Source organism: Mesoplodon densirostris, chromosome X (assembly GCF_025265405.1).
Source record: "Mesoplodon densirostris isolate mMesDen1 chromosome X, mMesDen1 primary haplotype, whole genome shotgun sequence".
Lineage (NCBI taxonomy): Eukaryota > Metazoa > Chordata > Mammalia > Artiodactyla > Ziphiidae > Mesoplodon > Mesoplodon densirostris.
Genome location: NC_082681.1, coordinates 35,340,834 through 35,412,922, shown reverse-complemented (window position 1 = coordinate 35,412,922; position 72,089 = coordinate 35,340,834). Strand labels below are relative to the sequence as shown.

Sequence of the window (72,089 nt, the reverse complement as noted above, 5' to 3'; positions counted from 1 at the left end):
GTATAGTTCTTAATCACTTGTCAATAAAACAGATTGCTCTGCCTTTTTTTTAAAAGAGAACATAAACTATAGAAAATCTTAGTTTCATTTTCTAAAATGGTCAGAATTTTCCAGAATGAAGCAGTATAAAACAGTAAAACTAATCACAATATTGTTTTCATTTTGAACTCTAGCATATAAATTAAAGAACAAAATGTTAAAAATAATGGATGATACAATATTTTGTTGATTATGACATAAACAACCTAAAAAGCAAATGTGTAGAACACTTTTATGCAATTGGAATTAAGTTGTCATCAGTTTAAAATAGACTGTTATAACTCTAAGATGTATTATGAAAGCCTCAGAGTAACCACAAAGTAAAAATAAATACACAAATGATAAAGAGAAAAGAATCAAAATATACCATTACAAAAATCATCTATTCACAAGAAAGATAGCTAGAGAGAAAGAAAGGAACAAAAGAACTACAAAACAATCAGAAAGCAATTAACAAAGTGGTGATAGTAAGTCCTTACAAATCAAAAATCTCTCTAAATGTAAATGGTTTGAATTCTCCAATTAAAAGGCATAGAGTTGCTGAATGAATTAAAAAAACAAGACCCAACTATATCCTGCCTACAAGAGACTCAATTAAACTTTAAGGACATTTACAGACTGAAAGGGAGAAGATGGAAAAATATATACTGTACAAATTGGAAATGAAAGAGAGCAGAGGTTGTAATAGTTACATTAAACAAAATAGACTTTAGTCAAGAGCTATAACAAAAGACAGAGAAAACTGTTATATAAAAATAAGGAGTCAGTCCATCAAGAGGATATAACAAGTGTAAATATATACACACCCAATATCAGAGCACATACATATTTTAAACAATTTTTAACAAATCTGAAGGCAGAAATAGACAGCAATGCAATAGGAGACTGCAATATTCCACTTTCAACAAAGGATGCATCATCCTGACAGAAAATTAGTAAGAAAATAACGGACTTGAATGCCACTTTAGACCAAATGAACCTAACAGACATATACAGAGCTATCCATCCAACAGAAGCAGAATGCACATTTTTCTCAAGCACACACAGAATATTCTTCCAAGATAAGTCATATGTATGTCACAAAAAAAGTCTTGAACTTAAGAAGAAAGAAATCATATCAAGTATCTTTTCTAGCCACAATTTTATGAAACTAGAAATCAATAACAGGAGGAAATCTAGGAATATTAAAAAATATATGGAAATTAACACACTTCTGAACAACTGATGGGTCAAAGAAGAAATCAAAAGGGAAATTAAAAATATCTTGAGATAAATGAAAATGGAATCATGACATACCAAAAGTTATGAGATGCAGCAAAAGCAGTTCTAAGAGAGTTTATATCAATAAATGCCTAATTTAAGAAAAAAATTTTTCAAACAACCTAAACTTACACCTAAAGGAACTAGAAAAAGAACAATAAACTAAGCCCAAAGGTAGCAGAAGAAAGAAAATAATAAAAATACAGCAGAAATAAATGATATAGAGACTAGAGAGACAATAGAAAAGGTCAATACAAATACAGTTTATTGAAAAGATAAAGTTGACAAACTGGTTAAAAACTAGACTAAGAAAAAAGAGATGATTCAAATTAATAAAACTATAAATGAAAGAGGAGATGTTAAAACTGATACCACAGAAATACAAAGAACTGTAAAAGACTACTATGAACAAATTATATGCCAACAAATTAGATAACTTAGAAGAAATGGTTAATTCTATAAACCTATAAGTTACTAAGACTGAATCATGAAGTCACAGAAAATCTGAACAGACCAGTATTGAGCAAGGAGATTGAATCACTAATCAAAAATCTTGCAACAAATAAAAACCCAGGACCAGATGGCTTCACTACTAAATCCCACCAAATATTTAAAGAAGAATTAATACCAATCTTTCTCAAACTCTTCCAAAAAATTGAAAAAGAAGAATGCTTCCTCATTTTATAAGGCCAGCATTACCCTGATATTGAAACTAGACAAAGACACTAAAAGAAAAGAAAATTAGAGGCCAATATCCCTAATGAACATAATATAAAAATTCTCAGCAAAATACTAGCAAACTTAATTCAAGAGCACATTAGAAGTATTATACACCATGATCAAGTGGGATTTATCCCTGGGGTACAAGGATGTTTCAACATGTGCAAATCAATGAATGTGATACACCATAATAACAGAATGAAGGATAAAAATCATATGATCATTTTAATACATGCAGAAAAAAAATCTGAGAAAATTTAACATCCTTTTATGATAAAAACTCTCAACAAAATAGGTATAGAAGGAATGTACCTCAAATAATAAATGTCATATATGACAAGCCGACAGCTAACATGATACTCAACAGTGAAAAGTTAAAAGCCTTTCCTCTGTTCTGAAGAACCTAGGGACAGGACAGGAATAAAGACGCAGATGTAGAGAATAGACTTGAAGACACGGGGATGGGGAAGGGTAAGCTGGGACGAAGTGAGAGAGTGGCATGGACATATATACACTACCAAATGTAAAATAGATAGCTAGTGGGAAGCAGCCACATAACACAGGGAGATCGGCTCATTGTTTTGTGACCACCTAGAGGAGTGGGATAGGGAGGGTGGGAGGGAGACGCAAGAGGGCGGGGATATGGGGACATATGTATATGTATAGCTGATTCACTTTGTTATACAGCAGAAACTAACATACCATTGTAAAGCAATTGCACTCCAATAAAGATGTTAAAAAAAAGCCTTTCCTCTAAGATCAGGAACAAGATAAAGATGTCCACTTTTGCTAATCCTTTTCAACAAAGTACTGAAAGGCCTAGCCACAGAAATTGCAAGAAAATGAGAAAAAAAAGATTACAAATTGAAAAGAAAGAAGTAAAATTATCTGTTTTTAGAGGACATGATCTTATATATAGAAAAACCTAAAGACTCCACCAAAAAACTGTTAGAATAAATGCATTCAGTAAAGTTTCAGGATACAAAATCAACTTACAAAAATCAGTTGCATTTCTATCCACTAACAACAAATGCACAGAATGCTATGAGAGATCAAAGAAGAAATATTTATATCTTGTGGAGATCAAAAAATTTTTCTTGGAGGAGATGCTATCTCAACTCAGTCATAAAGAGTGAAAAATTTATCTAAGAATGGATAAACAGTATTTTAAACATAGGAGCTCACAGAAACAAAGACCTAGGCTAAAAGAAAAAAATCACAGATTACGTGAAAATCTATAAGCAGTTCATTGTTGCTAGATTATAAAGTACACAACAGCAAGTGGTAGGTGATGAATCTCGAGTAATAGTCTGGGGCTAAATCATAAGAATCATGTGTTATGATATGGAATTTGGATATATGAGAACTCACTGGAAGACAGGAGAATGACATAACTAAACCTGCTTTTTATGTCATAGTTTACATCTTCATGCTTATCCTTTAACTGCATATTGTAGTTATATTTTCTTTTATAAATTTTTTCTTTTAATCTACATACTAGCTTATTTTAATAATCTTCAATCGTTACTATATATCTGCCTTTCCTACTGGGATTTTCTCTATCTCATAGGTTCTTACTTTTTCCATTTAAAGAAGAACCTTCTACATTTCTTTTAGGGTAGGTTTAGTAGTGATGAATTCAGTTTTTGCTTGTCTGAGAAGTCCTTTATCTCTCCTTCTATTTTGTTGAGTGCTATTGAAAGAGAAGATGTTTGGTAGTAGGACAGAGATATGTTTTGCTTTGCCCCTTCTCTATTTAAAATTTGCTTGAAATGCTCTAGATTTTTGTTTAAGGGAAATATGTTTCATAATTGTATGAGCCAGGGTTCTCCAGAGAAACAGATCAATGGGAGATACACATATGCATACATATATACACACACTTGTGTGTATACATAAATAATTATAATATAAAATATGTTAAATGATTTTGCATACATATATATATATATTTATTATGAGGAATTAGCTCACATGATTATGGAGGCTGAGAAGTCTCACAATCTGCTATCTGCAAGCTGGAGACCCAGCAAAGCTGGTGGTGTAATTCAGTCCAAGTCCAAAAGTCTGGGAACCAGGAGACCTGATGGTGTAAATCCCAGCTGAGGATAAGGAAATAAGGGATGAGATGTCCCATCGCAAGCAGTGAGGCAGAAAAATAAAGCGGGATGGATTCCTCTTTCTTTTTTCTTTTTTTTTTTTTGCGTTACATGGGCCTCTCACTGCTGTGGCCTCTCCTGTTGCGGAGCACAGGCTCCCGTCGCGCAGGCTCAGCAGCCATGACTCACGGGCCCAGCCGCTCCGCGGCATGTGGGATCTTCCCGGACCGGGGCACGAACCTGTGTCCCCTGCATTGGCAGGCGGACTCTCAACCACTGAGCCACCAGGGAAGCCCGGATTCTTCTTTCTTCTGTGTTTTGTTCTATTTAGGCCCTCAATGGATTGGATGATGCCCACCCGCCTTGGAGAGAGCAATCTGCTTCACTAGGCCCACTAATTCAAATGTTAATCTCATCAGGAAACACCCTTACAGACACCAAAGAAATAATGGGTTTTTAAAATTTAATTTAATTAATTTATTTTTTATACAGTAGGTTCTTATTAGTTATCTATGTTATATATATTAGTGTATACCTGTCAATCCCAAATCATCCCCCCAACCCCCACCCCCACTTCCCCCCTTGGTGGCCATACATTTGTTCTCTACATCTGTGTCTCTATTTCTGCCTCACACACCAGTTCATCTGTACCATTTTTCTAGATTCCACATATATGTGTTAATATACGATATTTGTTTTTCTCTTTCTGACTTACTTCACTCTGTATGACAGTCTCCAGGTCCATCCATGAAATGATGTTTAATCTGAGCATCCTGTGACCAGTCAAGTTGACACATAAGATTAATCATCACAATATTTAATTCAGAAAGTAAGCAAAACAAGCATTTATTGGGTACCTGCTTTCTATGTTTCAGGCAAAGTAACCTTCACTTTTCTAGATGCTCACATCTAGTAAAGGAGGCAGCTACTCAAACAAATACTATAGTATGGTGACCAAACCTATAATACCTTTAATAGTGATAGGTACAAAATACTGTTAGAACCCAGTTAAGAAAGCATTAATTCAAAAAAGAAAAAAAAGGAAGCATTAATTCTTAGTTGGAGTTTAGTGAGAATAGACCATATAAGAAAAGTGACAAGTGAATTGAAACTTGATAAGTAGCACTTTGCCAGAAAAACAAGAAGTGGGCAGGAGAAGCATTACAAGAAGAGTATACATATAGTCAAGAATAAATAAATATGAATAGGCCTTGAGTTTGGCAGCAATGGATGCCATCTAAAGTAGCTAGATATGGGAAAGAAAATGATTGATATTAGAAGGAAAGGGTAAAGCAAGTTTTGTGGAGGACTCTGAATTTAGAGTTGATGACAAAGAAAAAAAAGTCATGTGTTTTAAGCAAGGGAGTGACATTGTCAGATTTGCATTTGAGAAAGATTACTTGAGCTGTAATTTGGAGAATTAACTGGGTAATGCAAGTCTAGAGGCAGACAGACCTGTTCAGATGCCGTTGTAGTAATCCCAGTGAGAGATAATAGTGGCATGGATTATGACAGAGACAGGGATTATGAAGAGGAGAGATGAGATATAGGAGGATTTTGAGGGAGAATCCAAAGGACTTGACTCTCTTTGATATTTTCCTTCCCTTACCTCACTAAGGGATTTCTTGCTTGATATACTCTTTGAAAGATAATGCACTCACAAAGGATAGAAAGAATGGCTAAATAAGAAATAGATGTGAGGTTTGGCAAGGCCATAGGGTTGAGGGAAAGACCTGGTAGAGAAAAACAATGAACTTGGTTTTATTCATGTTGAGTTTGAGGGTTTATTACCACTTTATTCAGTTTTCCATTCAGATTACATAGTGACCATGTTACTACCCAGCTTAAAATCCTTCAGTTGACTCTCCATCACATCAGTGTTCAGTATTAACTTACAATGGCTTACAAATCTCTTCAAAATCTGGATCTACCATTGTCCCCTCTGACTGGAACATGCTTTCTTGACTCTTCAGCTAATAAGTGGGAATCAGCTTAGACATCATTGTTTCCAATTTGACTGGGTACTTGTTTCTAGCAACTTCTAGCCTGCAAGTACAATAAGTTCAGGAACTTTATCCAATTCACTAGCTGTTTTATCTCTTGCACCAAATATATCCTTTAAGACATAGCAGATATTGAATAAATAATTCGTGGATAAATGAAATTCCTGACAACCATCTTGATAGAAAGGTCCTATAATCAGGTAGATATGCAGATCTTTATTTCAGAAAATAAACGTTTTTAATCATTTTTATTATATGTGTGCTAGTTGAAACCTTTAGCATAGACATCATAACTCAGGCCACTAGATTGAGAAAACCGTAGCCTAATAGAACCCAGTGGAATACTAGTATTTAAAAGAACAATGAACCATGGTAAGAGACATAGAAAGAGTCATCAGAAAAGTGCTAGATGGAGAGAATAGTGTCTTAGAAACCAAGGAAGGAAAGAATCTCAATTGGGTCAATGGTGTTACATTGCAGAACCAAGAATTAGGAAGGACTGACAAGAGACTATTTCCTCGGGTAATCTATAAGGTAATGGGGAAAGAAGCTGGGATACAAAGACTTCAGGAGATATTTTTTAAACTTATATTTCCAATGATCCCTATTTTTACATACTTGTGCCCATGCAGCTTGTTTTAAGGTGCAATTTGTAAAAAAAAAAAATCCAATAAATATTGGCATTTGAGTTTGTCTGCCATTATGTGTACATTTCTATGCACTCTGAGCCACATTATAAATGTGCTCAAAGCCACCAACTGACTAAATAAAATAAATACACTCAAATATTTTGGGTTTTGCATTCAAATGAATATTTAAAATTTTTGTACATACTGAGTTGTATGTTGAAAATATTTATGATTAAATACTCATTGAAAGTTATGCACCTAAAATTCTAATTGCAGATCATTGTTCCTTTTGCAAATATCACAAAACAAATTTTAAAGAGAAAGAAAAAGATAATTCACAGTGTCTTGCTTGATATAGCTTTAGTATTCAATTGTATCTCTAAAATATGCTTTTAACATTGGATTTCCTTGCAACAATACGAATACGTTCCCTTACTTACTTCATACTTCCATAATCACATTTAGCTTCAAATAGCTTTATTAGGTAACCAGATTATCCACGTGAAATAAATCTTTACCACTTCTCTAATGATATGAAAATTCTCTCTTGGTGAACCCTGGGGTTTATTCATCACAGGAAGTAAGAATGACATAATGGAAAGAATAGGACCCTATCACAGCGTTCTTAAAAATGTGTCTTTTAAACCAATTTCAAATATCTAGAAAGAAGTAAGCTTTGAAAACACCCAAAACCAAAAATTCCCAATTGATTCAGTTATTTTAGTCTTTGTCCACATCCACGTCTAACATCATAAGTATTACAAGAAAAAAACAAGGATGATCAGCTGGATAACAATGGCACTGACTACAGTAGGATGTTTGGAAAATAATTATTAGTGGGAAATATAATTTTTAATATGTTTTGTTTTATGAATTTGGGTTTATTAACAGTTAAAGGCTATATGAAGTTTATACTCATCAACTTATGTAAAGCACAAAAATTTCTTGGAGTTGTTCAATATTCACATCCTCAAACACAAATGCATGTTTGGCTGTTTACCCTTTATTTCACCATATATTATCATTACTTCATTCATACTAACATGATTCAGTGAATAGACATTTGTTTAGGATTTCCCTTATTAGCTGTCATCATATTGTCTGTATGTTTTCATAATTTCTCTTTTCTTTATTTTCTATATATTCCTTTATTTCTTTTTTAATCTTCTTTTCCTTGGGGGAGGGGAACTATGTAATTGTTTCACATTTAATGAAATATAGTTCATCATAGCTCAATCAAAACAACTTGGTCCATTCTGAAATTATTACTTTCTCCACAAAGCTCACATAAATCACAAATGCAATGCCAAAATATAATTTTATTGATATTCAAGTTTTTCTTATTCATGGGGACTATAGCAAAAAAAAAAATCTAGCATTTATGTAATCAGAGTCCCAGAAAGAGAGGAGAAAGAAAGTGAGATGAAAAAGTATTTGAAGTTGGTACAGATGAACCAGTTTGCAAGGCAGAAACAGAGACACAGATGTAGAGAACAAATGTATGGACACCAAGGAGGGAAAGTGGGGGTGGGGTGGGATGAATTGGGAGATTTAGATTGACATATACACAGCAATATATATAAAATAGATAAGTAATAAAAACTTGCTGTATAAAAAATAAATAAATAAAATTCAAAAAATATATTTGAAGAAATAAAGGGTGAAATTTTTCCAACTTTAGCAAACAGCATAACCTACAGTTTCACGAAGCTTAGTTAACCCCAAACAGGAGGAACTGAAAGAAATCCATGCCAAGATACATCATAGTTAAATTTCCAGAAACTAAAGACAAAGAGAAAATATTGAAAACAGTGAGAGAGAAATGACATTTTACCCATAGGGGAAATAAATTCAAATGACAAGCAGTTTATAATATGAAACTATAAATAGCAATATGAAGAGACACAACATTATTCAGGAGTTGGAAGAAAAGAAGTGTTTATCCAGAATTTTATGTCTAGTGAAAATATTCTTCAGGAGTTAGAGGAAAAATCAAGCCATTCTCAAATGAAGGAAAATAAGAGAATTTGTCACCAGCAGACCTACTCTAAAAGAATGGTTAAAGAAAGTTCCCTAAACAGAAAGGAAAGAATTAAAAAATAAATGAATTTTGGAGCATTAGGAAGAACAAATACAGAGAGCAAAAACTGAATAAATACAATGGCTTCCCTTCTGCTCTTCAATTTCTTAAATTATGTTAGTTGAAGTAAAAATTACAACACAGTCTAATGTGGTTCTAAATGTATGTAGGGGAATTATTTAAGACAATTATAATAGAGGGAAGGTAAAGAGACATCAAGAAAGATGAGGTTTCTACACATAAGTTAAACTGGGAAAATGATGGCAAAAGTAAACTGTGATAAGTTATGGCTATAACATATGATACGTAGAGAAACTACTAAAAAAGCTATACCTATACAAAGATAAAACAATAGATACATCAAAATGGAATTCTAAAAATGTTGACATAACCCACAGGAAGGCGGGGGGAAAAACAGAGAAATGAAAACAGAGAGAAAAAACAGAAAAAAGAAAGTAAAATGGCAGATTTAAATCTTATCAAACCAATAATTGCATAATATGTAAAGATTAAAGACATCAATTAAAAGGCAAAGATTCACAAAGTGGATGAAAAAATAAAAGAACCAAATTTTATGCTCTTTACAAGAAACTCACTTCAAATGCAATGTTATATGTGGGTTAAAACTAAAAGGATGGGAAAAGATATCTTACAAATGTTAATCAAAGAAGCAGGATTGGCTATAATATCAAGGTAAAATGGAAGTGAAGAAAAAATAAAAGTGAAGAAAACTACCAGAGTGGTTTCCCAGAACAGAGGATGGGGGGGGGCGGGGGGAGAAAATGGGTGAAAGTGGTCAAAGGGTGGAAACATCCAGTTATAAAATGAACAAATTCTGGGCATGTAATGTACATCATGGTGACTATAGTTAACAATACTAAATTGTATATTTGAAAGCTGCTAAGAGAGTAGATTTTTAAAGTTCTCACCACAAAAAAAGATTATAAATATGTGAGGTGATGGATGTGTTAACTAATCTTATTGTGGTAATCACTGTGCACTAGATACATATATCAACTTACTACACTGTACACCTTAAACTTATACAATGTAATATGTCAGTTATATCTCAAAAAAGCTAGAAAATAAATAATAAATAAATAAATATTGGTTCTCTAAAAAATAAATAAGTTAAAATGACTCCAAGTGTACCTAAATGTTGTATTTAGCAGACAAATATTTCAAATTAAAGTATTATTAATATCTTCCTAACAACTGTAAAACTAATATTGTACCTAAACTACACTAAACAAAGTTTGGTAGAACTTGAAGGTTAAATAGACAATCTGTGATTAGAAGCAGAAATTTTAACTTCTATCTCTCAATCATTTACAGAACAAAGTAGAAGGAAAATCAGTAAGGATGTAGAAGGCCTGAACATTACAATCAACCAACATGATCTGATGTCTATAAATCACTTCACCCAACAACACCAAAATATACATACTCTTCAACTGTACATGGAACATTTTCCAAGATAGACCATATTGTAAGCTGTAAAACAAGTATGAAAAATTTTTAAATAGTTTGAATCACACAAAATTAGTTCTATGACCACAAATGAATTAAAATAGAAGCAAGTGACAGAGAGGGAACTGGAAGATCTGTGAATATTTGTAAAGAAATTAATGTAATTCTAAAGAACCTAGGGGTCAAAGAAGCAATGAAAACCTATCAATATTTGTAGGATGTAGTTAATGCAAACCATAAAACAAAATTTGAAATTTTAAATACTTACATTAAAAGTTTAAAGTTTTAAAATCAATGATCTAAATGTACCCAAGCAGGACCCTATGGGGTCTTCCTGAGGCAGGCCCTTCCCCCATATCCTCTGCATTAGCTCCTCTCTGAAGTACATAGTTAACAGTATCTGGTGTACATTTCCTGAGTTGTTTTACAGATGCTAAAACCCCCACATAATGGAAGAGGTTAGTTAACTACTTGATGACCCTGACCGCATAGCCCCCAGGCCTGCTGGAGCCTGAGAATAGATAATATTAACCCCTGTGACAGCGCCGTTACCTCACCATCAACCAATCACAGAATTGTGCACCAGCTGATCACATACCCTGTGACACCCCCCTCCCTCACCTGGCCTTTAAAAAATGCTTTCCTGAAATGCATCGGGGAGTTTGGCCTTTTTGAGCACTAGCTGTCCCGGACTTCTTGCCTGGCACCTTACAATAAACGCTGCACTTTCCTTCACCACAACCTGGTCTCAGTAGATTGGCTTTACTGTGCAGGCGAGCAGACCCAAGTTTTGGTTTGGTAACATTGGAGTACAGCCTCATGGCTTTTGCTTTTATAAACCCCTGACTCTTCTTCCCCAGAACATTCTTCTGGTTTTACTCAAATCTGTATCTCCCGAACGACAATTCTTAAGACCCCAAATAAACTCTTTTCTTATTTGCAATCTTCTGCATTATTTGTTTGTTTGTTTGTTTGGGTGGTTGGTTGACAGGGGTGAGTACACAATTCAGGCCATAACAGATGGATAATAACAAAATAAAAATGAATGAGAGTAATGGCACAAAAAATGTCAAAGTAGGGCCATGCCCTACTCCAGAGCTCTGTCCCTCCAAAGATAACAACAACTAAAATACTAGTAAAAACTATCAAAATCAACTTTCGCAGAATCTGGAATCTAGTCAAAAACTTACAACCACCAAGGGAAACCTTAGTGAAGGAAGAATCTGCTGCACTGTGGCATTTTAAGTTGCCTACCTTCCATCTCCCATTCCCCAGATCTGTTATGGCTGTAAAGGGGGGAACCTGCCTGCCTGGGTCAGATTGTTAGTGCAGAGAGGCAATGCGGACCATAGTCTCAAAGAATTGTGGTTGGGCTGCTCTATCTCATGGCTCTCTGAGGAACCAGCACAAGGACTTGCTTTTTTCTTTTTTCTTTTCTCTCTCTCTCTTTTTCCTTTAAACAAGTAAAGAGGATTCCCAGGACTGTGGTGACTTCCCAGGTGGTGTTAGCTGTCAGGTGGTGTTAGCTGAAAGAATTTAAAGCAAAATATTGGCCACAACAACTTGGGGCAAGGGAATAAAAGCCAGGATAAGCAACAGAGAGTCTAGAAAGCCTGAGGGGAAGAGGTCGAGAAAGGAGATACATGGGGGAATATGGTTGTTAAAAGCTCTCACATATATTGGGGAATAGAAAAGGCCAACAGCATGCTCAGGGCTCGATGCATACACAGAAAAGGCCTGAGAAACCCTAGTTTTCACCTCCAGCTGACCTCTAGCATCAGACAAGCATAAAGTGAAGACCAAGGCGGAATTGTAAATGGCCTGGCTAAGCCTTGAAAGAGTTCCCCCAAACCAAACCAATCTGTTATACCTCAGAAAATACTTTTTTTTGGTTTTGTTTCTCTTTTATTCTTTATGTTTCTTTTCATTTTTTCCCTTTTTATTTGCTCAAGGAATTTAAGAAAACTTTGTCAAAATGTTAGATGACCAATAGTTAATAGAACGTAGACTCCCGTGGCACATAGGACAAACAATAAAGATTTTACAAAAATGGTTTAGAAAAGTCACTAAGCAAACAAACAACAAAAACGCTCAACAAACTCATGGAATTGCAAGTGACCCCAAATAACCAAGACAATCTTGAAAAAGAAAAAGTTGTAGGACTCACAGTTCTGCATTTCAAAACTTACTACAATCCTACTCTATAGTACTAGCATGCAGACATATAGATCAGTGGAATAGAACTGAGTCCACAAATAAACTCATATGTCTATGTCCAGCTAATTTTTTACAAATGTGACAAAAACAATTAATGGGAAAATCATGGACTTTTCAACAATGATGCTGGATATCCACATGCAAAAGTATGAGGCTGGGCCTCCCTGGTGGCGCAAGTGGTTGAGAGTCCGCCTGCCGATGCAGGGGATACGGGTTCGTGCCCCGGTCTGGGAGGATCCCATATGCCGCGGAGCAGCTGGGCCCGTGAGCCATGGCCTCTGAGCCTGCACGTCCGGAGCCTGCGCGTCCGGAGCCTGTGCTCCGCAACGGGGGAGGCCACAACAGTGAGAGGCCCGCATACCGCAAAAAAAAAAAAAAAAAAAGTATGAGGCTGGACCATACCATATACCATATACAAAAATTAACTAAAAATGAACCAAAGGACTAAACTTAAGAGCTAATCTATATAAAACTCTTAGAAAGAAACATACCAAGGAATCTTTATGCTGTTAGACTTAGCAACTCTTAAATACGACAACCAAAGTACAAGCAGTGGGGCTTCCCTGGTGGCGCAGTGGTTGAGAGTCCGCCTGCCGATGCAGGGGACACGGGTTCGTGCCCTGGTCTGGGAGGATCCCACATGCCGTGAAGCAGCTGGGCCCATGAGCCATGGCCACTGAGCCTGCACGTCCGGAGCCTGTGCTCCACAACGGGAGAGGCCGCAACAGTGAGAGGCCCGCGTACCCCCCCCCCAAAAAAAAAAAAAAAAGTACAAGCAGCAAAAGAAAAATATAGATAAATTGGACTTCATCAAAATTAAAAACTTCTTTGCATCAAAAGACGCTACTGAGGAAGTGAATGTCGACTTACAGAAAGGAAGAAGGTATTTGCTAATCATGTATCTGGTAAGGACCAAGTATCCAAAATACATACCAAACTCTTACAGTTCAACAATACAAAGACAAACATCCCAATTTAAAAAATGGGCAAACATTCTGAATATACATTTGTTCAAAGGAGATATGCAAATCCTCAAAAATACATGAAAAGTTACTCAAAACATCATTAGCCGTCAGAGACATGCAAATCAAAACCAGAAAGTATTGCTTCTTACCCACTAGGATGGCTATAATAATAATATTTTTTAAAAATGGAAAACAACAAAGATTAACAAAGGAGGTGCAGATATTGGACTCCTCATATTAGTGGCAGGAATATAAAATGTACAAATTTCCATAATTAGTGGCAGAAATGTAAAACAGCGCAGCAACTGTGAAAAAGAGTTTGGCAGTTCCTCACAAAGTTAGACAGAATTATATGACCCAGAAATTCCATTCCTGGTATATACCAAAATAATTGAAAATGAGTATTCAAAATTTGTACACCAATGTTCGTAGAAGCACTAGCTAGTCACAATAGCCAATAGGTGGTTAAGACCCAAATGTTCACTAATGAATGGATAGACAAGTTATGTTATATCCATGCAATAGAATATTTTTATGCTATAAAAAAGAATAAAGTACTAATACATGCTACAACATGGAGGAAACTTTAAAACTTTATGCTAAGAGAAAGAAGCCAGACACAAAATGTCACAAATTGTATAATTACACCTGCATGAAATTTCCATAATAGGCAAAACCATAGAGACAGAAAGAAGATTAGTGGTTTGCAGGGCCTGGGGGGGAGGGGGAAACAGGGAATGACTGCTTCATGGGTATGAGAATTTCCCTTTGGGGTGATGAAAAAGATTTGGAACCAGCTAGAGGTGATGGCTGCTCAATATTGTGAATGTTCTGAATGCTACTAAACTGTGTACTTTAAAATGGTTGATTTTATGTTCTGTGAGTTTTTCCATAAAAGAAAAAGTTAGTTGAAAAAATGAACAAAAATTAGAGGAAAATCAAAGAAATCAAAGATAGTTATTTTAAAAGATCAGTAAAGATGATAAACCTCTAAGTTATCTGGTGAGAGATAACACAAATTACCCATATAAGCAATGCAAAAGGGTACATCACAACAAATCCCACATACACAAAAGCAAATTAAAGAAACATTATGAACAACTTTATGCCAATAGTGTTGACAATCAGATTAAATTAACAAATTCCTTGAAAGACCCAAGAACAAACAGAAAATCTGAATAAGATTATATCTATTAAAAATGGCATCACTATTTCTCCAAAATAGTGCAACCACTTTGGAGGACCATTTAACTGTTTGACTGTTTCTTATAAAGCTAAGCATATACCTGTCCTATGACCTAGCAGTTTCACCCCTAAGTATTTACCCAAAAGAAATTAAAACATAAGTATTCCAAAAGATTTGTACAATATTGTTCATTGTATGTCTAGTCATAAAAGCAAGAAATTGAAAACAATGCACATGTCTATCAACAGGAGAATGGTTTAAAATAAGGTATTATATTCAAATAACAGAATATTACTCTGCAATCAAAAGGACCAAACCACTGATACAAACACCAACAGCATACATTGCACAGATATAATGGTGAGCAAAATAAGCCAGTCATAAAAGAGTATAGACTGTATTATTCAAAGTATATGAAATCCATAGCAAACAAAATTATGTGGTGATGACAGAAACCAGATCAACTGTTCCCTCTGGAAAGTGCTGACTAGAAAAAGGCATGAGGAACTGTCTGGGATTCTAGAAATATTTTACATCTCATTTCAGGTGACGGTTGTATCTGTGTATACTTTTGTAAATTATACCCATCCTTATACTCTGTTTTTAACTGCTTTTAACTCTGTGTCATAACCCAGCATTTTCCCATCAGTATCCAGAAATAGGGAAGTTCAGGAATCTTTTCTAAAGAACTAGCTGGGAACTAAAATGTATACCTAGCCTTGGCATTTACCTAGGGAAAAAATATCTCAGGCAACTAGGACAATGGCTTTTTTCTCTGTCCTGCATAATTGCAAGGCTTTTATTAGATTATAAAATTTCTACCAGTTAACTGTACACTTATAAGTCCCTTTTTATGATATAATCATGCAGCCATTAATGTGAATATTTCAATTTTTTTAACTCAGAAAAGTAGTAAACTGGAAATCAAAACAACTGAAGTTAAAGAATGTGTTAATTTAAATAGATTAAAAAAAATTCTTCCAAATTAAAGAAATGAACCAAAGCTATAAAGTTAGTTTATTGGCTTAATCTAAATCTCATAAAGTAAAATTCAGGAATATAATGTAAAGTAAGAAAAATTGCCTTTTGAAATAAGAACAATGTTTACTTTATCTCTCCATCCCTACAAAAAAAAGTTAAGGATATTTCATGTGTTGAAAGCATATGCATCTACATGCACTTTCCACTGAGCAGTCCCATTCCACTATTAGATTCAAAACACCAACACTGACAGTGAAGGAATAAAGAGAACTTACATTTTATTGTTACTGAATTAGATGTGACACCCGCCTCTTGGGGCCCTATCTGAACTGAAGCCCCCTGGCTCTGTCAGTGAGTTCTTTTCCGCTCAGGTACTTGCTGCCTATAAGAAAACAATTTGGTGCAAGAGAGACAGGCTTTTGTCCAGTGGCCAGAGAATGGAGAAAGGGAGCTCTTGTTCTAGAAGTATCTTCTCCCTAACTAAAGGTCAGGGGAAAGTTTTTACAGGAAAGGGGTTAAGCGTAGGGAGCCAGGTGGAATCTGACATCATCTTTTTTTTTTTTTTTTTTTTGCGCGATACGCGGGCCTCTCACTGTTGTGGCCTCTCCCGTTGCGGAGCACAGGCTCCGGACACGCAGGCTCAGCGGCCATGGCTTACGGGCCCAGCTGCTCCGTGGCATGTGGGATCTTCCCGGACCGGGGCACGAACCCGTGTCCCCTGCATCGCCAGGCAGACTCTCAACCACTGCGCCACCAAGGAAGCCCCTGACGTCATCTTAATTCTAAGAACAGGCAGGGAGTTTCAAGAATGCGGTCCACTCCTTCTTTCTATCATTACATGGTCAGGACCACCCAGCAATGGTGCAGGAGGTGAGCAGATCTTAGCATGATAATGTGTGTATAAGGAGAAAAGCGGTGAACTTTAGCCTACTTTGTCGGCCATTTTGGATCAAGCTGGTTTGGTCTGGTTTTGCTGCAGGCTTTTGTGGCTTCCTGTTTTCCTGTTGATAAAACACATCTAGCCGGGCTTCCCTGGTGGCGCAGTGGTTGAGAGTCCACCTGCCGATGGAGGGGACACGGGTTCGTGCCCCGGTCCGGGAAGATCCCACATCCCGTGCAGCGGCTGGGCCTGTGAGCCATGGCCGCTGAGCCTGCGTGTCCGGAGCCTGTGCTCCGCAACGGGTGAGGGCACAACGGTGAGAGGCCCACGTACCGCAAAAAAAAAAAAAAAACCAAAAAACAAAAAACCCCCACACATCTAGCCTATAACGTTAAAGATGGTTTCTGCATCTGGGCCTGGGGCTGCCTAGTGTGGATGACATTATGAATTCGGATGCTTTAGGAAAAAATGGCAAAATCACAAATGTCAGGATGTATATTTTCAAATGGTTGTTGAAATGAAGGTGCAGTTAGGACTAGTTGATCGATCCATTCTGTGAAGCACTAGACTTGATTGATCTTTGTTCATTTTCTGTGTGTGTGTGTGTGTGTGTGTGTGTGTGTGTGTGTGTGCATGCTTAGATTTTTTTAAATGACTGAATGAACTGATTATCATGGTGTTATGCTAGACACACACTTATTTCTGTGATTAAAAATAAAATAAAACACTATACTTGTATTATGCAACAGCAGATAAGTTAGTCTATAAAAGCATTCACTTGAATAGGTTTTCACTTGATTAATAATGGATGTGTAAGGATCAATTGTTTTATATGTTGTCTTCTTGAAATGATTTGAAAGAACAAGCAGACTATGATATATTCCCTCAGAGATTCTTTGCCCTCTAGCCAAAGACTGCCAAGGAACACACCTGTAGTTGAACCAGTTGGATTTACTACTCATTGTAGTGAGGGAGGATGCACACCCTGGAGAATCACGGTGTATCTTAGTAAGAGAGTGTTAGAAAGAATTTATTAAGGGATTTCAGCTTTGATTAGGTGATTTGGAAGATTGGATGTTGTCAAAAATCAGGGGCAATCCTATAATTGTGTGTTGTAATAAGTCTTCTTTAAAGGGAGGCCAAGGATGAAACTATATTTGGTAAAGAAGTAACATTTTGTCTGAGAGCATATATATGATATCTTATAGGTGACACAGTGACCTTGTTTTGGTCTTTGCTTAAACAAAATTATGAGTGGCCTTCTTTTGTCTCACTCTGTCATGGTCTCAGAGTGACCTTGTCTGATGGTGGTGTTCTATGAGACTGTTTATGTCCAACAGAAGAACAACATGGACAAGCTGTGAGTGCCGGGCCAGCTTCCAAAAAGCCCTCAGGCCTAGCTTTAAGCATCAGACCAGTACCCAGAGGTCAGGGGCTACTTTTTTCTTTCTCACACTTGACCATAAAAAATACAGAATTGAAGATACTGCTCTTAAAATAATTTTTAAGGATATATGATGAGAATAAAGACTAACAGAGAATCTAAAAAAGAATGAATATATGTATATGTATAATTGAATCGCTTTCCTGTACACCTGAAACTAACACAACATTGTAAATCAACTATACTCCAATAAAATTTTTAAAAAAAGACTCACAGAGAAAGGAGTAAACAAGCAGCATGGAAGAATTAAACATGAAGCTGCATACTGGTTGTTACAGTTTTTGATGAGTATATGAGCCTTGTGGAATCCCCATCTCCAAACATCATGCATATGTAAGAGTGGAAAAATTTTCTCTTTTTCCCTTCTAGTTTCTTTGGCTGGTCTAATAATTAAATGGATATAAAACAGTTTAACAGATTTATGTATATGTATATATATAGTTATATATAATTAATAAACAGAAACCTGAATTAAATAGACTGAAGACACCAGAAGGGGGAGCTCTCATGCCCTGTAATGATAGCAGATCCCAACAGGAAGAAGGAAGACTCCTCTTCTTTCCTGCCAAGGACTCAGCCAATGAAAAGCCACGGACTCTTTGTTTACTATAGCCCTCCCAACTTCCTTTTCCTCTCTATAAAAGTGTTCTTCCCTTGCTGTGCAGGGACTTGCACATGGCTCACCATGGTTGCAGACCCTGAATTGTAATTCTTTGCTGATCCCATCTTTGCTGGAGAAATATCAGGTAGTTTATTTTTTTAGGTCAAAAATATATAAAGAGATTTATTATATTTATTATAAGGAATTGGCTCATGGGATTATGGAGGCTGGTGAATACAAAATCTGCAGTGTGGGCCAGCCAACTGGAGACCCAGGAGAGCTGATAGTGCAGATGAAGTCTGAAGGCAGTCTGCTGGATAATTCACAAGTTGGAAAGATTAAGTTTATTGGTAGTTTTAGGTTCTTCTATGGTTGTATTTAGCCTGAGAGAAGGAGAAATACTGATAAAGAGCAGGCTAGGAAAAAAAGAGAAAGTAGGACTTCAAATTAAAAATAATCATTAGTAAACTCTTATCTCTATCATTTGGAATCTATTTAAGCTTCTTTGAGCACTGTGTTTTTCCTCCTCCGATAAAAACTCAACGATAGGCAAACGGAAGCAAAATACACTACCCTAAAATATTCCTCTTGGGCATAAGGATTATCTTGAGCTGGTTATTTTTAAGAAACAGCAGATACAGGAGAAGCTCTGAAAACTCAGTAGAAGTTACCTTTTTGCAAGACACATTTACATTTATAAGGGAAATCTCCGTTTTAAGGGTGTCTCCCTCTGTGTACCAGGAAGAGGAGGATGACTAAATCTCTAGAAAATTTTATCAATGGAAAAGGCAAAAATTTAAATCTGTATAACAATCATACTCTTGTTTACTGTATTTTTCCTGGTAACCTCCCATAACTGATACCACACCCACCTCCAAATCTTCTTTTGTCTTTAGCTGGAAATGGTATTTAAGGTGATGCTTGGGTTATTTCACAGAGTTACTCAGTTTTTCTGAGTATCTCTCAGGTATACAGGAGGTATGCATGTGTTGACTGAAAGGAAAACGAACAATGTAAGAGCTGTGTGTTGAGTTTTATTCAGGGTCTTACTGAGGACTGTAGCCAAGGAGACAGCCTCTCAGTTGCTCTGAGAAACTTCTCTGAGGAAATAGGGAGAGAAGCCAGTTTATATATGATTTTGGCTAGGGAATATGTGCAGTCAAGCATACATCTCAGTAAAAAGGTTAGTCACAAGGATCAGATATCTGTGCTTTTCTATGTATGGAAAAATGCAAGAATATGGCTTAATTAAATTTTTTCCAGAGATATACCTAACTATCCAAGGGTCTGTTTTTCCAAAGCACAGAGTGCTTTATCCTGTTTTTTTTCATCCTGAAATCTTTTCAGGGTGCACAGTCGGTCAGTGACTGCAGTGGCTAATAATCCTTGTAGAACCAGATGGTGAGTAACATTCTTTGTTTTACACATGTTGTTAAACTTACGTTTATTTTTCTCCTGTTAATGTCTTCAGTTACAGAGGGGACCTCAGCTAAGATGGTAGAGGGAAAGTTATTTTTCTGCCCCTACCTAGGGGTGACGTAAAACTGCCCACGGTCTGAAGGCTTGCCTTAAGGATCCTCATTGACAAACCCAAAAAGATGAATGTGAATGTGCAGTACTATGCGTCCTCTCCAAATTTACACTCTCAGATTTTACCAAGTCACTTTCCTCAAGATAAACCAACAGACTCACACTTGTTTGCACACCTAATTTAGAGTCAAACAGACCTAGTTTCAAATTCCAGTCTTACACTATTAAGGGCAAATTACTCAACCACAATGAGCCTCAGCTCTCTTGTTTATAAAACTGGAATTATATTAATAGTTCATAGATACATTTCAAGTTCTACATGAGATTAAAAAATGCAAAACAGGGCCTCCCTGGTGGCGCAAGTGGTTGAGAGTCCGCCTGCCGATGCAGGGGATACGGGTTCGTGCCCCGGTCTGGGAGGATCCCATATGCCGCGGAGCGGCTGGGCCCGTGAGCCATGGCCGCTGAGCCTGCGCGTCCGGAGCCTGTGCCCCGCAACGGGGGAGGCCACAACAGTGAGAGGCCCGCATACCGCAAAAAAAAAAAAAAAAAAAATGCAAAACATGTTGGACACAGCCCAAGAAAAGACAGCTGCTATTATCATTACTGTTCCTATTATTGTTAGTATTATTAAATTGTTATGCCCACAGTCTACATTCTGATTATACAATAGAGTTGGTATACTTCATGTCCTTCAGACAATAGCAGACAGTTCCCTAAAAGCCATGTGGGCAAGGACTGTTTGTTGCTAAATATAGATAGGTTTCATAAACTTTAAACACTAAAGTTGTGGCTGTATCCTTTTGCTTAAGAAGAATTCTATTCTACCTCTCCATGAAGGTGAGACAATGAAATATTTGTGTATAGGAACAGTGTTTTCTATACAATATCATACTGAATAATTTTTCTTACACAAAAATAAATAAAATATTAAGACTACCAACACTTTATAATAGTTTATGGCTAAGATTTAGTCGTTGGAAAACAGACAAGTAGGTAGCCTAAATGGTGGTCCATTAAGATGATAAAAGTATCTAAATAATGCTACAATAAACATCTGATTTTAAACAATTTGTTTTCCCAGGGAACTCATTAGTATGATATGGGTACAAAATGCATCTTTAATGATAACGTAGTAATTTGGTACAATTGATTAAAAGAACTTTTTACACCAATGGCATCACCTTGTTACTGAACTCAGGTTTGGCTGTTCTCTGCTCAAAAGCCAATAACAGAGAGGCAAGTGTCAATAGAAAGGAAAGATTCTTTAATCAGAAAAGCTGGCAATCTGGGGAGACCAACTCCCAGAATTCTGCTCAGCCATGGCAGTTTTTAAAGGGAAAAGGGGGAGGGGTAGAATCTCAGTGAAACATCAAGGCAGGAGTTTGGATTCTTCATCATTCTCCACTACGTGCAGGCTGAACGACTCTCTCTTTAGATGTTGTCTTGCTCATGTGATCTGCCTGCAGGATTGCTAAAGGGGTTGTTGGGGGTAGAGAGCTAGTCATTCTTTACTTAATTCTTCTGAATCAACAGGTTAATTACGTTCTTTCAAGGTTAGAGGGGAACAGAAACGGGCAAACAGGAAAGAGGTAAAGAGCTGCTTTCAATTCCCCACTGTCAAACATCATTCCATTTCTATGGGATTAGGGATGAAGGTCTATTTTCTGTAACTTCTTCATGCTGACAAAGCGTACCATATCCTTAGAGTGGAAGATGTCAACACGGGTCTGTAGCATCTTTGCTGACAATTTTAGTTGCCTGATTATATATATGGGCAGAGCAAGCTACAATTATTTTGATGCCCACAAAGATATCTATATCTTATTATGAGCAATAATGTTAATCCCATTCTCTTGTGCCCAGTGCTTGGAATTGTGCTAGCCATAGATTCAGTACTGCTCAAGATGGATCAGCTTATGTCATGTCTATAGTCTGGTCATCATGCAGTGAGCTTGTTTTCTCCTCTGGTTGCAGTTATAGTATCTATAAAACAACTCAGGAATGTGCATCAGACACTGAGTCTGTGACTCTATTTTCCTAATCTTTAACTGCTCAGTTTTGTACTTGGGGGGCCCTGTAGGGTTCTGCTGGGTTCCAATCTGACCTTTTGTTTTGTTTTAAGGTATAAAAGACAGATATAGGAGTAAAGAAAATAAAAAATAATTTGGTTTTGGAAATTTTATGATACTCTCCCACACTCCTCAACCTCAGCGTCCCTCCACCCACCTACCACTCCTGAGAATACCAGAGAACAAAATACTAATTTTGCATGAAATCATAGTCAGTTTGCACTTGGCATTCTATGCAAATTTCTGGTTACAACACGTAAGAGTGAGCTTTCAGAAGCAGAGAAAGTTCATGATAGGGCAATTCAATCAGTATGGCACCAGACGTCCTCAAAGCAGCTCTGTCTGGAAGCAAGTTCTTCAATATTTTGAGGAAAAATTATTTCCAACCTTGAATTCTTTATCAACTAATCAAAAGTATAGAATTTCCAGATGTACAATATCTCAAATAATTTGCTTCCATTACATCCCTTTTAAGTAAGTGATAGATGCATTCCACCAAAATAAGGGAGGAAAGCAAGAAACAGAAATAAATGGGATCCAGAAAGAGGGAATTGGTGAAAGAAATGAAGGCTTAGATAACAAATGTTCCAAATTGAAATAGAATGATGGAGGGCTCCAGGAAAGCTATCTCCAAGAAAGAGAGAAAAGTAATAGATTACCAATGGTATTTGTATGTATTGAGAGGAAATTTACACTTTTGGAGAATTAGTCATAAGTATACACATTTTTAAAAGGGAGACAAAAGGAATTTAGGGAAATAAAAATTGTAACAGGAAGGATGCGAAATTATTCTCAATTAATGGATCAGTTGTGAATCTAATTTAATTATATTTATACCCCAAATTTCGTAATTAGCCTTGTAGAAGTGTTTACTTTTTAATTATGACTTAATAATTAATAAAAAAATGTAAAATGTCACCCAAAGAGTTTAGTTCAGAATTTCTATATTTCTACTGATGAGTCAAATTCATTTACAGTAGAAGTCAAAATTACAGAATCTTCTGGTCAGTCTGGCTTGGGTTGATTCTGCCTTTTTAACTAAATGCATTCCATATCATTTCTAAATGATAAACAGATTTATTTGTGCTTTTATTTGCTTAAGGAAGCAAAAATTAATTTTAGGGTAGTTATTGTCTTCCATCAGGGCCACTTGGCTTTGCCTTTGTTCTGTTCCTTTCTATATATATTTGATACAATTTCATGTAGAGTCCTCCATGTGATTTTTTTAACTTTTGAATTCTAAAAGGCATCAATGCAATTGTTAAAGCAAATGTAAATAGAAAGTTCATTTGCATATTTAAGCACCACAGAACCAGGATATACAAACACAAATTCTTTTGTCAATATCAACTTGCATAAAATCAGAGACACAGATAAGCTGATTATTTAGAAGCACAACTGGTAATATTGGGGACACTCTGAGTGCTTGCCCTTTGGTACAAGTAAAGAAATTAGTAAAAATGCCCACACTTGAGGTTTTATGATTTTTACATTGAAATATGAAAGTTTAGCCATGGATAAATTTCGTATTCTAGGATTAGCATAGGAGGCAAAGAACAGAGAAAAATCTTGTTATTTACACGATGGAACAAGTCACAACTCTGATGCATGAACAGGGCTAGCCTCAAACGTAGATATAGTCAATAATTAATTACCCACATGGTGTGATTCATACAATTCACCCAAAATAGTCTCCATCTAGCAGTGCAGAAAAAAAATCCACACTAGCAACTCAGTATTGAATGTTATCTTGTCACTTACATAAAAATCTTTTTAAAAATGAAAGGAGTTCCATAATTATTCCTAATAGTGTGTGGTTTGATAAGATTTATTTCCTCTCTGACATGAAATATGGGTTGGGCAACATGAGAGTACCAGGGAGAGGCTATGATATGTAGGGTGGAGTAAAGGGATTGGTGAAATGGGTGAAAGAAAAGTAAAACTAGGGCATTAATAATATATTTTCCCTAATTTCATAATTTTAGTTCCAGTTATGTTAAAAAATAATCCCAAAATAAGGTGATAGTGTAAGTCATCCCAAGATAGATCATAGGGCTGGTTGCATTATGATACAGACCTATAATCTAAAAAAAAAAAAGCCATCTAAAGTCTAGATAGTTGTAAAGTGGCTGCAAATAGTGTCAACAATCAGGAAAATTCTTAGTTGGGTTGTATTTTCTAACCGTGTTCCTCTATTCTACCTCCCCTCATAATACACATCCTACAAACATTTTCTGAGTTCTATTTCCCACACCCTGAAGTTAGTACTCTGCTAGACTGTAATCCCTTAAAATACATTGTCTCTTCTTCCTTTTCTTCCTCATTCAAATCCTACACAGTCTTTGAAGTTCAGGTCAGTTTCAGTTTTCTTTGAGATGCAAAATTTATTCCAGAGAATTAAGCAGTGTCTTGTGTTGTACACTGCTAATTTCACTTGTGTTAATTCTGTAGAAGAGCAAAGTTTGCCTAAATTATTCAACATTCTTTTAGGCAGTTAGTAGGAAGGTCAAGGGTTCTTCCTGTTCTTTTGGACTTTGATTGTTTTCAGCTCAAAATAATCCTCATGCCAAAGAAAATTTAGGGTGGCAAATTTTGCTCCCCAACACAGATAATGGAACTTGAGTTTCACACTAGCCAAAGCTTTTAGATGGCCTCTGGAGTGGTGAAATTAACTTATTAGAATGTGTTTATTGATATAAATCAAAAAGGATAACTGCATGGTACAGAATGGGTATAATCTTCAGTTTTTCAACTAAAATATCAGATGTGTGTATAGTTTCAACTTGAAGGTACTATCCTAAATTAGGAATTATATAATTAAATAGAAGTTAGAAAGATGGTTAATTGAAATATTAATAACACAATACACTTCCCATTGCAGTTTGCCAAGTTCAAAATAACAGTTTAATTAAAACTAAATTTAATTTATTTTCAATAAAGTTACATTATGACCATTTCAGTGATGCTTAACAGATGAGACAAAATTATATTAATATATTTAAGAAACTAATTTCATTTGAATAATTATCTTTTAATAAATGAATAAGCACCATCTATGTGTCTGAAAAATTTGATCAAAACTTGTATCATTCTGAATATCCTAGAACTATGGCTCATTATCTCTCTGCAGTCCTCCTTGCAGATACGTTCTATTGGAAATACTCATTTCATAAGAAAAAATGTCCCCTAAATCCTCCTGAATTTCAAAGAATTTTTAAAGGAATCTCTGTCCTCGTTTGAGATCCCACAGAAGCAGTCTCATGGATTAGTATGCAGTAGTTTATTAGAGAAGTGATCCCAGGAAGTAACAGTAAAGGAGATGAGATGTGAGATGGGGGAAGGAAGAAACTCAATATATTGTTTTAATTAGCAGGTCAGGGTGTGGGTAACTGGTGCTCAGTCTTGCTAGGGACCTCTAGGAACAGCCCATTTCAGTTGTTCCACTCAAGGAAGAGGAAGCTGGGGTGTTCGTCTTCCAATTCCTGTCCCTCACTGGCTATGGCTCTATTAGTTTTCCATGGCTAATTTAACAAATCACCACTAATTTAGTGGCTTAAAACAGCACAAATGTATTATTATTGTTGTTGTTATTATTGTTGTTGTTGCTATTAATCATCTTACGATTCTGTAGGTCAGAAGTCCACTGGCTCTCAGTGAGCTAAAAACAAAATGTCATCCTGGCTGCATTTCCATCTGGAGGCTCCAGAGAACATTTCCTTTCATTTTCCAGTTCGAAAGGCTTTCCTTTGCTCAGAGTGCACTTCCTCCACCTTCAAAACCAGCAACGTTGGCTAAATCCTTTTCATGCTGCCATCTCTCTGTTTCTCTCTCTTCTGCTTCTCTCTTCCACTTATAAGAACTCTTGTGTGATTACCTTATCCAGATAATCCAGGATAATCTTCCCATCTCAAGGTTAGCTGATTAGAAGTCTTATTTTGCCTTATTTGTGTTACCTAACATATTCACAGGTTCCTAGAATTAAGACATGGGCATCTTTGGTGGGGAGGGGGTATTATTTTGCCTGCCAAAAGGTTTGTTCTCCAGTGATTAAATCCCCATGCTCCTGGCCACAGAAAGTCCTAAGGAAGAAAGTTACAGCTACTTGCAGGAGAAGTCTCTTGGCATATAAGGGAATGGTGAGTACCCAATGGATATGGGTGGGGCACCAACCTTCTCTGATACAAATTCCTTGCCTTCGTTGAAACCCAGATCTTTTCGAAGAACACTATTTTACTTGCAGCCTTCTCAAGCAGATGCTATTAATCCCATGGCCACAGGCTTTATGTCTTATATTGTTAGTAACCTATTTATTCCACCCTCTCTCTCTCTTCAACCAATATCCAGGTACCATGGTGTAGTAGTAAAGAATATGGACTCCGGAACCAAACCGTACTTCAATCCCAGTTCTTTTACCTATTTAACAGTGCAACTAGGCAAGTTACTTAATATCCCTGTGTCTCAGTTTTCTCATCTGTAAAGTATCAATAATATCTTCCTAAAAGGGAGGTTGTGAGGATTATATAACATAATATATGTCAAGTGGTTAGAAAAGTCCCTATTTAGTAAGAGTTACATTAATGTTTGCCAGATGATGATGATATCTGTCAATCTAAAGAATATTCTTTCTCATTTACCAACTTTCTATTCCATTCCTAATCCTTTCATTTTCTTGGATGACTTTAAAATCCATAAACCAACTTGCAGACCCTTGACTCTCCAAACATTCACATGTATTGGATTTCATTCCCATGGCTACATTAAGGCTTCTGATCCTACTAACTGACCAAAACTTTTTATTTTTCCAGCTCATTCTCTTCCTTTACACCTGCTCTTTGAAGCTATTGTGATTTTCTGTCAAATGATTCTTCAACTTTCTCTTAGTTCATCAGCTCTGAACTCAGTGTATATACTCTCTCCCAGCCTGGATCCAATGGTCAATCAATGAAGTATTTTCCAGCTAGCACCCTTAGTTCCTTATCACCTTTTCCTTTTTATTATGCCCACATTACCGATCACTAAATTTGGAATTTGGAACAATCTTAAAAGTAGCCCTCTTTGCTCATATATCGAAGCTTATTTGTTGATAGATGTGTGAATATCCAGATTAGTTTTGCTGCAAAATATTATTGGCAATAATAGCTGAAACATCAGAGCTGCTTATCAATCTCCTTACGTTTCGTTAATCATTTCTTCTTTTAGTTAACCCACACAATTATTATAACCTTGTTACTTTCTTTCAGCTTCCTACTCAATATGCTTTCTCCTCACTCTCAGTAGAGGACTTTAACTCCTACTTATTACAGAAAAATATCCATTAAGAATGAATTTCAATTTCCAACAGAGAGCCATATGCCACTTTTAATACCCTGTGTATTCTATTGTCCTTTCTTCCAATTTTAGAGGAATCACTGTCTCTTCCCTAACCCAAAGCTAACCTTGTCTGTACCATACTATGCCCCATCTCCTTCCACAACTTTTTCTTGGAACATCTTTGCCTGATTATGTATTTTCCTTGACTCTCTGTGTTGGTGTCTGCACAGTAGACAAAGCAGGCTTTGCATACTGGCCTCAAAGAGGAGAAGCTCCCCACCAATCAGCCCAGTCAGAGATTCTGGGGACCTCTACCAATTCTTCCCCATCCCCCACTCAGGGAGAAACAGGCAACTGCCCACTATGGGCTGAGCTAGCGGTGGGGGAGAGCTATGACATTTACCTGCTCTAGCTGCCACCTCTATTCTCCCCAAGTGACTAGACTGTGTTGGACCTGTCAGAGCTCCAGGACTGGCCAGACAGATGTTACTTCTTTTGGAAGCACCAGAAAAGTTAGAGCACTGATAGTGGATTTACTCTTTCCCTCCCCAGGGGGAAGCTGAGAGCTGAAATTTTTCATCCATTTGCTCTACATTGAATAGAGGGGCAAATCAATGGCACCTACCAGCCCAAGACATTGACTCCATACTCTTCCAGGTGGCTAGACTGCACTGGACCCATCAGAGCTCCAAGTCTGGCAAGACAGAAGCCAGTCCTCTGGGAAGCCTCCTTGGAAAAGTTGGGGCACAAGACCCATGAGCCAACACCTTCCCCCCCCCGGATGAAGCTGGGGATTACATGGCACTATGTGAGGGACAAAGTCTCCGGTAACAGAATGTCCTGAATTTCCCTACTGGCTTTGGTGAGTCTGGTTTTGTGTTCTCCAGGGTGCAGGAGCTGTTCAATTAGTTTCTGATTTCTCATATAGGGAATTTATCCATGAATTGTTGCTGAATCAGTGTGTTTGTTGTGGGAAAGAGCGTCCAGGGATCCCTAGTCTGCCATCTTACTCAAAAGTTTTTAATTTAGATGAAGTCGGACTTATGTATATTTTTACTTCACTTGATTGTTTTTTTAACTTATTCTTTATTGTGATAAAATATAAATATCATACTATTTATCATTTTAACCCTTTTAAGTGTACAGTTCAGTGTTATTGATTACATTCACAGTGTTATGTCCCTTAGCAGCACTGTCTATACCCAAAACTTTTTCATTGAACAATAACTCTGTGCCCATTAAACAATAACTCCTTCTTCTTTCCTTCCCCCACCCCCTGGCATCCCTTATTGTACTTTTTGTCTCTATAAATTTGCCTATTCTAGGAACCTCATATAAATGGAATCATACAACATTTGTCCTCCCCACTTGGTCATGGTAAATATTCTTTTAAATATACCATTGAGTTCAATATGTTAATATTTTGTTTAGAATTTTTGCATCTATATTCATAGGAATGTTAAACTGTTATTTTGTTTTCTTGTGATATTTTTATTTGGCTTTGTTATCAGGATAATGCTGACCTTATAAAATGATATAGAAAATGTTCCTTCCTTGTCAATTTTGAGAAAGATTTTGAGAAGCATTGGTAAGCATACCTCAGCTGTAACACTTTTCCATTCATCTACGTCTCTGGATTTTGAGGTGGCAGTATGCCCTACTACTTCAGTTCTCTGATGGTTCCAAGAAAAGTAACTGGCCTTCAGTTTCTTTAGTTGTTGTTTTCTTTTTTTATTGTAACAATGGGAATGAATATTTCCAAGCTCTGTTCTTGTCAAAGTTGATGGATTTTTTTAAATTGTTACATTTTGAGAATTACTCTGATATTTTAGATACAAATTATTTGTCAGATAGGTTATTTGCAAATATTTTCTCCCAATCTTATTTTGCTTTTTCATTCTCTTAACAGGGTCTTTCAAAGAGCAAAAGTTTTAAATTTTGATGAGGTTCAATTTTATTAGTTTTCCTTTTTACAAACAACTTTTAAATTTCAATTCCAAGAATTATTTGTGTAGTGTTAGGTCATGAATATTTTCTTTTTTCTTTTTTAGAAGTTTTCTAGTGTTAGGTTTTCCTCTAGAGTAGTTCTATCAGTTACTTATAGGAGGGTGGTGATGTCTCCAACTATAATTGTGGATTTGTCTATTTCTTCTTTCAGTTCTTTCATTTTTTGCTTGATGTATTTTGAGGCTCTGTTCTTTGGTTCATACATATTTGAGATAATTATGTCTTCCTGGTACATTGAGCCAAATTTTCTTTATACCAAAGTCTACTTTATCTGATATTAATATAGCCACTCCTACTTTTTAAATTAATGTTTGCAACGTATAGTTGGAGTATAGTTTTAATCCACTCAGCCAATCTCTGCCCTTAATTGGTATATCTAGACTATTTCCATTTTAGGTGATATGTTAAAACTTAAGTCTGCCATATTGTTATTTTTTTCTCTTTGTCATTCCTCTGTTGCTCTTTTCTTGTCTTCATGTGGAGTTTTGACCATTTTTTTAAGGCGTCAGTCTTGATTTATTTATAGTGTTTTAGGGATGCATCACTTTGCATAGTTTTCTTATTGGTTGTTGTTTATCTACGTGTAAAATGCAAAATTATAAATCTCTGAGAAGGCAACATAAGAGAAAATCTAGACAATCTTGAGTTTGGTGATGACATTCTAGATAAACACCAAAGGCATGACCTATAAAAGAAAGTATTGATAAGCTGGACTTCCTAAACATTAATTGTTTCTGCTCTGCAAAAGACACTGTCAAGAGAATCAAAAGATAAGCCACAGACTGGGAGAAAATATTTGCAAAGGACATGTCTGATAAAGGACTGTTATCCAAAACATACAAAGAACTATTAACACTCAACAAAAAGAAAACACCCAATTAAAAAATGGAACAAAGACCTTAACAGACACCTAACCCAAAAGATAGACAATGGTAAATAAGCATATGAAAACATGTTCCACACTATCTTTTAAATTTTATTAAGTAATATTTTATCCATAATGTTATTAGGGAATTCCAAATTAAGATAACAATGAGATATCATCGCACACCTATTAGAATGGTCAAAATCCAGAACACTGACAACACCAAATGTTGGCAAGGATGTGGAGCAACAGGAATTCTCATTCATTGCTGGTGGAATTGCAAAATAGCACAACCACTTTGGAAGACAGTTTGGGAGTTTCTGAAAAAAAAACTAAACATACCCTCACCATATGTATGATCCAGCAATCACACTTCTTGGTATCTGTCCAAAGGAGCTGAGAACCTATGTCTGCACAAAAGCCTGCTCATAAATGTTTACAGCAGCTTTATTCAAAATGTCCAAAAGTTGGAAGCAACCAAGATGTCCTTTAGTAGGTGAATACATAAACAAACTGTGGCATATCCAGACAAAGAAATAGTATTCAGTGCTAAAAAGAAATAAGGTATCAAGCCCTGAAAAGACATGGAGGAATCTTAAATGCATATTTCTAAATGAAAGAAGCCAATCTGATTGGAAAGAAGATTGGAAAGAAGCCAATCTTCTTACTAAATGAAAGAAGCCAATCTACATACTGTATGATTCCAATTACATGACATTACATGATTCCAATTACATGACATTCTGGAAAAGGCAAAATTATGGAGACAGCAAAAAGATCAGTGATTACCAAGGGCTAGGGGGAAGAAAAGGATAAATAGGCAGAGCACAGAATGGGGGTTTTAAAATTCTTGTCAGAAAATTCCTACATCTAATTCATCTCAGTGTTGGTGTCTATTTATTGGCTTTACTCATTCATATTGCTGTTCTCCTGGATCTTTGTATTACATGTGATTTTCGATTGTATCCTGGATATTTTGCATATTATGAACTCTAGATCTTACTTATTTGATTTTATATCTATTTTAGCAGGTAGTTACTTTGTTGAGATATAGCTGAGAGCCAAGCAAATGTGTATGTTCAGCTTCCTACTTGGCTTCCTACTTGGGAAAAGTAGATCCCTGACTCACACTTCCAGACTGAAAATAAGTAAAGTGGAAGTTTAGCTCCCCCTTAAACCCTAGTAAAGTGGGACATCAACTTGCACTGTCATGCTGCCTCAGAGTGAAGGTGTAAGCTCAGCTTCCCCCTGGACCTTGCTGAAAACAGGGGTTGTGGCATGGCGGGGTGCGGGGTGGAGGCAGAATTTCAACTCCCCTGGCTCGCACCACTTTGTTCTGCCTTGCTGATGTCTGGTAGGTATGGAGGCTCAGCTCCTGCCTGGGCTTAGCTGACATGGGGATGGAGGGGAGATAGGAATCCCTATTAGCCTCTATTCACACAGTCTTGTTCAGGCTTACTGATTCCAGTTGGGGGTGGAGGTTCAGCTTGCTTCTGGGCCCTGCTGATATGAGAGTGGAGGAGGTGGAAGTACAGTGGTGACTACCCCACTTCGCATTACCTTATTAAGTCTCTTTGTTGCCCATTGAGACTGTTGAAACTATGTGGCTTGGGAATTAGAGCACCGCTATCTCTGCCAGATGGGAGATGCAAGTTTAGCTCCTTGCTTGACTCTGCAGTTATCACTGGCTGGGGAATGAGAATGCTGCTACCTACTTCTGCCAGGGTTGGGAATAGGGTGGAAAATCAACTGCTGCCCACCCAGCCCTGCTGAAACCACAGGGGAGTAGTATGTGAGTCTTCTGTTGGTGTTTGGCTGGAATACTGTGAAGCATTCCAAAAACTTTTCTGTTATTAGGCCATACGTTTTCTGGTCCTTTTGCTAAATAGAACAGGTGTTTCTTGGATCATTTTTTTGTCGGTGCCTGATGGCAGTTCCAGGTTGGAGGATTCTATAGGACCTTGTCCTTGATATATGGGAGGGAGTAAGGAAACCCAGAGAACTAACAGCCATGTCATTCCTCAAACCCCAATGTCCCTAAGCATCCCATCTACTTTTTCCACCTTTCAGAATCTCCCTAGGATTGTTTACTGTGCTATATCCAAAGTTTTTAAATAGTAAGATGGAGGACATGGGAGGAATAAGGATACTCCACTTTAGCAGAAACAGAAGTTCCATTCTATATTATTTTAATTAACAAACTTATCTACTGAGTGACTACTGAATGCAAAGCAGCACGCTAGGTGATATGAAGAAATTCAAGAATGCTGAGTCATGTCCAATCCCTCTAGATGTTTACAATATATTTAGCTAGATTGAACATAGTAGCATAAAATGGAATACAAAGTTCATATAAGTGTAACTATATGGTGTAAAGTATTAAGGCTATCGAAGTAGAAAGAGTTCAGCATGGGCTGATGTAGACAGGAGGGAAAGTGCAACTTAAGCTAAGGATCATTGTATTAAAAGCAATTCCATAACACAAAGTTACTGATGTTTTGAAAGGGAATGTTGGTTTGCCACTATCTGTTCATTGTATTCTTTTTTTTTTTTTTTCTTTTTGCGGTATGCGGGCCTCTCACTGTTGTGGCCTCTCCCGTTGCGGAGCACAGGCTCCGGATGCGCAGGCCCAGCGGCCATGGCTCACGGGCCCAGCCGCTCCGCGGCATATGGGATCCTCCCAGACCGGGGCACGAACCCATATCCCCTGCATCGGCAGGCGGACTCTTAACCACTGCGCCACCAGGGAGGCCCTGTTCATTGTATTCTTTGATTACTTGCCTTTTTGTTGAATGGCAAAAGTGGCAGATGTTGGAGACCAAAAAAATCTAGGAAAGTGAAATAATTTCATCTTGCACCTTCAGTTTATGCTTTTATTTGGAGGACTTCATATTATATAAAGCATTCTATCTCCATGTAGTGATACCTGCCATTTCCTTGCATAGCCTCCCTACTTACCTTCCTCCTTCTCTTTCTGCCTCCTTTTCTCTTTCCCTTCTTTCCTTTCTCCCTTCTTTCTATATTCATTCAACAAACGTTTGCTGAGCTTCTTTTTTTGCGCTGGATAATATTGTAGGTACAGTGTATGAGAGCTTTCTTTCTTGGAATTTGTTGACTAGTGGAGAGATTAGCAAAGTACACAATTAGTGACAATACCAAACAATATATATTTAAAATACCATATAAGTGGTATTAAATACATACAGTAGGAATTTGGGGGACAATTATGATTTTCTATTATGCTTTCTGAAAGATCGTATATTTTACCCAGAATATATCCCACTTTCCTTTTCTCCCTGCCATCTCTCCTAACCTCTTGGCCCCAAATGTCATATCCATATTTAAATTTGCATTCCAAATGGAGATTAGTAATCAAGCAAGGCTCATAAATTTAACCCCACATTTCAGTAGCCAAGCTAAACATTTTTGGGAACACTAAAGAAGGAGGACCATGGAATACTGAAGGCAAGGTCATTGAAGCTTTTTTCCAAGAAAAGATGGGAGAAATGAAGTGATACATTTTAACATCATCCCAAATTAATTTAGAATTTCTCATTTTATAGTCCAATCACTCAAGTATTAAAACATCCTTCTATAAAAATTTGGTATGAAATGTTCCATTCAGTGCAGGAGTGAAATTTTTCCTGTATTTGAGAAAAAGTGAAAAGAAAAACAACAGATATTGAATTATAGGAGTAAGAATTTCAGATGGTTTATTTTCTTTGGAATTCATGTAACTTTAGGACAAATCCATTTATTTAAATTACATTTTACAGATGGATTGTCTGAGATGGGAGTGGAGCAAAATGAAAAAAAGAGAGAAAGAAGAAAGAGAGAAAGAGATAAAGAAAGAAGAAAGAAAGAAAGAAAGAAAGAAAAAGAAAGAAAGAGAAAGAGAGAGAGAGAAAGAAAGAAAGAAAAAATCTGAGTTCTTTTCTGCTATGAGTTTTCATGTCTTTGGGCAAGATCCTCCTTATGAATAGATTGTTTTCTTTAGCCCATCCTTCTACCAAACATAGGAGGGCCTTACTTTCAATCTGAAAGCACATCACCTCTCTAACCCCCAGCAGAATCAAATTCACTGTACTCTTGGCAATCAAGTTTCCTTCTAGGCAGTTGCATGCACTGTCAATTTCTCTATGAGCTGCTCCTTCCATGAGGGTCAAGCTCATTTTAGGAAGAAAACACCCTGTGTGCCTTCTATACTAAAGAAACCTTTTCTTATCCATTTTTTCTAAAGTAAAGAATTTTGTGAAGATCCTACTTTCAAGATGGAATTTGCTGGAGACAACTGTATAAATTGTATAAAGTCCAACCATAGTTCCTTATGCTTGTTCCCTCTAGTTCTTATTCTTCTTGTGTGTTCTGGTATTCTTATTTGTCTTCTTTGGCCTATCTCTCTCGCTCTCTTGCTGTTCTCTGTCTCTGTCTCTCTGTTTACTTCTCTCTCTCTCTCTCTCTCTCTCTCTCTCCATCTCTCTCATCCTCTCTCTCTCTCTTAATTCTACTTTCTGATTCTCATTCCTTTCTACCAACATGTTCCTCTCTGTGGTAATTAGTCTTACATGTGATATATATTTCCACTTAATAACTGAGATTTTTAGGTTCATCATCCAAAAGACTGTGTTGGTCTTTTTCTGCAATTTAAAAGGACTAGGGATAGGTAGCCCCTTTCAGGAATCTCTGACCTTAGCAACAAAACTGTATTTTAACCAATCTGTCTCTGTCTTGAAAAGTTCATTCAGGCTCACAGATTTGCTTATTTTCTCTACAGAGTGTACCCTTAAGTTATATTTCTAACCAGTATTTGTTCCTTAATTTCATTCTTCTTTTTTCCCCTTCTTTAAGTCCATTACATGTTTACTTACAAAATATTAAAACTTTTCACTAAAATATGATAGACTGACTATACAAATGGGCAATAGCCAGACCATATATAGAAACAGAACTCTGACCCACGGTCTGCAGCAACCAGCCCAGGAAACCAACACATCCTCTATGGTAATCAGCCCAGGAGACAGCATGCCATCTAAAAGTCAGACTTGTAGGAAGTCAGGCCATGATCTCTAGCAACCAGTTCAGGAAGCCAAATAATTCCTGTAACAGTTGGCCTCAAACAGCCAGGATTTGATTAATAACGGATAGCTCCCTTAATTTTTGTCCCCACTTCCAAGTTACAACCAACCAGAGAAAGCCAAATATACATTCCTAAGCAATCACGTATGATACCCAGCTTCTAGTTTAGCCTGCCCTCCAGCTTCCTGATGCCACAGCCTTCAATCAGGGCATAACTGGAGCCTTTCCTTTTTTCTACTGTGAAGCTGTCCCACTCCTCTGCCTGACTTTGAGTCCCTACCTAAACGAAAGCAATGGTAGCTGATTCTGTTGCTATAACCAGCTTTGAACAAACAGCATTTACTTGTTCTCATTTGGTTGTTCTTCATTTACTTTCACAAAATTTTGCAGGGCCCCAAGTTCAGCCAGAGGTAAGGTTTTAGGGTCTTCTCAGCACTTTCTAAGGCACATGCCCAATCTTATATATGTATGCAGCCTTTTAGCTTTCCGAGAATGCACCTAAGCTTTTCAAAGGTCTTTATGGATGTGTCATTCCTCAGATCTTCCTTTTAGGGTTCTGGTTAGGCTTTTGTTTGTCCCAGGTGCAGGATTATGTAATTGCCCCTGGTTGTTTTCACCAAATCCCTGTGATAAGGCTTTTCCCAAGAAGTGAACACTGAGTCAGCTCAAATAATGACAAGGCCCTGTGACTGGGGCTTTTCCAGGGAGATGTGAGACAGGTCAAATAACAACAATTCTCTGTGGATGGGGCTTTTCAAGGGACTCCAAATCAAGTCAGCCCCCCTTAATGGCTGCAAGGTTGATGGTTTTCATAGCAACTGTGGAACAATAGATGGGAGGCTGTTTTTTTGAAGGTTGTCATTGAGCTGAGGAGAGATTTTTGGTTTAGTTTGTCAAAACATCCCAAATTTTACTGTTTTTCCAGAGGTTCAGGTGTTTTCTTGAAAAAATGTTTTTTGGATTTTTGAAAGCCTTTTGTTAATTTCTAGAGTTCTGAAAAAGTTGATTTAGACAATTTTTTGTTAGTGTTTTCATTGTTTTTATTTTTAAATTTTTATTTATTTATTTTTTTAACATCTTTATTGGAGTATAATTGCTTTACAGTGGTGTGTTAGTTTCTGCTTTATAACAAAGTGAATCAGCTATACATATACATATATCCCCATATCTCCTCCTTCTTGTGTCTCCCTCCCACCCTCCCTATCCCACCCCCTAGGTGGTCACAAAGCACCTAGCTGATCTCCCTGTGCTATGTGGCTGCTTCCCACTAGCTGTCGGTTTTACATTTGGTAGTATATATAAGTCCATGCCACTCTTTCACTTTGTCCCAGCTTACCCTTCCCCCTCCCCATGTCCTCAAGTCCATTCTCTACGTCTGTGTCTTTATTCCTGTCCTGCCCCTGGGTTCTTCAGAACCTTTTTTTTTTTTAGAGTCATTGCTTTTATAGAGGAGCAACTTTACAGAGGCCCTCACTCTACCATTCCAGATATCCTCACATTATTTTTCCTGTACACTGATAGAACTGATGTTCAACATCACTAATTATTAGAGAAATGCAGATCAAAACTACAAGGAGGTATCACCTCACACTGGTTAGAATGGGCATCATCAGAACATCTACAAACAATAAATGTTGGAGAGGGTGTGGAGAAAGGGGAACCCTCTTGCACTGTTGGTGGGAATGTAAATTGATACAGCCACTATGGAGAACAGTATGGAGGTTCCTTAAAAAACTAAAAATAGAATTACCATACGACCCAGCAATCCCACTACTGGGCATATACCCAGAGAAAAACATAATTCAAAAAGACACATGCGCTCCAATGTTCATTGCAGCACTATTTACAATAGCCAAGACATGGAAGCAACCTAAATGTCCATTGACAGAAGAACGGTAAAGAAGATGTGGCACATATATACAACAGAATATTACTCAGCCATATAAAGGAATGAAATTGGGTCATATGTAGAGACGTGGATGCACCTAGAGACTGTCATACAGAGCGAAGTAAGTCAGAAAGAGAAAAGCAAATATGGTATATTAACACTTATATGTGGAATCTAGGAAAATGGTATAGATGATTTTATTTGCAAAGCAGAAATAGAGACACAAATGTAGAGAAGAAATGTATGGATACCAAGGGGGTTGGGGGGTGGGAGGAACTGGGAGATTGGGATTGACACATATACACTATTGATACTATGTATAAAATAGACAACAAATGAGAGCATACTATATAGCACAGGGAGCTCTACTTAATGCACTGTGTTGACTTAAATGGGAAGGAAATCAAAAAAGAGAGGATATATGTATATGTATAGATGATTCATTTTGCTGTACAGTAGAAGCTAACACATTGTAAAGCAAACTATACACCAATAAAAATTAATTCAAAAAAGTAATAAAATAAAATTTTTAAAAAACTGTTCATATCCAATTTTGAAATTGTTTCTTATGGGAAAATCTTTCTCCAGACAGGATTTTCTTTAGGTTCTAGCAAGCAGCTAGAAAAGAATCAGACTATCTTTATCCAAAAGGGATTGAGGTAATTTGAGGGGAAGTTTAGTTATAAGGCCTGATGTATTTCCAGCCCACCCCACTCCTCTATATAGTCCTCTGGGGTCCCACCTGGTAGCCTGGAGTATTTCCCAAAGCCCATGAACCTTAATGCTCCTTAATTACCATTTTGTTTTCTCTTAAGCCTTGTGAAGACTGTCAACAGTTCTGCTTACCTTCTCAGTTTGTTAGCAGCTGCTTTCTCGTTGGCTTTTCTCTTTCTTGTCCTATGCCACTTATAAATTGTTGACTGCCTGGAGAAGAAAAGCAGTTCAGAATGTCTGGCTCACTTCATTGTGCACTTTTTCTCTTCTCAATTTTGGTCTTATAAATCCTAACATTTGATAACCTGAAACTCCTATTTTTGTCTCCCTAGCTCTGTTTGACTGCTTTTTACCACTTTCCGCCCCTATTGTTTATTAATCAACAAATGAACAGGGAGAAGGCAGCACAGGATGTTGGATTAAGAACAGAGACAAAGAGAGAACAAGATGTCTGGGTATCTTTTTATAAGGGCACTTTTCCCATCATGAGAGCTCCACCCTGTTGACCTCAACTAAACCTAATAACTTGCCAAAGGCCCCCTCTCCAAATACTGTACCATTACATTGGGCATTAGAGCTTCACATATGAATTTTGCAGGGACACAGTTCAGTCCATAATCCCATACTTTCCTCCCATGCCCAGTTACCACCCATTCTGGCCTGAGGCTTTCTGTCATAATACATTAATCTGTACATTATACATTAATTATACATATAATTAATATATTAATCTGTATTAATTAATAATACAGATTATTAATCTGTATTAATACATTAATCTGTACATTATACATTAATCTGTACATAATACATTAATCATAATACATTAATCTGCATTTTCTAGAATTTTATATAAATTTAATTATATTGTATGTACTCTTTTATGGTTTTTTTTTCACTCAGAATAATTATTTTGAGATTAAACCATGTTGTTGTATCAATAGTTTATTACTTTGTATTGCTTAGTAGTATTCCGTTATGTGACTGTACCATGGATTGTTTATTGATTCACCAATTGATGAACATTTGGATTATTTCCAATTTGGGGCTATTATAAATGAGCCTGCTATAAACATTTACGTATCAGTTTTTGTATGGACATATGCCTTTATTTCTCTTGGGCAAATACCTGAGAAAAAAAGACTGGATAATATGGTAGGTGTAAATCTAACTGAAAACAGTTCTGCAAAACTGTTTTCTAATGTGGTTGTATCATTTTTCATTCATACCAGCAGTCTATAAAACTAACTATAGTCAGTCATTTTAGTTATAGCAGTTCTAATATGTTTGTAATGGTATTGCATTGTGGTTTTTTTAAAGCATTCCTTAATGACTATTGATGTTGATCAATTTACATGTGCTTGTCATTCAAAAAGTTTTTTTTGTAAAGTGTCTGTAAAATATTTTACTTATTCTTAAATTATTTTCTTATTATTGAGTTTTGAGAGTACACAGTGTATTCTGAATCTAAGTCCTGTGTCAAATACATGATTCAGAAATATTTTATCTTAGTCTGTGGTTTGTGTTTTCATTCTCTTAACAGTGTTTTTTGGAGACAAGAGTTTTTAATTTTGAGGAAGTAAAATGTATCAATTCATTCTAGTATGGATGTGCTATTGGTGTTGAATCTAAAAAAAAGTCTTTGTCTTAATGCAAGATCACACACAAAAATCTTCCCCTATGCATTCTTCTGTAATTTGTATAGTTTTAGGGTTTACATTAAGGTCTGTGATCCATATTGGATTAATGGTTTGAGGTATGAATTGAAGTTCCTTTTATTAAACAAATGAATATCTAATTTTCCAACATCATTTGTGGAACTATTCTTCCTCAATTGAAGTACATTTGCACCTGTATCAAAAATCAGTTGTCAATATACATGGGAGTCTACTTCTGGATAATCAGTTATCTTCTATTGGCCTATTTGTCTGTGTTTGTATCAATACCACACTGCTTTGATTACTGTAGCTTTACAGTATGTCTGGAAATTATGTAGCATTAGTCCTCAAAATTTGTTCTTTTCCAAAGTTGTTTTGGCTAGTCCAGCTTCTTTGCACTTTCATATAAATTTTAAAATGTTTGTCACTTTCCAGAAAAAAAAGAATGGGATTTTGATTGGGATTATGTTAAATCTATAAATTAATTTGAGAATTGATATTGAATACTAAGTTTTCCAATCAATGAACAAACTATATCTCTCCATTTATTTATGCCTTCCTTAACTTCCCTCAGCAAAATTTTATGGTTTATAGTGTATAGTTTTCAAGTCTTTTGTCAAGTTTATCACTAAGTATTTCATATTTTTGATGCTATTTTAAATGGTGTTGGTTTTTATTTCAACTTATGATTGTTCATTGCTAGTATGTAGAAATAAAATTGGGTTTTGTATGTTAATCTTATATCCCACAACCTTGCTAAACTCACTCATTATTTCTATCAGCTTTGTTGTAGATCTTATAAAATAATCTACATAGATGATCATTATAGACATTATTTCTTGAAATATTTTTTTCTGTGCCTCCCCTCTTTTGGAAACTCCAATTCCATGTATATTAGGCTGCTTGAAGTTGTCCCTCATCTTACTGAGACCATTTTCATTGTTTGGAATTGTTTTTTCTGTGTTTTGTTTTGAATTTTTTCTTCTATCACTGTGTCTTCTAGTTTACTAATCTATTCTTCTCCAATATCTAATTAGTCATTAATCTATTCAGTATATTTTTCATCTCATACATTGTCATTTTTATTTCTGGAACTTTGATTTGGGTCTTTAAAAAAATCTTCCACATCTTATTTTTTGAAAATATGGAAAGTAGTTGTAACAGTTTTTAAATGTCTTTCTATGTTAATTCTAACATCTGTGTCAGTTCTGGAGTGGTTTTAACTGACTATTTTCCCCATTATCATTGAAATTTTCTTGGCTTTTTTTTACACCTGGTAATCTTTGATTGAAAGCCAGGTATTGTGGATTTTACCTTGTCAGGGGCTGGATAATTTGTATTCCTATAAATATTCTTAAGCTTTTTCTGGGACACAGTGAATTTACTGGGAATCTGCTTTATCCTTTTGCATCTTACTGTTAGGCTTTGTTAGGTGGGACTATAGAAGTATTCAGTCTAGGGTTAATTATTCCCAGTTACTGAGTCAAGATCTTCATGTACACTCTACCTAAGGTCTCATGAATCATGAGGTTTTCTCATCTTTTTGATGGGAACAAATTATTCCCGTCCTTGTCTGAATACCAGGCACTGTTATTGCTAATCCTTTGGAAAATTATTTTCCCAGTCTCAGGTAGTTTTCTCACATGCATAAACTTACCAGTTCTCAGCTAAATGCTAGCAAGGGGTCCCTTGAGATCTTCTGAATTTTCTCTCTGTGTAGCTCTCTCCACTCTGGTATCTTGTCTTGTCTAGCTGGTTTGGTCTCCCCACACTCTCAGCTCCATCTCCTCATCTCAGAGAATCCTCTGGGCTCTGCTTGGGTTCTGAAATGGCATACGGAGGTCAAAGGATCTTACTCTCTAAACACAAGGCGTCAGAGCAAAATTATTTCTCTTTAGGGTCACCAGGAGACAGCAAGAACTTTCAAAGAATTCAATCATGGGCAGGGGGTTGGTTTGCAGTGCTGTACAGCTGAGAATCAAGGCAGAACATTCTAAGGTAATTGTTGCAAAGTTTCCCATTTGATAAATACAAAATTTTTAGGACAGTCGTTAATATATTTTCTCCTTGATTCATAGTCATACTAAATATGTGCCTTGAATCAGTGTGCCAATGACTGTGTGAGAAGATTGTCCTTTTGAACAACCTACTGCAGAAAACAAAATGCTTCTGACAAAGACATATAGCTCCCTGAACTGAATGTCAGAATTCTGTATTATGATTTTGATTAAATATAGACTCAATATTTATTTCTGTCAGGACTCATCTCTGAAATTACGATGGAAGTCCAAGGGACACCATTCAATGTACAAAATATTTGTTTTCCATACACCTCATTGAAAGGGTATATTCAAATGTGTAAAAAGCTTACAAATTGTATTCTGGTTTGGAGCATACGTGAGTGATTCAAGTGTAATAAATGCGTCTGCTCAGTAATTCCCCATTGTCAGATAAAGGAGTATTAAAAAATTACTTATGGTCTACAGAATCTAATCCAAATAATTGAAATAGTATCATCATTTAAGTAAATCTTAAAGCTTAGTACTAGGAAAATAGAAGTCTTAGGAGAAATAGGATGGCAGCTTTCAGATATTGAATGGCTGCCATGTGAAAGAGAGATTAAAATTATTCTGTTTGGCTCAGGAGAGCACAGTTCGTACCAGTGGTTCAAAATTTTAGTATGTTAAATTTGGTTTCGTTGGAGACAGAATTTTCTAACAAGATTCTTCCATCTTGTAATAAGTTTCTTCATGTAATAATTATCACTTCTTTGGTTCACAGATACTTTACATTTTCAAAGCATTTTTTTCATTTTGATTCTTAAAACAATCCAGTGAAGTAGGTAAGGGAAATGGTGCCAGTGCACTGATTTACATCAGCTTGCAGGAGCCAATTTTGTGCATCTTTTCCCAAATCGGTGTTCAGAGATGTCGTGTTATTAGCTTGAAATTGACCATAATAGGAGTATTAAAACCATGCAAATTGACAAACACCACAAATACTTACCAGTCTCCACCTCCCAGCCAGTTATTAAATATTTACCAACACATCACTGGGGAAAGACAAATAAGGAGTCTGAGGTTTAGGTAAGTTCAGTGACTTCTCCAACGTCTAACAGCAAATAGGTGACTGAGCGACTGAATCAGCTATACTTTAGGGTAGGGGCCAGAAAGTTATTGATTGTGAGCTTCCACCCTGTGTTTGTGTGACTAAGAATGTTTTCACATTTTAAAAGGTTGCAAAAAAAAAGTTTGCAACAGAGAATATATGTCATAGGAAAACTTGTCATAGGCAAGCAGACTAAAATATTTATTATTTGACCCACTACAGAAGATGTTTCCTGGTCTAGAGCCTCAGCTCTATGATACTCCCTGTGTCAAAGACTGCTTCTTGTCCATCAGATTCCATTTTCTACATCTTCTACAGCAATTGAGCTGTAGCTGGACACTTGATTGCCTAGCTAAGCTATATTACTCAGCATCCCTCATGGCTAGGAGTGACTAAATGACTAAGCTCTCCTCAAAGGGATAGGCATGGAAGTGATCCGTGCAATTTGAGTGTCACTTTTTAAAAATGAAGATTGCTTTTGGGATTGCTATCACTTTTCCTTCTTGCTGACTGGAAAATTTGAAGGTTGGAGTAATAATGTTAAAAAACACTTATTGAGGATGGCAAAACTTCCCTGCTGATCTGGACTACTAGAATCAGTTTGTGAAGCAGAGTCCATTTACCTACCCAGGATTTTTTTCATGGGAAAAATTTACGTGAGAAAGAAATTTCTATCTTATATTAGCCATTGTATTTTTGGATCTCTTTGTCATAGCAGCTCAGCCTTTATCCTATACCTCCCTTTTCCCTGCCCAAAGCTCTTGCCTTTGACCCCCCTACAAAGCCCCCCTGTTTCCTCTAATCTCTCTTCCATGATTATTTAAGCTTAATTACTTTGGCTTAAGGCTAGCAAATGGTGAAGCTAATACTTGAAACCAAGTTCTGTGACTTCATTGTGATATAAAATAAGTATGTATGCACTGGAACTTAAATAAAAGGCTCAGTATTTTCCTGGAGAAGAAAACATGGAAAATAACTTCAGCTAGCCTTTGATACAGTGATTTTTTTTAACATCTTTATTGGAGTATAATTGCTTTACAATGGTGTGTTAGTTTCTGCTTTATAACAAAGTGAATCATCTATACATATACATATACATATATCCCCATATCCCCTCCCTCTTGCATCTCCCTCCCACCCTCCCTATCCCACCCCTCTAGGTGGTCACAAAGCACTGAGCTGATCTCCCTGTGCTATGTGGCTGCTTCCCACTAGCTATCTATTTTACATTTGGTAGTGTATATATGTCCATACCACTCTCTCACTTCGTCCCAGCTTACCCTTCCCCCTCCCCGTGTCCTCAAGTCCATTCTCTAGTAGGTCTGCGTCTTTAGTCCCGTCTTGCCCCTAGGTTCTTCATGACAATTTTTTTTCTTTTTTTAAAGATTCCATATACATGTGTTTGCATACGGTATTTGTTTTTCTCTTTCTGACTTCAGAGACAGTGCTTTCTTTTTTGGGGGGGTGCTGTACGCGGGCCTCTCACTGTTGTGGCTTCTCCCGTTGCGAAGCACAGGCTCCGGACGCGCAGGCTCAGCGGCCATGGCCCACGGGCCCAGCCGCTCCGCGGCATGTGGGATCCTCCCAGACCGGGGCACGAACCCGCGTCCCCTGCATCGGCAGGCGGACTCTCAACCACTGCGCCACCAGGGAAGCCCTGACAGTGTTTTCTTGATATCCGTGTTGATGAGTAGAAAGGACATGCACAATACATTACTATTCCTTACTGCCATATTGGGTTTTCTCTGAGAAAATGTGTAATTAAACTAGTTCCTATGAGTTATCTTAAAAAGAAAAGCCAATTCAGTGTACCAGGGTTCTCTTTTTCCACATCCTCGCCAACACTTCTTATTTCTTGTGTTTTTGATGATAGCCATCCTAACAGGTGTGAGATGATATCTCATTGTGGTTTTGATTTGCATTTCCCTGATGATTAGTGATGGTAGGAACCTCTTCATGTACATGTTGACTATTTGCATGCCTTCTTTGGAACAGTGTCTATTCAGGTCCTTTCCCCTTTTTATTTTTTTATTTTTTTATTTATTTTTATTTTTTTATTAGTTTCTGCTTTATAACAAAGTGAATCAGTCATACATATACATCTGTTTTTTTACTTTTGGTTTTTGTTTGTTTGTTTTTTGCTATTGAGTTGAATGAGTTCCTTGTATATTCCTTGAGTTGCTCCTCTAATGATGAATATGAAAAGGATCTTTGGTCTCAAATCAAATATTCAAATGCCTTAAAATAGTTCACCATTCCAATCCTGCTCTCTGAGACCAATCTGTAAATTACATTACACCAATCTATAATGGATAAAACGTATTTAAAATAAGGTCATGCTTGTTTGGATAAATGGAAAAAGACTTTTTGAAATGAGAAATGCAATTTTGATTTAATTTATTGAGACACTAAATCAATAGATCGTCCAAGTTGAAAGTGCACTTAGGCCAAACTTATAAATTCACATCTTCTAATATTTCTAAGCCCTGCTCTGTATCTTCTCTCTGGTTCTTGAAAGTTGTCTTTGTTTTGCTCCCTAGTCTCTAGTTTGGTGGAGCTTGTCTCTCTCCTATGTGTTTTGTTTAGGTGTTTAATAGCACAGAGGATAGAGCCAATGACTCTCTCTCTCTCTCTCTCTCACATACACACACACATACACACACACCTTTAAAAAGGGCTTGGACTGGTCACAAAGGCATTAGAAATCCTTTTAGCTTTTATGCTCCTCCCACAAACTAGTTATTAAAAGGTATAATTTCTGTGATATGGTGGAAGATTACCTTATTTAATCTTGGATCAGGGCTGTTATCAGTAGTACATAAGGGTACAAAACCAGCTCCATAGACTTGGTCCTCTGGGGTAGCTACCATCAAATAAGGCTTATCTGGACAGCAAAGAACTAAACATCAGGCTTGCTTTAAACCAAGATCACTAGGAAAAGCAGGGATAAAACACTCATTTATCCCTTTATTTATTAAAAAATATTTATTTGGGATTTACTCAGTGACATAGATTGAGCTAGTCCTGGGAAGACAGCAGTGCAAAGAACAGACACAGTTTCTGCCCTCATAGAACTTATCATCTACTGCAGAAAATAACACTGAACAAATAATGACAAATGAGTTGAGTGTTATGAAAAGCAAAGCACAGGGAGCAGTGGGGTGCATAGCAGAAATGTCTTCCTTTCTTTAGGTTGCCTCTTTAAAAGTGAAAATACTCTGGGATAGCTGACTACTAATTGGTTGTAAATTATCCATTCCTTAATTTAAATTGCTAGAATCAATTGTATTTTCTCATGAGAGTAGGGATCAGGAGAGAATGAAGAACAGAGTGTTTTGGGGTCAGGGAGACTGAAAATGAGGAAGATATTATATATGCTAAATTTCTTACTGGGAATTGTGGTCACCAGCTCAAATGCCAACAGTGAAGAAATAGATACAACAAGTGAAGGAAGCTGGCTGAAGGTTAGACAAGACAGTGCAGGAATATGTGCGGTCAATATTACTAGATCTTCCAACTTGAAGAGAAGTCAGAAGTCCAGATCGTTGTGTAAAATTTCCCAATTTTAAAATGTTGGCAGTTAATTCAGAATATGTTTAACCATTTTTAAAATTCTGTACTAAGTAAAATATATCTGTAGACAGGATGTGAGCTGGGGTCACCACTTTGCAACTTCTGTTCTATATTATAGTTGAGAGATTTGTGAAATGAAAGAAGTAAGGAATGGGAATGAAAGGATGGTTTTGAAGATAGCAAGGAAAAAAAAAGTGATGAGTTGGCAATGGTCTACGAAGCTTCCAAAGTCACATAGAAGAATATTAACTGAACAGTTTTCTTGAGCAAAAACCTCTCAGGAAATGCAGATTTGCTAAAGAGATGCTAAAGGAAATATTATCTCCCATAGTCACTACTGTTCTTATTTGTGTGTTTACAATTTCACTGCTTCTTATTATGGTGTTATTATATGTGTAGATGTATCAGGAAAACAGGAGCACACAGATATTATGGTTGTTATGGACTGAACTGTAAGAAAACATCTCTCAGTTGTTTAAGCCACCCGGTATGTGGTATTTTGTTATGGCAGCTGTAGCAAACTAATACAATAACAAAAAGCCATTTGTTATAGTGCTCAGAACTTATATCCACCTGAACCACTAATGAGGGTGAACAAGTCAGAGAATGTGGGAAAATCTGAGAAACTGAGCACAAGTGACTGCCAAGGTTGTACCATGAAAGATTTAATGGAGATTGTTGTGGAAAGTGCCATCCCTGCAAAAGCTGTTCCCTTAAGTGGAAACTGCTACTTCTACTAAGCACTTGGTGATGGGTTTGAGCCTGCTGTTGACTGGTAAGGGTATTAGTTGGAAAGATGAACTAGGAATGGAACAGAAGAGCAGGGACAAGGTAGGGTTCTCTAAACTTGTCTATATCTGTCCATCACTATATCTCACTTTGACAAATTTCCTAGTGTTTCACTTCTGCCTCCCAAACATTATACAGCCAACTCAAATACAGAACCATAGAGAGGAGAGGATTCTTGAAAACACAGCTCCCAATTTCATTTGGGAGGATTGGCTCCAAGTGGCTAATACACTTACATGCATAGAACATATCATTAACAATATATCATTTAGTTTCATTTTTCAACGTATAAGCAGTAACACACTGTATGCACTCATGTATGACTTGGTCTTTTCATTGAACATTAGGAATCTGAAATCAACCATGTTTATGAGTGCTGCCAGAGTTGCTTTCTTTTCATTCATATGTATTTAGTATGCCATAATTTACCCATTGTCCTGCTGATGTATATTTGGGTTGTTTCTCCTCTCTGGCTACTGCTAAGAGTAGTTAAACAATCCTGTACCTGTCTCCTGGCACTCATATTCAAGAATCTTTCTATGGTATAGACATAGGAGTGGGATTCCTAGGTATGTGCATTTTTGAATTTGCAAGATAATGCCAAATTAATTTTCTAAAGTAGCTTTCCTGTTTTGAATCGCAACAGAAGTATATGAGTTCCCATTACTTCATATCTTGAAAACAACTTGGAAGGCTCAGGCTTTTAATTTTTGAAATTTGGAAGGCATAAAACTGCATTTCATATGGCTTTTATTTTCAATTCCTTGATTACTAATGAAAATTAGTATCTATTAATATGATTTTCGAGCTTTGTTTTATGTGAAATTCAATTCCTATAGTTAGTCCATTTTTCTACTGAGTCATTCGTGTTTTTCTCTATATTAAATCATAGGGGTTATTTATTATGCCTATCAATCCTTTTGCAGTTATATGTGTTGTAAGTATATTCCTTAAATGTTTGACTTGTCTTTAAACATTCTGTTTTTTGATGAACAGATATCTTAAGTTTAGTGCAATCAAATGCATCTGTCTTTTCCTTTACTGAATTTGCATTTTGTATATTTGTAAAGCAATTCATTTTTATCTGAGATCATGAAGATAGTCTTCCATACATTCTCCTAAGAAAGAAGAAGGCTCATCCAATTTAGGCCTAACATCTTGTTCCTCAAAACACTGCCATAGGCGGAGATCACCTTCCTCCCCACAGATACACCAGAAATACAGCTACACGTGCAACAACTCCTACAGAACACCTACTGAACGCCGGCAGAAGACCCCAGACCTCCCAAAAGGCAAGAAACTCCCCACATACCTGGGTAGGGCAAAGCAGAGAGATTCCCGCACAGAGGAGCGGTGCCGAGCGGCACTCACCAGCCCGAGAGGCTTGTCTGCTCCCCCGCCGGGGCGGGCGGCGCTGGAGCTGAGGCTCGGGCTTCGGTCAGAGCGCAGGGAGAGGACTTGGACTGGCGGCGAGAGCTCAGCCTGAAGGGGGCTGGTGTGCCGCGGCTGGCCGGGAGGGAGTCCGGGAGAACTCTGGAGCTGCCGAAGAGGCAGGAGACTTTTTCTTCCCTCTTGGTTTCCTGGTGCGCGAGGAGAGGGGATTAAGAGCGCCGCGTAAAGGAGCTCCAGAGACGGGCGCGAGTCGCGGCTGAAAGCGCGGAGCCCAGGGACGGGCGTGGGACGCTGGGGCTGCTGCTGCCACCGCCAAGAAGCCTGTGTGCGAGTGCAGGTCACTGTCCACGCTGCCCTTCCGGGAGCCTGTGCAGCCTGCCACTGCCGGGGTCCCAGGATCCAGGGGCGGCTTCCCTGGGAGAACGCACGGCGCGCCTCGGGCTGGTGCAACGTCACGCCGACCTCTGCCGCTGCAGGCTCGCCCCGCACTCCGTGCCCCTCCCTCCCGCCCGACCTGAGTGAGCCAGAGTCCCGGAAGAGGCTGCTCCTTTAACCCTGTCCTGTCTGAGCGAAGAACAGACGCCCTCCGGCGACCTACATGCAGAGGCGGGGCCAAATCCAAAGCTGAGACCCAGGAGCTGTGAGAACAAAGAAGAGAAAGGGAAACCTCTCCCAGCAGCCTCAGAAGCAGCGGATTAAAGCTCCACAATCAACTTCATGTACCCTGCATCTGTGGAATACATGAATAGACAACAAATCATCCCAAATTGAGGAGCCAGGAGTCAGTGCTGTGCCTCTGAGGTGGGAGAGCCAACTTCAGGACACTGGTCCACAACAGACCTCCCAGCTCCACATAATATCAAACGGCGAAAATCTTCCAGAGATCTCCATCTCAACACCAGCACCCAGCTTCACTCAACGACCAGCAAGCTACAGTGCTGGACACCCTATGCCAAACAACTAGCAAGACAGGAACACAACGCCACCCATTAGCAGAGAGGCTGCCTCAAATCATAAAAAGTCCGCAAACACCCCAAAACACACCACCAGACGTGGACCTGCCCACCAGAAAGACAAGATCCAGCCTCATCCACCAGAACACAGGCAGTAGTCCCCTCCACCAAGAAGCCTACACAACCCACTAAACCAACCTTAGCCACTGGAGACAGACACCAAAAACAACGGGAACTACGAACCTGCAGCCTGCAAAAAGGAGACCCCAAACACAGTAACATAAGCAAAATGAGAAGACAGAAAAACACACAGCAGGAGAAGGAGCAAGATAAAAACCCACCAGACCTAACAAATGAAGAGGTAATAGGCAGTCTATCTGAAAAAGAATTCAGAATAATGATGGTAAAGATGATCCAAAATCTTGGAAATAGAATAGACAAAATGCAAGAAACAGTTAACAAGGACCTAGAAGAACTAAAGACGAATCAAGCATCGATTAAAAACACAATAAATGAAATAAAAAATACTCTAGATGGGATCAATAGCAGAATAACTGAGGCAGAAGAACGGATAAGTGAGGTGGAAGATAAAATAGTGGAAATAACTGCTGCACAGCAAAATAAAGAAAAAAGAATGAAAAGAACAGAGGACAGTCTCAGAGACCTCTGGGACAACATTAAACGCACCAACATTCGAATTATAGGGGTTCCAGAAGAAGAAGAGAAAAAGAAAGGGACTGAGAAAATATTTGAAGAGATTATAGTTGAAAACTTCCCCAATATGGGAAAGGAAATAGTTAATCAAGTCCAGGAGGCACAGAGAGTCCCATACAGAATAAATCCAAGGAGAAATACACCAAGACACATATTAATCAAACTGTCAAAAATTAAACACAAAGAAATCATATTAAAAGCAGCAAGGCAAAAACAACAAATAACACACAAGGGAATCCCCATCAGGATAACAGCTGATCTCTCAGCAGAAACTCTACAAGCCAGAAGGGAGTGGCAGGACATACTTAAAGTGATGAAGGAGAAAAACCTGCAACCAAGATTACTCTACCCAGCAAGGATCTCATTCAGATTTGATGGAGAAATTAAAACCTTTACAGACAAGCAAAAGCTGAGAGAGTTCAGCACCACCAAACCAGCTTTACAACAAATGCTAAAGGAACTTCTCTAGGCAAGAAACACAACAGAAGGAAAAGAACTACAATAACGAACCCAAAACAATTAAGAAAATGGGAATAGGAACATACATATCAATAATTACCTTAAATGTAAATGGACTAAATGCTCCCACCAAAAGACACAGACTGGCTGAATGGATACAAAAACAAGACCCATATATATGCTGTCTACAAGAGACCCACTTCAGACCTAGAGACACATACAGACTGAAAGTAAGGGGATGGAAAAAGATATTCCATGCAAATGGAAACCAAAAGAAAGCTGGAGTAGCAATTCTCATATCAGACAAAATAGACTTTAAAATAAAGACTACTAGAAGAGACAAAGAAGGACACTACATAATGATCAAGGGATCAATCCAAGAAGAAGATATAACAATTGTAAATATTTATGCACCAAACATAGGAGCACCTCAATACATAAGGGAAATATTAACAGCCATAAAAGGAGAAATCGACAGTAACACAATCATAGTAGGGGACTTTAACACCCCACTTTCACCAATGGACAGGTCATCCAAAATGAAAATAAATAAGGAAACACAAGCTTTAAATGATACGTTAAACAAGATGGACTTAATTGATATTTATAGGACATTCCATCCAAAAACAACAGAATACACATTTTTCTCAAGTGCTCATGGAACATTCTCCAGGATAGATCATATCTTGGGTCACAAATCAAGCCTTGGTAAATTTAAGAAAATTGAAATTGTATCAAGTATCTTTTCCGACCACAATGCTATGAGACTAGATATCAATTACAGGAAAAGAGCTGTAAAACATACAAACACATGGAGGCTAAACAATACACTACTTAATAACGAAGTGATCACTGAAGAAATCAAAGAGGAAATTAAAAAATACCTAGAAACAAATGACAATGGAGACACGACGACCCAAAACCTATGGGATGCAGCAAAAGCAGTTCTAAGAGGGAAGTTTATGGCAATACAATCCCACCTTAAGAAACAGGAAATATCTCGAATAAACAACCTAACCTTGCACCTAAAGCAATTAGAGAAAGAAGAACAAAAACATCCCAAAGTTAGCAGAAGGAAAGAAATCATAAAAATCAGATCAGAAATAAATGAAAAAGAAATGAAGGAAACGATAGCAAAGATCAATAAAACTAAAAGCTGGTTCTTTGAGAAGATAAACAAAATTGATAAACCATTAGCCAGACTCATCAAGAAAAAAAGGGAGAAGACTCAAATCAATAGAATTAGAAATGAAAAAGGAGAAGTAACAACTGACACTGCAGAAATACAAAAGATCATGAGAGATTACTATAAGCAACTCTATGCCAATAAAATGGACAACCTGGAAGAAATGGACAAATTCTTAGAAATGCACAACCTGCCAAGACTGAATCAGGAAGAAATAGAAAATATGAACAGACCAATCACAAGCACTGAAATTGAAACTGTGATAAAAAATCTTCCAACAAACAAAAGCCCAGGACCAGATGGCTTCACAGGGGAATTCTATCAAGCATTTAGAGAAGAGCTAACACCTATCCTTCTGAAACTCTTCCAAAATATAGCAGAGGGAGGAACACTCCCAAACTCATTCTACGAGGCCACCATCACCTTGATACCAAAACCAGACAAGGATGTCACAAAGAAAGAAAACTACAGGCCAATATCACTGATGAACATAGATGCAAAAATCCTCAACAAAATACTAGCAAACAGAATCCAACAGCACATTAAAAGGATCATACACCATGATCAAGTGGGGTTTATTCCAGGAATGCAAGGATTCTTCAATATACGCAAATCAATCAATGTGATACACCATATTAACAAACTGAAGGAGAAAAACCATATGATCATCTCAATAGATGCAGAGAAAGCTTTTGACAAAATTCAACACCCATTTATGATAAAAACCCTGCAGAAAGTAGGCATAGAGGGAACTTTCCTCAACATAATAAAGGCCATATATGACAAACCCACAGCCAGCATCGTCCTCAATGGTGAAAAACTGAAACCATTTCCACTAAGATCAGGAACAAGACAAGGTTGCCCACTCTCACCACTCTTATTCAACATAGTTTTGGAAGTTTTAGCCACAGCAATCAGAGAAGAAAAAGAAATAAAAGGAATCCAAATGGGAAAAGAAGAAGTAAAGCTGTCACTGTTTGCAGATGACATGATACTATACATAGAGAATCCTAAAGATGCTACCAGAAAACTACTAGAGCTAATCAATGAATTTGGTAAAGTTGCAGGATACAAAATTAATGCACAGAAATCTCTGGCATTCCTATATACTAATGATGAAAAATCTGAACGTGAAATCAAGGAAACACTCCCATTTACCATTGCAACAAAAAGAATAAAATATCTAGGAATAAACCTACCTAAGGAGACAAAAGACCTGTATGCAGAAAATTATAAGACACTGATGAAAGAAATTAAAGAGGATACAAATAGATGGAGAGATGTACCATGTTCTTGGATTGGAAGAATCAACATTGTGAAAATGACTCTACTACCCAAAGCAATCTACAGATTCAATGCAATCCCTATCAAACTACCAATGGCATTTTTCACAGAACTAGAACAAAAAATTTCACAATTTGTATGGAAACACAAAAGACCCCGAATAGCCAAAGCAATCTTGAGAACGAAAAATGGAGCTGGAGGAATCAGGCTCCCTGACTTCAGACTATACTACAAAGCTACAGTAATCAAGACAGTATGGTACTGGCACAAAAACAGAAAGATAGATCAATGGAACAGGATAGAAAGCCCAGAGATAAACCCACGGACATATGGTCACCTTATCTTTGATAAAGGAGGCAGGAATGTACAGTGGAGAAAGGACAGTCTCTTCAATAAGTGGTGCTGGGAAAACTGGACAGGGACATGTAAAAGTATGAGATTAGATCACTCCCTAACACCATACACAAAAATTAGCTCAAAATGGATTAAAGACCTAAATGTAAGGCCAGACACTATCAAACTCCTAGAGGAAAACATAGGCAGAACACTCTATGACATAAATCACAGCAAGATCCTTTTTGACTCACCTCCTAGAGAAATGGAAATAAAGACAAAAATAAACACATGGGACCTAATGAAACTTCAAAGCTTTTGCACAGCAAAGGAAACCATAAACAAGACCAAAAGACAACCCTCAGAATGGGAGAAAATATTTGCAAATGAAGCAACTGACAAAGGATTAATCTCCAAAATTTATAAGCAGCTCATGCAGCTCAATAGCAAAAAAACAAACAACCCAATCCAAAAATGGGCAGAAGACCTAAATAGACATTTCTCCACAGAAGATATACAGACAGCCAACAAACACATGAAAGGATGCTCAACATCTTTACTCATTAGAGAAATGCAAATCAAAACTACAATGAGATATCATCTCACACCAGTCAGAATGGCCATCATCAAAAAATCTAGAAACAATAAATGCTGGAGAGGGTGTGGAAAAAAGGGAACACTCTTGCACTGCTGGTGGGAATGTGAATTGGTACAGCCACTATGGAGAACGGTATGGAGGTTCCTTAAAAAACTACAAATAGAACTACCATATGACCCAGCAATCCCACTACTGGGCATATACCCTGAGAAAACCATAATACAAAAAGAGACATGTACCAAAATGTTCATAGCAGCCCTATTTACAATAGCCCGGAGATGGAAACAACCTAAGTGTCCATCATCGGATGAATGGGTAAAGAAGATGTGGCACATATATACAATGGAATATTACTCAGCCATAAAAAGAAATGAAATTGAGCTATTTGTAATGAGGTGGATGGACCTAGAGTCTGTCATACAGAGTGAAGTAAGTCAGAAAGAGAAAGACAAATACTGTATGCTGACACATATATATGGAATTTAAGAAAAAAATGTCATCAAGAACATAGGGGTAAGACAGGAATAAAGACACAGACCTACTAGAGCATGGACTTGAGGATATGGGGAGGGGGAAGGGTAAGCTGTGACAAAGTGAAAGAGCGGCATGGACATATATACACTACCAAATGTAAGGTAGATAGCTAGTGGGAAGCAGCCGCATAGCACAGGGAGATCAGCTCGGTTCTTTGTGACCGCCTGGAGGGGTGGGATAGGGAGGGTGGGAGGGAGACGCAAAAGGGTGGGGATATGGGAACGTATGTATATGTATAACTGATTAAATTTGTAAAATAAAAAAAATAAATAAATTTTAAAAATAAATAAATAAATAAAAAAAAAAAAAAAAAAAAAAAAAAAAAAAAAAAACACTGCCATATTAGGTTTTTGTTTTATGGCAGCATCCCATGTCCATGTTACAAATATCTTCCAGTTAGTATGGCTGTGTGACAAATGAGCCCAACATTTATGATGTAAAACAATCATTTATCATGACTCATCGATTTCATGGGTCAGGAATTCAGACAGGGGAAAAGTGGGGATTTCTTTTCTCTGCTCCATTGTACTTGAGGCCTCAGCTGGAAGACAACACCACCGGATCTAGAATTTTCTACACTCTGCTCCAAATAACGTTAGCCACTCATTGCCTGGGGAAGTATTTCTGCAACATGGAGGTAGGGGAATGGTTGTGAGGGGAGCACCTCCAGATTAAAACACCATAAACTTCCACTGTTCTTATCAAGATTCAATAAATTTTCTTGAATAAACACTTCTCAAATTGTTAAAAGCCTGAGTCTTTGAATTTTTTAAAAATAATTTTGCCCATTTTCATTGTTGCTTTTTCAGGACAGGATTTGCCAAGCTCCTCACTCAGCTATTCTGGAAGTTTCTTTCCCCTCTAGTTTCTTCACCTTCATTTTTGAAAGATATTTTTGCTGAGTAAAGAAATTATGCTCCACGGTGTTCTAGCTTCATTATTTTCCATAAGAAATGTACTGTATTCTTATGTTTGTTCAGGTATAGATAATAAGGTTTGTCTTTCCTCTAAAACCTTTTAAGATTTTCTATTTATTGATGGTTTTAAGTAATTGGATTATAACATATCTTAGAGTCATTTTCTTCATTTTCCTTGTGCTTAGAGTTCATTGAGTTTCTTTAAACTGCAAAGTGAATTATTTTCATCAAATTTTGAAAATAGCCATTGCTTCCTCAAATATTCTTTATATTTTCTCACTTTTTCCTCTCCTTCAGGGACTCCCCACAGAGCTTGATTTTCTTTTTTATAGTGTACTTGTGCCCTATTCACTTTTCCTCTCTGTGCTTCATTTCAGATAGTTTCTACTGTAGCATTGACATTCACTAATCATTTATTCTGCAATGTCTGCTCTGCTGTAAATACCATTCAGTGTATTTTTTATCTTAGATATTGGGATTTTTATCTGTAGGAATTCTATTAGGACCTATTTATATCTTCCATGTCTTTGTGCAACACAGTATATTCAATTTTCCCCTAGCTTCTTGCAAATATGGAATACTGTAATAATGACTATTTTAATGTCCTTGAGTACTAAATCTACAATATTTCAGTTCAGGGTCATTTATGACTGATAAATGTTTCTTGTCATTATGTTACTATGTTCCTTATTCTTTGCATGCCTCTTAATTTTGATTAGATAACAGGCATTGTGAACTTTATCTTGTTTACTGATGGATATGTTCACATTATTAAAAATATTCTTGAGCTTTGTTCTGAGACATACTGAGTTACATGGAAAAAGTTTGATCCTTTTGGATATTAGTTTTATCTTTGTTAGGTGATACTAGGGCAGTGTTTAATCTAGTGTTTAATTTTTCCTGCTAATGAGGTAAAAACTTCTGAGTATGCTACCCAGTGCTCTAAGTTATGAGACTATTGACTTTGTACGCTGGGAACAGGCTTTATGCCTAGACTTCTATAAGCTCTAGGAATTGTTTCCTGTAATTCTTCTATGTGATTCTTTCCATAGCCTCAGGTAGATATCTCAGACCTATGCACTCATCAGTACTCAGCTAAATACTCTAGGATATTGCTTTACAGATCTCCAAGTTCTCTCTTTGTGCAGTTCTCTCTTCATCACTATGTTTCACTTTGAACTCTCGTGACTCTGGCCTCCCCAGACTTCCAACTCTATCTCCTCAACTCAGGGAGACTATGATATTCCACCTGAGCCCCACCTCCCCATCCTATGCTGTAGCCTGGGGATTTATTCCAGGAAGTATTTATGTTACCAAGTCTGAGCTCCTACTGCTTGCCACATGACAGGCCAATAAATTGAGAGACAAGTTGTTGGAGCAAGGAAAAGCAACTTTACTTGGAAAGGCAGCAGACCAAGAATATGGTGGACTAGTGTCCCAAAGAACCATTTTCCCAGGTTTGGATGCTGGTTTCTTTTATAGAGCAAAGAGTGGGGAGGTGAGGAGGTAAAGTAAAAAAGGTGGTAAGTTGTTGTAAATATTTCCTGATTCTGGCCACAGTCCATAGGGGATGTGTTAATTTCTTCTTTCCTCCAGCCATTCACAGGTGGGCTTGGTCAGGATGTTTCCTGTGAGCTTAAACAAAGGTATTTTAACTTAACACTCGGGCATGGGAGGCAGGGTTCCTGGAGATGGGCCATTATGTATACTTTACGCTATAGGCAACATCATTTTAGTGATTAATTTGTAGCAAAAGCAATAGAATACAAAGGTTAAAGTAAAAGAAACAGGTCCAATATGGAGTCAGATTTGTTCTTCCCTATTACACTTAGGCAATATTATAGAACAAATTATTTGTTCCCTGAATCTTGAGGATCACTGTTCACCATTGCCCAATATCCAGTGTTTGGAAAACTAATTTTAATATGCTTTGGGTGGTTTATTTGTTGTTTCAGGTAGTAAGTTAATGATAAAAGTAACTCTTATGTTTGCCCATATATTTTCCATGTTTATTGCTCTATATTCTTTTATTGAGTTTTAAATTTTGATCTGGTGTAATTTTTTTCCTTTGACCTGAAGAACTTCCTTAAACTATTTTTTTGTAATGAATGAACATTTATACTGAATTATCTCTGGTTTTTTTTTGACTTTCTTTTTCTTTTAGTTTTATTTTGCCTGTTTTTTTTTGAGAGTATTTTCACTGGCATAGAATTCTAGGCTAACATGTTTGTTTCTTCTCTCAGCATTTATACCAAAAGTCTCACTGTCTTCTGGCATGTATTTTTTTCCTAATCAAATATCTGCAGTCTTTTAGAAATTTTTATTTCTGTATTGTGCATCTTTTCTTTGGTTGATTAAATGATTTTCTCTTTGCTACTGGTTTTCAGTTGTTTGATCAGGATCTGTTTCTTTTGTTTGTTTTCTGTTTTTTTCTACTTGATACTTGCTGAGAGTCTTAGATGTGTGTTTTTACTTTTCATCAAACTTGGAAAATTGCAGCCATTCTAACTTTTTTTTTTGCTCTCTTTCACTTCTGATATTCCAGTTATACATGTTAGCCAGATTCCCTGATACTCTGTTAACTTTGTTCATTATTATCTCTCACTGTAGCTAAGTTTGGATAGTTTCTATTTCTGGGTATTAAAGAGTCTATCCTTTATCCTCAGTATTTAGCTTGCTGCTTTTCTCAACCAGTGAATTTTTTATTCTAAATAATATATCATTCAGCTCTAGAAAATCTGTTCATAGCACTGATTTCTCTCCTAATTATTTTCATGTGTTTCTTTAATTCCTTGGACGTATTTATAACATCCGTTTAAAATGTTTGTCTGTAAATTCCATCATCTCTCTAATTTCTGGGTCTTTTCTGACTGACTTATTTCCATTCAAATTATAGGTCACATTTTCCTTCTTCTTCACATGTCTATTAATATGGATTGGATGCTTGAACAGGGTGAAGTTTACATTGCCAAGTACTGGAAATTTTTATCTTGCCTTAGTCAGTGTTGGATTGTGTTATGACTGGCATTAAATGTACTTTTGGATCAGCTTGATTCTTTTGAAGCCTGTTTTAGGCTTTGTGGCATGGGTCTAGAGTGGCACTCTAGGGCTAGTTTAGTTGTATTGCTAAGGTGTGACTCTTATGGGATTCTACTGCATTATTTAGGTGCACGACAACAACACTTCATCCTGGTTGCTTAGAATTAGAATCTCTCACAGCCCTGGGAAAGCTCTGGAAATTGTTCATTTTAGAGCTATCTTAGTTTCCTTTACCAGGGTTTTCACCTTCCTCGTGGATGTCTTGATATTCTGCAACAAACTCAAGGGGTCACCTATGAATATTCTAGAACTTTTTTTTTGAATAGTTTTCTCTTGTTCACCAATTTTAGACACTTCAGCCTTTCCAAATGCCAGTATCTATCTTCTCAAATTAATAAGATCTCTGTTCTCTGCTCAGTTTTTCCTCCTCATACTTTTGGTCCAGAAAGTGCCTCCAGGAAGGGAGCCAAGGGGATTACAGAAATCATCTCATTGTTTTCCCTTCTATCTAGGACCACAGTCATTCACGTTCTATTGTCTAATATCTGTGAACAGTTTTATAATGTTTTGCCCAATTTTCTAGTTTTTTAGGAGGGACTACTCCATGTCATTTCATCATGCTAGAAGCAGAAAATGAAACTTATTGTTTAAAGTTTCTCTTATGAGTTGTTTCATTTTAAACTGTATTTTCTAATTTTTTTATGTTGGTATATAGAAATGAAATTTAATGTTTTACTATTACATACAGCAATCTTATTTTCCTAAAATAGTTCTGATAATTTATCTGTGGTTACTTCAGTTTTCTACATAGACCATTTTTATCACGTGTAAATAAATTTTTGTTTCAAACTTTCCAAAACTTACACTTTTTGGGTTTTTTATTGTTTCCTCACTGCTAGGATCTCTGGCCCACAGTTAATAGAAATTCTGGTAGTGAGTTATACTATCCTGTTCCTGATCTTAAAGCAAATACTACCAGCATTTCACCATAATGTCTGACCTGTTGTATAGGTTTTTCTTAAATACTTTATATTAGATTGAGGAAATTTGCTTTTATTCCTTTGTATTTCTCAAGTGTGAATAATATGGCTCCCCAAATCACCAGGGGTCAGAAATAAGCTAAAAACCATTGATCAGCATGTAAAGACTGAGGTAAGAACCCTTAATTATACTTACAGTTAACCAAGGCAAGAAAGTTTCAATGAATCAATGGTAGATGTACCTAACATCAGTGTTCCTAATTCATCAAAGCTTGAGCCTGATACTGAATTTAGTTCCCAGCAGAGTTATTTATGTACCTCCAGCTTAGATGGGAAGTAGTATCAGTATAGGGGTGCTGCTAACTCCCAAAAAGTAGTCATTGTTGCCTAAGAGAGTAGTGTCTGGGGCTTCCCTGGTGGCACAGTGGTTGAGAGTCCACCTGCCAATGCAGGGGACACGGGTTCGTGCCCGGGTCTGGGAAGATCCCACATGCCGCGGAGCGGCTGGGCCCGTGAGCCATGGCTGCTGAGCCTGCACATCTGGAGCCTGTGCTCTGCAATGGGAGAGGCCACAGCGGTGAGAGGCCCGCGTATCGCAAAAAAAAAAAAAAAAAGAGAGAGTAGTGTCTGTAGGTGAGTTGTGATATAATCAAATAAAATCTTTCCATTTTAGATTGCTAGAGAGAATGAGTTCAATTATTGACTTTATTTGCCAGCTGGACAAACTGAACTATTGTGGTAATGCTACAAGTTGATTTCATTCATTGTTCTTTCAGAAAATATTTGCCCTGCCAGATAATATACTGGGAACCGAGAAACCACAGGAGAATTAGATTCACATGGGCCTTATCCTCAGAGTTTGATGTCTAACAGACTCATGGGGTGTTTGTGTCTACAGTTTTCTTTCAGAATGGCTCCATGTCCTTTTGGTAATACTTTCCTCCCATTCAGATGCCCAGTACTTTCGTGGTGCACCACCTACCAGCCTAAACATAAGGCTGTCCTGATTTCTACCCCCTTCCCAAAAAATAAATATATGATATAATCTTTTTGCAGAGGTTCCCCAAATTTCTCTGTTCACAGATCTTTTAATGTCTCAGTAATAGTATTCATTGAGCCCCAAGTCCAAAAGACTATTTCAATATATTAAATAGTTAATTGCAAACAAATCAGTAAGTATGTATGTCCTAACAACCTAGTGGCTAATAAAAAATTATACACATAAATTGGAAGAAAAAATATTTTAATTTTATTCTCAAATAATCATAATTACTTACTAATGGGATACATGTGCCTGTACAACTTCTTAAATTTTTAGAATCAAATTGGACATCACCATTTCCTGTTCCACAATGGTTTTTACATGGCATTTGCTTTTTAAATACAGGAACTGCCCAAATTCCAATTTAGCAAATGCATGATGTTGTCAAAAATAGTGTAGTACAGTCTAGTGTTGAGACTGTGAAATATCTTGAGCTAATAGTCCATGTGGTGTCTGACATATGTCAAATATCATACTCTTCCCCTTTAAATTTTAAAATATCCCACAACACCCCTGTGAAGTTCACTGTGTCTTCCTGGGGTACCTTGGTGCACAGTTTGGGAACCATATTCTGTGTCCTTTGCTCTCTATTAGATTAGTGTTATATGAGTGTTCCTTAATTTGATGAATACATTTGATGAACACCAACTTGGTAATGGATGGCGATGGCTTAATATAATACCATTCCTGGGTAAAATCCTGGCTTTAAAAGCAGCTTTACTCACCGTATTCAAAGTTAAAAAATCATATATACATCCAAGAATTGTACTTGGGTGGTGAGGAGACAATTTTAGACTTGGAGGGAATATTTCTGGACTCCCTCATTTACATCAGCTAGAAGGCTGCCTATTTCATCCTTCAAAAGGACCAATTCTGTCCAGACTCCTATAAGCACCAGAGAACATCCATATTTCCTGTAAGGATATGTTTAATGTTGGGGCCAGGCTGCTGTGTTCAAATCATGAGTCTGTCAGTTGCTAACTCTGTGACCTTGCAAGTTACTTAACTTCCTTGTACTTTAATTTCCCCATTTTTAATATAAAGACAAAAATAGCACTTATTGAATAATCCAGGGAAAGAGATTAAATTAGATAATGCATGTAGAGCATTTAAAACAGTGCTTGTCCTATTTACAAGAGCCAAAACTTGGAAGCAACCTAAATGTCCATCAATAGATGAATGGATAAAGAAGATATGGTACATATACACAATGGAATACTATTCAGCCATAAAAGAGAATGAAATCATGACATTTGCAGCAACATGGATGGACCTAGAGATTATCATACTAAGTGAAGTAAGTCAGAATGAGAAAGACAAATACCATATAATATCACTTATATGTGGAATCTAAAATATGACACAAATGAACTTATTTACCAAACAGAAACAGACTCATGGACATAGAAAACAAACTTATGGTTACCAAAGGGGAAAAGGGGGTGGGGAAGAATAGGAGTTTGGGATTAGCAGATACAAACTACTGTATATAAAATAGATAAACAACAAGGTCCACTGTATAGCACAGGGAACTATATTCAATGGAAAAGAATATGAAAAAATGTATATATATATATATGTGTGTGTGTGTGTGTGTGTGTATAAATGAATCACTTTGCTGTACACCGGAAATTAACACAACATTGTAAATCAACTATACTTCAATTAAAAAAAATTAAAACAGTGCTTGTTGCAGATTAAGTGCTTGGTAAGTGTCAATCATTATTATAGGCAGAAATAATAGGTATCAGTGGTCTCCTATGAATGAAGGCATATGAATGAGTGGATCTATGTCCTTTCTCTATCATTTGCCTAGACCCACTAAGAGAGATATAGGACAGTGGGGAAGCCATAGTCTTCACCTATAATACAGTGATCCTAGCAAGTGGTTATGGTTATGTGGGTTGTCCTGATTTTTCTGGCTATATATACTGACCAAATTGTTGACAATATCAATTCCTTTGGAGTTAAGGAGACGGTACTATAAGGCATAGACACCAGTGCTTGAAAAGCAGCAGTATTTGGTTTCAAATTTAAAGCTGGGGGTGGGGGGAGAGAAAGGGCTTATTAAGGGCTGATTAGCATTCAGTGGAAAATAGTGGTTGAGGAGAAGGTAAAAATCTAATTGCTCTATCTTTAGGCCCTTCTCTCAAGTTACATTAAAACTACAAATGGAAGGGAAGCAAAAAAATAAGAGCAACTTTGTAACTTGAAAGTCTTGAGTGACATGGTATTTCTATTTTATAATACCCTGGAGTACAGAGAATCATAAAATTTCCATCCACTGATATTGGTTTATTCAAAATAACACACCACTCAAGACAACTGATAATCCCCAGCCTCCTGGATATTTCATTTCATTTTTTAAAGAAAATACCAACAATACAGCCAATTCAAAGTCTTTTTCTCTAGGAGTCTCTAGAGAAGGATTCACATCTTGTTGAAAAAGAGGTAAGACACCAAAAGAAGGATTCATAAGGAAAGAGCTTAGTAAAGATCTTTTGTAGTTCTCCCCCCAAGTATATATTGATTGTACTCTTTTTGCTGCCAATAGGATCCATCCTATACAAGTCATGTGTGCAAGTTTATGGATGTACATAGTTATGACTAAGAAGCAAGATAATAATTGAACAGGAGCAAAGTAGAGGGGGAAAATATAATAGGAATCCGATGTGTGGGACAAAACCAGTGAGTCAGGAAATGGTGGGAAACCAGGATAAAGTGGGTTAAGCCTTCTTCAAAGCTTATTTGGAAAGAGGTGAAGCATAACTAGGAAAATAACACCAACTGAGGCTGGACAGCAGAGGAAGCCAGTTTGGCAGCTGAAAGAGATGGAGGCCTAATAGTTATTTCAAGGAGATTTCTATGAGGGTAGAGGAAATCACTGCTGTTGTCAAGAAGCTGACTGGGGCATGACCTTGAGTATCCAACCAAAATAAACTGGATTCTTCAGGATTCAGAAACTAAGCATAATCACGGGCAGTAATAGTTACCGTCATGATATTTCAAAACTGGTAGAAAACTGAAGTAAGTCAGACAGCGAAAGACAAATATCATATGATATCACTTATATGTGGAATCTAAAAAGAACGGTACAAATGAACTTATTTATAAAATACAAATAGAGTCACAGATGTAGAAAACACACTACTATAAATAAAATAAATAACTAATAAGGACCTACTGTATAGCACAGGGAAATCTACTCAATACTCTGCAATGATCTTTATAGGAAAAGAATCTAAAAAAGAGTAGATATATGTATATGTATAGCTGATTCACTTTGCTGTATACCTGAAACAAAACCAACATTGTAAATCAACTACACTCCAATAAAAATTGTAAAAAAAAAAAAAAAAAGGAACACTTTCGTCACTACCTCATTTTGTATATAAGGGAATGGATGCTCAGGGGGTGGAAAAGACTTGCTCCAGGATCACATGGTGAGTTAGTGTCAGAGTCAGGGCTCCTAATGTCTGCTTTATGCTGTTTCTTATCATAGAACCATCTTCAGAAGCAGGGGATTGAACAGGCACTATCACAGACACTGTAGCCAACTTTCTCTCTGTTGTTTATTTAGCATGTCTTTATCCTAGGCTTGTAATCTTTATGTAGAAATGCAGTTGACTAAATGCTTTCTGCAAGCTATACAGATCATCACTCATAAGGAATATTTCCAGAACTCAACCAGAAGAGTAAATGTCTTATTTTTCTTTAATCCTTTAATATTACCAGAGAATATTTCAGGGAAACTATTAGGGGAAAGAAAAAGTTATCTTCAAAACATTCCAGTTTCAATCATCTCTGTCAAGAAAAAATAAGCACAGAGAAATGTCCCCAGCCTTCATAAAGTTTTGCCCTACTGCCAAAAATTGTTATATCATTTTGGGTTAAGGCATTTTGAGAGCAATATATTGGCAAAAATGCACTTAGAAAAATCTTTGAGGAAAAGGTGAATTGCAAGAGTTGTCAGTTTGGGGAAGATAGGGGCCGAAAACAGAGGAGATCAAAGAAGACAAATGTCTGAGGTGTGGTTAAGTTCTCTGGATGCATCCTGAAGGCAATGAGGACTTCATGGTGATAGAAGGGTGACAGAAGTGCAGAGGCATTGTTAATTTCACACCTTTGTTTCTGGGGAAAGAGAGAAACATTCCTCATTGTCTCTGAATTGGCTTTGTTGTTGTTATTTTTTTAATAGATCTTTATTGGCATGTAATTGCTTTACAATGGTGTGTTAGTTTCTGCTTTATAACAAAGTGAATCAGCTGTACATATACATACATCCCCATATCTCCTCCCTCTTGAGTCTCCCTCCCACTCTCCCTATCCCACCCCTCTAGGTGGTCACAAAGCACTGAGCTGATCTCCCAATGCTATGCGGCTGCTTCCCACTAGCTGTCTATCTTACATTTGGTAATGTATATATAAGTCCATGCCACTCTCTCACTTCATCCCAGCTTACCCTTTCCCCTCCCCATGTCCTCAGATCCATTCTCTACACCTGCATCTTTGTTCCTATCCTGCCCCTAGGTTCTTCAGAACCTTTTTTTTGTTTTTAGATTCCATATATATGTGTTAGCATATGGTATTTGTTTTTTCTCTTTCTGACTTACTTCACTCTGTATGACATTCTCTAGGTCCATCCACCTCACTACAAATAACTCAATTTTGCTTCTTTTTATGGCTGAGGAATATTCCATTGTATATATGTGCCACATCTTCTTTATCCATTCATCTGTCGATGGACACTTAGGTTGCTTCCATGTCCTGGCTATTGTAAATAGAGCTGCAGTGAACATTGTGGTACATGACTCTTTTTGAATTATGGTTTTCTCAGGGTATATGCCCAGTAGAGGGATTGCTGGGTCATATGGTAGTTCTATTTTTAGTTTTTTAAGGAAGCTCCATACTGATCTCTAATGTCTGTATCAATTTACATTCCCACCAGCAGTGCAGGAGTGTTCCTTTTTCACCACACCCTTTCCAGCATTTATTGTTTCTAGATTTTTTGATAATGGCCATTCTGACCGGTGTGAGGTGACACCTCACTGTAGTTTGGATTTGCATTTCTCTAATGATTAGTGATGTTGAGCATCCTTTCATGTGTTTGTTGGCAATCTGTATATCTTCTTTGGAGAAATGTCTATTTAGGTCTTCTGCCCATTTTTGGATTGGGTTTTTTGTTTTTTGAAATTGAGCTGCTTGTAAATTTTGGAGATTAAGCCTTTTTCAGTTGCTTCATTTGCAAATATTTTCTCCCATTCTGAGGGTTGTCTTTTCATCTTGTTTATGGTTTCCTTTGATGTGCAAAAGCCTTTAAGTATAATTAGGTCCCATTTGTTTATTTTTGTTTTTATTTCCATTTCTCTAGGAGGTGGGTCAAAAGAGATCTTGCTGTGATTTATGTCATAGAGTGTTCTGCCTGTGTTTTCCTCTAAGAGTTTTATAGTGTCTGGTCTTACATTTAGGTCTTTAATCCATTTGGATTTATTTTTGTGTATGGTGTTAAGGAGTGTTCTAATTTCATTCTTTTACGTGTAGCTGTCCAGTTTTCCCAGCACCACTTATTGAAGAGGCTGTCCTTTCTCCATTGTATGTTCTTGCCTCCTTTGTCATAAATTAGGTGACCATATGTGCGAAGGTTTATCTCTGGGGTTTCTATCCTGTACCATTGATCTATATTTCTCTTTTCATGCCGGTACCATACTGTCTTGATTACTGTAGCTTTGTAGTATAGTCTGAAGTCAGGGAGCCTGATTTCTTAGGCTCAGCAGAACAGAAGGGGCCCAGGCGTGCCTCCACCTCTGGTCTCAGAGGGCAGGGAATCCCACTTGGGACCCCAGAAGGCTTTCTGGGTTCGAGTGGGTGGGGCAAACGCCCTCTGCTCCTCCAGTTCTGGAGGGTCCCTATTGCCTGCCTCTCCTGATCTCCCCAGCCTCCCTTCTATGCCCCCAGGACCCACGCAGCCTGGAGAGGGCTTTGGAGGGTGGGAGATCAGACTGGGAGCTCAGCAGACACCCTGTGCTCAAGTGAGCAGGGCACAAATCCTCTGCTCCTTTCCCGCTCCTCTGGCCCTGGAGGGCCCCTCCCGCCTGCCTCTCCTGTTCTCTCCTGGCCTCTCTCCTATGCCCCCAGGACCAACACAGCCCGGAGGGGACCTCTGAGGACCTAGGACCCGTCCCAAGAGCTGGGCAGACTTCCCCAGCCAATTGGGCAGGGGAAAAGCTGGGCCCGCTACCCCCTGATCTGAGCACCTGAGGGTCCCTCCAAGCATGGGAACACCTCTCCCCACCAGCCACACCTCAGGGGCACTGGTCCTGTCCGGCCTCCACTTCTCCTCTCCCCTTAGTCCGCACACGTCCTACCTGTTCGCTTGGGAATTCTTCCTGTCTCCTTGGGTGTTGTGGTCCCCACATCAGCATCCAGCAGGTGCCCTAATTTGGGGAGATGTGAACTCTGCGTCTTCCCACACCACCATCTTGACTCCACCCTCTTGGCTTTATTTTAAGGCTGTTGTATCTAGGACTTGATTAATGAATCCAGGACAAATAATTTTAAATCAAATTTTTTCTTAAACAAAATAATTTTTTCTTAGTCAACACTTTGGAAAAAAATGCCCAATATTTCCAAGAAACATTAAAAATACCAGTTTGTATATTATAGACATAACTGACAGCCATTTCTCCCTTGATGCCTTGAACAACCTATCCTTATTTTTCATGAAGAAAGCTGAGAAGATGCCATGCTAAAAAGCATCAGCAGAAAATTACAAGCCAACAGCAAAGTTATATGTTCTATTGACCTACTTGTGTTCCAGATCATTAAATGAATCTACTGACGACCACACAATGGAGTGTTTTCAATTTTCCATGTGAGCATCAACTAGCTCCATTAAAATGAAAGCTGTTTTATGGAAGATGCCTGACCCCCCTAATAAGGACATCACTGAAAAGGAGGCAGAGCAGAGCATGGAAAATAATCTCTTACATAAATTAGATAACTAATAAGGGCTTACTCTATAGCACACGGAACTCTACTCAACACTCTGTAATGTCCTATATGGGAAAAGAATCTAAAAAAGAGTGGATGTATGTATATGTATAACTGATTCACTTTGCTGTACAGCAGAAACTAACACAACATTGTAAATCAACTATACTCCAAAAAAAACTTTAAAAAAGAATCTTTGACAAATAGGAAACTAACCACCTAGACTGCCTTCTTATAAATGTTTAAAAAAGATATAAGTTTGTGTATATTGTTCTATAGTTGGACCAAACTAATGGTGTTCTCAGGGACCGTCCTTTGTGATTAGCCTTTCTTTGAGTATTTATAATAAGGTGTGGCACTAGAGTCACAAAGCCTACCATCTGACTGACTGCATGATACCAAGAGTTTGTTGAGGACTGTCCAGTGTGCCAAGCACAATGCTAAGCATTTTACACGCATCATCTCATTTCATCAGCCCTACAGCCATGGGATACAGCTGTGTGATACTTTATATTTGTCTCTGTATTACTGATAAAGAAACTAAGGTGAAGTAATTTATTCCAGGTCACACAACAAAACTGTGGCAGGGCAGGGATTCATACCCAGCAAGTCTGATTCCAGAGCGTATTCCCCTGGGTTCTAATCTAACTGTAGTAGAATATATAACCAAATAAGTCAATTTGTTTGATTGGATTTGAATGTATACATCATTTTTTAGACATATAAAATGTAGAAGCATAGAAATTAGAAATGATTGAGTCCACCTCTACACTCTGATCTTTTACAAGTAGGGAAACTGAGACATGGAGAGGAAAAACGGTTAAATTCAAGCGAGAAAATATTTGATGTTTGCTATGGTCTGAATGTTTGTGTCCCCCAGAATTCATATGTTGAAATCCTAATGCCCCATATGATGGTATGGGAAAATGGGGCCTCTGGGAGGTGCCTAAGTCATGAAGGTGGAGTCCCCATGAATAGAATTAGTGCTCATATAAAAGAGACCCCACAGAACACCCTAGCCCCTTCTACCATGTGACAATACAATGAGGAGTTTGCGACCTGGAAGAGGGCCCTCATCCAATCATGCTGGTATCCTGATCTCAGACTTATAGCCTCCAGAATTGTGAGAAATAAATTTTTGTTGCTTATAAGCTACCTAGTCTGTGGTATTTTGTTATAACAGCCCAGACTAAGCCAATTGTGGAGCCAGGATTAGATCAGAGACTTATGACTCCTGAAGTTCTCTGTTTTCTACCGTGATTTCTTCCTTCTTCCTTTCCTCCTTTATTCCTTCCTTCCTTATTTTATGTGCTTTTTGAATTTGTGTAAACCTGCAGCATGCCTAAATGGCTGTGCTGTGTATGTTAAAATTCCTTTTCTAAATACTGTCATTGTTTCAGATTGTCTAGTTCTGGGTAAAGTCATGTGATCCAATGTAAATGGAGGAGCAGGAATAATCAGTGTCCCTCAAAGAGCAGAAAATATATAGATCATTCTTATTAATGGGAAAAGCCACAATATTACAGAGGACAATAAAATACTGTTTTATTTTTCATTTTTAAGAAACCATCTTTTTCTTAATCAGCATTATTAAGAGATTATTTATTTACAAATTATGTACCCATTTTAAGATTACAGTTTGAGGTATGTATATATATATATATATATATATATATATATATATATATATATATTTCCACAAACAAGATATACAGTGTTTCCATAATCACAGATTGCCTGGTGCCCCTTCCCAGTCATTACCCTTCTCTGACTCCCAGCCCAGGTAATCACTGTTCTTTCTGTGACTATAGATTAAACTTGGACTTTCCCAGTGTTTATATATAATATAGAATCATAGAATATATATTTGTTTTTATCTGGTTCCTTTCCCTTAGCATAATGCTTTCAAGATCCATTCATATTATTTTGTGTGTCAGTCACTCCTTTTTTTTCTCAGTAGTATTCCATGTCATCTAGATCATTACTTGCCAATCCATTCACCAGTTGATGGATATTTGGCTGGTTCACAGATTTTGGCTAGGATGAGCAAAGATTCCATGAACATTCATGTTCAGGTCTTTGTGTGAATACATAGTTCATTGCTTTGGGGTAGATTCCTTAAGAGTAGAATTGCTGGGATGTACTTGTAAGGAGCTGTCAAACTGTTTTCAAAAGTGGTTGTATTATTTTATGCTCCCACCATCAGCATGGGAGTTCCATTTGCTCCATATTCTTCAGCACTTGTCATTGCCATTCCTTTTTTTATTTTAGCTGTTATCATGAGTTTATCTTCCTATTATTGAGGTGTAAGATTATATGTGTTAGATACAGGTCTTTTGTCAGATGTAAGTATTGTGTTTTAGGGTTTATCTTTTCAATATGTGTTTTTTGAAAACCAAAAGTTTTGCATTTTGATGAAGTCCAATTTATCAAGTTATCTTTCAAAGTTCCTACATTTTGAATCCTGTTTAAGAAAACTTTTCCTACCCTAATAAGATTTTCTCCTATGTTTTCATCCAGAAGTTTTATAATTTGAGCTTTTACATTAAGGTTTAGGATACATTTGAGATAACTTTAGCATATGGTGTTAGGTAATCATTAAAGTTATTTTATTTTCATATGGATAGCCAATTGTTTCAACACCAGTTATTAAAAAGACTTTCCTTCCCCTATTGATTTACCTTGGCACCTTTGTCAAAAATAAATTGACCATAAATGTCCTGAACTCTGTAGTCTATTACATTTATCCGTATTTCTATTTTTATGCCAGTATCATTACTGTAACTTTCAGTAAATGCTGAAATTAAGTAGTGTAAGTTTTCCAACGTTGCTTTTGATTCATCTCTTCTTTATTCCCTTTTCTATTTTCAGCCTTCATTTGGAATAACCAACTTATTTAGGATTCTATTCATCTCCACATTTGGCTTATTAACTAACCATCTGTGTTTTACTCTTTTAGTCATTGCTCTAAGTTTTACAACATATATCTTTCCCTTACCATTGTCTAACTTCAAATAATACTATATTACTTCATGTCAAATATAAGAGCCTTTCAAAAGTAGGCTTCCATTCGCCCTCTTCCTTCCTCTGTACTAATGTGTTACTGCTGTCATACATCTCATTTCTTTATTTGTGATAAACCTCTCAATGTATTGTTAATTGTTAATATTTTTAAGTAATTATGTCTTAAAGAAGTCAAAAATGAAAAAAAAACGCCTCTCATATTTACTCACATACTTCTTTTTTATGCTTTGCATTTTCTTCTGTATATCTGTGCTTCCATCTGGTATCATTTTCCTTCTGTGTGAAAAAGTTCCTTTAAGCATATCTTATACTGCCAGTCCACTGAGATCAAATTTTTTCATTTTTGTTTTTATTTCACATTAGAAATATATTTTCTTTGTATATAGAATTTTAGATATCCTTTTTTTTCCTCATAGCATTTTTTTTTTTTTTTGCAGTACGCGGGCCTCTCACTGCTGTGGCCTTTCCCATTGCGGAGCACAAGCTCCAGACACGCAGGCTCAGTGGCCATGGCTCACGGGCCCAACCGCTCCGCGGCACGTGGGATCTTCGCGGACCGGGGCACGAACCCGTGTCCCCTGCATCTCCCCTGCATCGGCAGGCGGACTCTCAACCACTGCGCCACCAGGGAAGCCCCCTCATAGCATTTTAAAGGTGTGATTCTATTGTCTTACAGAGTTTCTGAAAAAAAAAAGTATGTTCAAAGTTTGATCATTGTTTTCTGTATGAAACATGCTTTTTACCTCTGGATGATTATAAGATTTTCTCTTTAACATTGGTTTTCAGCAACTTGAATATGATGTACCTTTGACTGGTTTTCTTTATGTTTAATCTTCTTGGCAGCCGTTTAATAGTCTTAGTAGATTTGTGGGTTCCTATTTCTCAAAAATTTGGAAAATTTTCAGCCATTATTTCTTCAAATATATTTCTACCCCACTCCTCTGGCAATCCAATTATGTGTCTGTTAGAATATTTGATATTGTGTCATTTTTCACTGATGTTGCCTTGCTTTATAAGTCTTTTTTCTGACTGACAGGAGAAGATGGCAGAAGAGTAGGACGCGGAGATCACCTTCCTCCCGACAGATACATCAGAAATACATCTACACATGGAACAACTCCTACAGAACACCTACTGAATGCTGGCAGAAGACCTCAGACCTCCCAAAAGGCAAGAAACTCCCCACGTACCTGGGTAGGGCAAAAGAAAAAAGAATAAACAGAGACAAAAGGATAGGGACAGGACCTGCACCAGTGGGACGGAGCTGTGAAAGAGGAAAGGTTTCCACACACTAGGAAGCCCCTTGGTGGGCAGAGACTGCGGGTGGCGGATGGGGGGAGCTTCAGAGCCGCGGAGGAGAGCTCAGCAACAGGGGTGTGGAGGGCAAAGCGGAGAGATTCCCACACAGAGGATCAGTGCTGACCTGCACTCACCAGCCAGAGAGACTTGTCTGCTCACTCGCTGGGGCGGGCGGGGCTGG

General features: G+C 37.3%; 1 long non-coding RNA gene across 2 annotated transcripts; it reads left to right on the top strand.

Moving 5' to 3' along the window:
* Window positions 1-18,641: 18,641 nt before the first annotated feature.
* On the top strand, window positions 18,642-71,773 carry LOC132482092 (uncharacterized). Of its 2 annotated transcripts, XR_009530871.1 has the most exons (4): window positions 18,642-18,719; window positions 28,144-28,348; window positions 71,047-71,263; window positions 71,646-71,773. It is a non-coding gene; the product is annotated as an uncharacterized LOC132482092 (long non-coding RNA). The 2 variants fall into 2 exon arrangements; XR_009530870.1 differs by lacking the exon at window positions 18,642-18,719 and having other exon boundaries at window positions 28,042-28,348.
* The last annotated feature ends 316 nt before the right edge of the window (window positions 71,774-72,089 follow it).